This window comes from Odocoileus virginianus, unplaced genomic scaffold (genome assembly GCF_023699985.2).
Source record: "Odocoileus virginianus isolate 20LAN1187 ecotype Illinois unplaced genomic scaffold, Ovbor_1.2 Unplaced_Contig_1, whole genome shotgun sequence".
NCBI lineage: Eukaryota > Metazoa > Chordata > Mammalia > Artiodactyla > Cervidae > Odocoileus > Odocoileus virginianus.
In genome coordinates, this window is record NW_027224318.1 from 1062528 (window position 1) to 1134616 (window position 72089).

General features: G+C 45.6%; 1 protein-coding gene and 1 pseudogene across 1 annotated transcript; one reads left to right on the top strand and one right to left on the bottom strand.

Annotated features, from left to right (window-relative positions):
• The first annotated feature begins 24462 nt into the window (after positions 1-24462).
• Positions 24463-26581, top strand: SOX3 (SRY-box transcription factor 3). Its single transcript, XM_070463237.1, is given in 2 exon segments — positions 24463-25525; positions 25528-26581. Coding segments are annotated over 2 exon segments (1353 nt in total). The 3' UTR covers positions 25818-26581.
• Positions 26582-36043: 9462 nt separating this feature from the next.
• LOC110143227 (U6 snRNA-associated Sm-like protein LSm3 pseudogene) lies at positions 36044-36505 on the bottom strand (annotated as a pseudogene).
• Positions 36506-72089: the final 35584 nt, after the last annotated feature.

The following is a 72089-nucleotide window of genomic DNA, read 5'->3' on the forward strand; positions in this document are numbered from 1 at the left end:
AGTTCTTCACATCAGGTGGCCAAAGTATTGGAGCTTCAGCTTCAGCATCAGTCCTTCCAATGAATATTCAGGACTGATTTCCTTTAGGATGGACTGGTTGGATCTCCTTGTAGTCCAAGGGACTCTCAAGAGTCTTCTCCAACACCATGGTTCAAAAGCATCAATTCTTCAGCGTTCAACTTTCTTTATGGTCCAACTCTCACATCCGTACATGACTACTGGAAAAACCATAGCTTTGACTAGACAGACCTTTGTAGGCAAAGTAATGACTCTGCTTTTTAATATGTTGTCTAGGTTGGTCCTAGCTTTTCTTGTAAGGAGCAAGCGTCTTTTAATTTCAGGGCTGCAGTCACCAACTGCAGTGAGCTTGGAGCCCAAGAAAATAAAGTTTGTTTCTTGTTTCCACTGTTTCCCCATCTATTTGCCATGAAGTGATGGGACCAGATGCCATGATCTTCATTTTTTGAATGTTGAGTTTTAAGCCAGCTTTTTCACTTTCCTCTTTCACCTTCATCAAGAGGCTCTTTAGTTCCTCTTTGCTTTCTGCCATAAGGGTGGTGTCATCTGCATATCTGAGGTTATTGATATTTCTCCTGGCAATATCTACAAATCAGCTCACAAATCCCCAGCTACTCTTCTGAGCCTGACTATATTGCCTCACTTTGACACTGCTTCCAGTCCATACTAACGCTTTCCTTCTACAGTGGCTCTGGGATAAGGTCCCTATGGAAGGACTTGCCCTCATGCTGCCACTGCCATGCCTCACTGGTTCAACTGACGATCAAACTACTATACCTTGTGAGGTAGAAAGGGGAAGCAGAGAAATAGCAATGCCTAGAGGCCACTATTCTGCAGAAAACAAAATATAAAGGGAGAAAGGATAGCATTTTGGAACATGGGGACAAGATTCTGTAGGTTTTCCTGCTCTATTAAGTAGCTGGGAGGTCAGATGGATCTAAAGTAAAATTCAAATACCTCCACTTTCTGGCTGTGTGATCCTAAGCAAGTCATTTCACTCTCTGAGTTTTCATACCCTCCTTGGTAAAAGAGGGGAATAGCCCAGGACTTTCAGAGTGACTATGAAGACTCAAGAAAGTAAAATGAGGGAGAAAATGCTCTAGAAAATGCTAAAGCATTAAATCAAAGCTACATATGGTTATACCTGCTTCCCTGGTGGCTCAGATGGTGAAGAATCTGCCTGCAATGCAAGAGACCCAGGTTTGATCCCTGGGTCAGGAAGATCCCCTGGAGAAGGAAATGGCAACCCACTCCAGTATTCTTGCCTGGAAATCCCATGGACAGAGGCTACAGTCCTTGGGATGGCAAAGAGTCAGACACGACTGAACGACTGACACTTTCATTTTGTTAACCAGTTTAACACTGTGCCCAGGATCATGTGTGAAAATAGTTCCTTTTGTTCTTTTCCCAGATCCAGGATTGAAACCTAGAAGGCTGGGCTGAGACCTGGGAATCCTGGCCCTCAGGCTATTGCTCTGCTTACCGGCAGGTCCTCTGGACTTGAACTCTACAGTCTAAGAGTCAGAGAGCAATAGGCTATTGAGGAGCTCCACTTGCTTAAGAAAAGAGACTGCAGAAAAGTCAGTGTAAATCCCAAATATATAAAAATATATTTCTTTTTTAATTAATTTATTTTAATCAGAGGCTAATTACTTTACAATATTGTAGTGGTTTTTGCCATACATTGACATGAATCAGCCATGGGTGTACATGTGTTCCCCATCCCTCAGGGTCATCCCAGTGCACCAGCCCTGAGCGCCCTGTCTCATGCATCAAACCTGGACTGGTGATCTATTTCACATATGATAATATACATGTTTCAAAACACTTATTGAGTGAATGGTGTCCAAAAAGGTGCATGCATGCTCAGTCACTCAGTCACGTCCAACTCTTTGCAACCCCTGTCCATGGGATTCTCCAGGCAAGAATACTGGAGTGGGTTGCCATGCCCTCCTCCAGGGGATCTTCTCCACCCAGGATCAAACTTGAATCTCCATCAGGGAAGCCCAGTCCAGAATGGTAGATTCAGCTAAATGAGATGAAGAATTTGGCATGTCAATGCCCAGGTCAAGTTCCAACTCCTGATAGCCAATCCAAACAGTGCCTGGGAGAGCATCTGGGGGTCTGCTGGCCTTCTGGGGATGTCCCCCATCCCCATCTGTGTGGTGGCTGCATGTCATTGTTCAGGGGCTCAGTCATGTCTGACTCTGTGCAACCCCATGGACTATATAGCCCACCAGGTTCCTCTGTCCATGGGATTCTCCAGCCAAGAATACTGGAGTGGGTTGCCACTTTCTCCTCCAGGGGAATCTTCCCAACCCAGGGATTGAACTCCTGTCTCCTGCAGCTCCTGCATTGACCAGTGAGTTCTTTACCACTGAGCCCATCTCCAGGTGGCAGCTGTGAAGGGAGAGATTTGGGGTTTCCTGGGCATCAGATTATTAGAACCCCTGAAGCTTATGGCAAGAGAGTGGAGATGTTAAAGATGTGAGAGAGGAAAAGCTAGAACTTTAAGAAATAAATGATAAAATATCTTGCAATTCAGGTCCTGGCTCAAAAAAATTAAGTAAAAATGTTTTGAACTCTCTGTAGGTTACCCTCGGAAAGTTGAATTACATACTTAAAAACAGAAAAGAAACAAGAAATGTAAAATCATAACAGAGGAACTCTGGTAATGACTGATGACTTTTTTTATTATCGCTGATTGAATTTTCATGAGAAATTGTGTTGATCAGAATGACTAATTTAACAAAATAGTTACAGGACAAAGCTTACATGTAATAAAGTAGTTCTAAGACTCTGATATTAAATACAGAGAAAATATTTCCAACGTAGAGAACAACTACATTTGGACTTACAAAGTGATCCTTTTCCCATGAATTCCTGAAATCAGAGAATATTTGCCATCTCAGTGGATTACCTCAAGAAACAAATAACTATTTTTGCTTATAACTTCTTTCTTTAAAAGTGTCTTCATTTTAAGAATGTGGGAGCAGGGCCGTGACGGAAAACTGATCATCTTAAAAAATAAGGTAGGGATAGGAAACATAGACTTCCGTGTACGAATTAAAAAAAAAAAAAGTCTAATAGCTACAATGGAATATTTCATCACCAACACAAATCAGGCATCGTTTTAATCAAATTGAATTTAGATTATAGACTTTCATGTAAAACCTAATTTACTTTGAATTCTCCGGTCACGACTTGTGCGCGCCTTACAGGACAAGGTTAAAGAGATTACATCAGGGTTCATGTCAGCAGCATCTGCCGGTTAGTTCTCTGCATGCTGATTTAATGAGAGGTTATGCACAGTCTGTCAGAAGGACTTCTGTTCCAGGCAGGTGCTTGAGAGAAATCTTCACTTCCATTACGATAACTAACAGGCTTTCAGAAATATGAACTGATACACGCCTGTCCTCTGATGTATGATATAGTATGATATTTGTCACCACTTAGCTAAAACTTATGAGCAGAAATTATGACCAGACCCATTTTTCTTCTGCAGTTCCAAAAGGAAGTAGCATTGTCACTCTGAAATGTACCTTTTCAGAAAACCGATTTATGCTTATTTTCCTTAAAAGGACAGTCATCCTAAAGAGGTATATTTCTAGGCAACACAATGCTACACATAATTGTATAAATAGTATGCAGATTCTAGAAGGAAACTGCGTTAAAGAGTGCTTATGAGCAGAGAGGGAACACACAAATCACTCCTCCTGAAATTTCTAATACAAATTTGTAAATATTTTAAATTCATTAAAACATTTTCTATTTCAATTCAGAAGTTCTTCAGAGAAGAGCTTAAAGATGTTTCTGTAATTATTGTAACAGGAAGGGGTTCTAGTCATTAAAATAATCTTTGGCAATTCAACGTGATTCTCCTTATTTATGCAGCACGCTTTTCTGAGTGTGTCTAAGTCCCCTTTTGCCTTTGCTGAAATGGTCACTTTTAAGCAGTGTATCACAAAGAGGTTCAAATTCCAAAATCAATCAAGTCATTTTGCCAAAGAAGAAGGATTTAGAATCGAGTAATCTGTAATCATATGGATGCCTTACAATAATTATCTTCCATTGGAGCATATATTTCTGACCAGGGGTGTTAGAAAAAGGGAGGGTGAGGATGGAGGTGGTTCTTGGTATTATATAAGGATAAGACTGAAAACTCCCAAGCATTTTATCTTTATATTAAAACCCCTTCCTGCATATGCCCTACTCATCTACCATTGTGCCAGCCTAAGGACTGGACATAGCTCTTGACAAATCACAGTTGAATATTCATTTTAAGTATGCACAAAAATTATAATAAGAAGATGGGCAGTTTTCTCAACAGACTTATCATAATCATGAGGAGAACTGATTATTCGTGGCAGGGGATACAGAATAAACAGGTGTTTGGGCTCAAGAGAATACATTAATTTCTCCAATTTCAACAACTGGGATCTCTACTAAAGATGAGATAAGTTTTTTCTAGTGCCTGTGTATTGGACGGAAGCAGGCATGAGCATCCTAGGTTAATCTGGAGCTGTTCTGAGGCAGCTCTACACGTGGGTTTGCATCTGCTTTGGAATGTACTGACCGGGTCTTGCTTCCCACTGACTCATTAGTGAGTTGTAAACCTCTCATCAAGCTCCCCATCTCCGACACAGAGAATGCCACCAGACTCCTGGTGGCTAATACAAATTCTGCAGAGAAAACGGAAAGAAAATGGCCTCAGCCGCAAGGAATGTGAAGGATTAGGACGTTTAATGACTTAGAAGCTGAGTGATATTGACAATTCTCCTGGTGTTTAATCACACACTGAAGACAGCTTGAAGAGTCAGAGAGAGAGTAGTTTAATTTGAGGACAATAAAAGCAAACAAACTGTCTTGTCCAGACAAGTCAATTTCTGGGAAAGTGACAGCAGGTCCGCGATAGTTTCTCCTACCCCACAGCTACAGTAGTGGATAGATTCAAACAGCCAGATGCTCAAATACACATTGGCCTGAGTTGATCCCTTGCCCAATTCGATAATATATGTAGTGAGAATGAATGACCCTAATGGAGATCTATGGCTTTCTTTTGGTCCTCACTGGTATGTACATTAACTATTAAGGCAGACTTATGATTATTTACATGTCTAAAATGTATCTTTTGTGATTTTCCTAGTACCTCTCTGGATGCTCACAGGATAAACATAGGTAATAAACTCAATTACAAACGATGTTATGGAAAGAAGGCCAAATGACTTTTCCTGTATGAGCAAGGATTTCTCAGTTTGGCAGAAGTCTCAGCTCTTTAGTCAGCTTACAGATCCCCTGCTTGTTGGAATTCTGACCATTAGGGAAACTACAGGACAAAAATTTTAAAACAGCTTTTCAAAGAAGGTTTCCTCAGAGGTCGTAGAGGTGAGCGACGTAGGTAAAACCTGGGGTGAGCAACTTAGAATTTGCATGCCAATAAATGAGTTTACCATACATTAACACATTGGCAGGTAATGAACCATTGTTTATGTGTTAATGAAGACATTTTCCTGATGATGGGTATGCATTTTTGCATAACTCACGTAGAAAGTTGGTGGAGAATTTGACTTTCCCTAAGCAGTGAGGGAAAGTAAAATAGTGATTTCCCCCAGTAAGGAATTGAAACATACCCAGAACGTGGCCAAAGCGGAATAATCCAGCATGTTAATGACTAAATGGGCTTCTCTGGTAGCTCAGCTGGTAAAGAACCTGCCTGCAATGCAGGAGACCCCGGTTTGATTCCTGGATCAGGAAGATCCCCTGGAGAAGGGATAGGCTACCCACTCCAGTATTCTTGGGCTTCCCTGGTGGCTCAGCTGGTAAAGAATCCGCCTGCAATGTGGGAGACCTAGGTTTGATCCCTGGTTGGGAAGATCCCCTGGAGAAGGGAATGGCTACCCACTCTAGTATTCTGGCCTGGAGAATTCCATGGGCAGAGGAGCCTGGCGGGCTACAGTCCATGGGGTCCCAAAGAGTCGGACATGACTGAGCGACTAGTATTTTCACTTTCAGTAACTAAAACGTCACTATCAATCAATCAACCAGAAGGATGGGGAAAAAATATTTTCTTCGGCTGTGGCATGAAATTGTGGTTTTCAAAGTTGAAGAGATTTGTCCTTCTCAGCATGAGGTTGTAGATTCAAACATGAATCCAGGCTCTTAGCATGTTAGGAAGGCGACTGCCTGGAAGATACTGTCGCTTCCAGTAAAATGCCTTCCTGGCATTTTACATAGGATGCAGATGGGGGCGGGGGTGGGGGGGGGGGGTTGATAAGTAAACTCTTGAGTGAAAGTACCTTGGACAGAGCCTTGAGCTTGTGCTTCAGAAACCCCAGTTCCCCCAAGGCCACATTCACCTAGACCTGAAGTAACGCCCTAAAAGCCTTTTGGGTGAAATGACAACTTCCTTATTACTTCTTCCCTTCCTTCCTCAAATCTAAATAAGCATCTATTGTCCGCAGGGCCCACCGCCAGGCACAGAGGACACAGGCCGCCAAGGGCTCACATTCTCAGGGAGGGGAAGAGGGGAGGGGAGGAGCTGACAAACAGAAAAGGAACAGAAACCATGGCCACGAACCTGGTCTGAGATCAGGGGACTCAACACACCTCCACTTCGGGTGACTTCATGCTTTGGGAGAGCTAAAATGTTATCTCCCTCAAAGCTGGAAGACATCTAAATTAAATATGGGGGAGTTTTCACTCGGCAAGGGAGGTGGGGACAAGTAGGAAAGATGGGAACCAGGTGGAAGGGCGTCCACCCACCTACCCCCAAACTCCCTTCAAAGCAGAAACAGAGTGGCGGGGTTGCTTAGCAAAGAAACTGACTTTTGCCAAACCAGAAGACAGGGTGTCTGTCTCTTTTGTTTAGACCATTTTAATAGCACTTTACACAGTATTTCTTACTTTAAAACATGGTATCCAAACATTTGCTTTTCAAACAAAAGCTTCCATAGAATCCCCAGAATAAAAGAGATGGGCGGGGCTGCTCCTGTGGAAGCCAGGAAAGGAGGAAAGGCATTCCCAGGGCCACTCCTAAGGGTCTGTGGGCTCCATAGCCTGCAAGTGACAACTTCTGTCCCCAGCAGTTTCCTGACTAGACTGTGAGACCCTCAAAACAACAACCGTATAATATCTTCCTTATGTTCCTATTTCCAAAAATGACCACACTGCCCGGTAAATAGCATGAACTGAAGTGAACCAAAATGAAAAGGAATGCAAGAGAAGGAGAAATAAATGGTGTGTGACAGGAGACAAGGAGAGTAAAGTAACTCATCGTCCGATGTGGTGAAGAGAGGAAGAAAAGAGTTGAGATACAAAAATGAATAATGCCTGTCTCAGGCAGCTCAAAACATGGCCCAGGGAGAGAAAAGCAAGCAAATGATCAGGAGACTCTATATAATTACAGTAATGTTGTATATACAGAATCCACCAAGGCAGGAACATAGAACAACATCAGGTATACAGGGGATGGAGGAAGTAAAGCTTGAGCTAAAACATTAATATCTGCTCACAGGACTGGGAGGGAAGGAAGAGACAGGTAGGAACCAGATCAGGAAGACCCTGAAATGCCACATTCATGAGTCTAGCTTTACTCTACAGGAACTGGACAGCTGCTAAGTGATTCAAAACAGGTTAAGTGACAGGGTCACATCTGGATATTAAAAAGTTTAGAGCAAAGAAGGTGGTGAGGCAGTGGTTTGGGTATGGAAAGGAGAATTTTAGAGCTACAAATCAAAAAAGCAGAAGGGCTAGAACTTGATAGCCCTCTCTCGTTATTTTTGGTTTCTGGAAAGCAGAGTGTCATTTCTAGCCAGATCTCCCTCTCAGCAATAACTAGACACTCAGTGGCACTGAAGGACAGAGGGAGGAAGGACTGGGTCCAGAACATCTAATCTGCCTTTCTTCTCTGTGCCTAGTTCTACATTTTCCAAGTCCCTGCATCCTCCTCTCCTCCTTCTATGCAATCTGGAGGCTGGGGCTTTCCCTTCTTACTGCTTCCAACTTGGACATATGCGATACTTGTTATTAACTTAGTAGCTATAATGGGAAAAAAGCTAAAAGGTCCAACCACTCTCATAATTTCCCTCTCTAATGAAGGGAGACATGACTTCATCTTTTAAAACTGAGGGTTTTTTTTTGGGGGGGGGCACCACCCCATGCAGCTTGCAGTTCCCTGACCCAGGGGACCCACCGGACCACCAGGGAATTCCACAAAACTGAGAGTTTTAATACAGGGGCCCCTCCATTATATATGATTATATATGATAAAGCTTGACCACCAACCACATCACATCGACCTACCTACTGCAGCAGCTAGTGAGAAAACTTCTTGAAAACAGTCACATTTTGAGTCCACTGGGGGCTGCTGATAAAACAATGCCACCAAAGGTAATGGAAAAGGAAACACTGCCAGCACTTGATAAGACACCGCCAATCGGAAAGACACCAGCAATCCCCAACAAGGCCATTTCCCTCCCACTTTTTCTTTTCAGAAAGAAGAACTTCCTCAGTCAGACCCATTGCTAATGCTGAGAGCGTGTGTTGAGGACATACATTTTCATTACTGAACTCCTCCCACCACTGGCCCTAGGCTGAAACGCCTGGCAGGAATCTCTTTTGGAATCTGCCTTTATTGAAATGTTCTGTTCTTAATGAAAAACAGTTATTTACTTACAGATAGTATCTGAGAGTTTGAAAACAGATCTTCTGTATTAAATCCCTTGATTAACTGAACCATCTGAGAAGGCCATGGTCATCCCCGCTCCAGGGAGGAGCAAGCAGGCGCCCAGAGAAGGGAAGTGACTTGTCTCCGGAATCAGACTCAGGTCTCAGGCTTTCAGGTGCAGTACCTCAAGCTTCTCCATACTGCTTCTCTTGTGCACTAAGGATTACCAAGACATTTTCCTTTTTGGACTGGGATCTCTGAAGACTTTTTTAAAAGCCCCAATTTCTCCATTGCAAATTTATAATTGATTTTAGGCATCATTATAATGATTACCGTTTTGTTTAAAAATCACTCTATGTAAATCCTACCTGAGGTGGGCAGAGGGGTGGGGTGGGGTGGGGACCACTGGTGCTTCATTGCACAGAGAATGAACTCAAAGTCTTCTGCCTGACCTTCAAAGTCCTCCACAATTCAACCCTAACTCACCCCCCCAACCCGCCCCTACCTTTACACTGTGCTTCCTTCCAGCTCTAAGCCACATGGATCTTACCATTTCCCAAACACAACTTGCACTATCATATTTAATGAGCTTTTGTGTTCACTGCTTCTTCATCAAGGATCCTTGCCCATCTGTGTCTTACAGTGCACAGCTCACAACACAGAGCCCACCTTCTCCAAAAATCCTTCTAAAATACCCCAGACAAAATGGAGCCTTCTTTCCCCTCTACTCCTCCAGCACTGGACACCTTTGTAAATGCCCTGAGGATACCCTGGCTTTTGTTTCAGCTACTCTTCTGATAGACTGGGCTCCTGGAGGGCAGCATCTGTCTCTTCCACACTGTTCAAGGTAGGGTAACTGATCTTCTAAAAATGGGCATTTACACTATGGAGAACAGGGTGGAGATTCCTTAAAAAACTGGAAATAGAACTGCCATATGACCCAGCAATCCCACTGCTGGGTATACACAACAAGGAAACCAGAATTGAAAGAGACACGTGCACCCCAATGTTCATTGCAGCAGTGTTTACAATAGCCAGGACATGGAAGCAACCTAGATGCCCATCAGCAGATGAATGGATAAGGAAGCTGTGGTACATATACACAATGGAATATTACTCAGCCATTAAAAAGAATGCATTTGAATCAGTTCTAATGAGGTGGATGAAACTGGAGCCTATTATACAGAGTGAAGTAAGTCAGAAAGAACAAACACCAATACAGTATATTAACACATATATATGGAATTTAGAAAGATGGTAATGATGACCCTATATGCAAGACAGCAAAAGAGACACAGATGTATAGAACAGTCTTTTGGACTCTGTGGGAGAAGACGAGGGGGGTATGATTTGAGAGAATAGCATTGAAACATGTATATTATCATATATGAAACAGATCACCAGTCCAGGTTCGATGCATGAGACAGGGTGCTCAGGGCTGGTGCACTGGGATGACCCTGAGGGATGGGATGGGGAGGGAGGTGGGAGGGGGGTTCAGGATGGGGAACACATGTACACCCATGGCTGATTCATGTGAATGTATGGCAAAAACCACTACAATATTGTAAAGTAATTAGCCTCCAATTAAAACAAAAAATAAAATAAAATAAAAATTAAAAAATAAAAATGGGCATTTAACAAGACTAAGCATCAGCCTAGCTTCTTGACTTAATACAATTGAAAATGACTGAACAATCATTTATTTTCTTCCTGCCAAAATGAAAGTTTGTTGATGTCAGATAATATGCCTAATTTCTACTTGAACTTTGCATATGCCCGCCTTTGTTCAAAGTCCTGTGGGGCCTCAAAAGTCAGGAGCAACTCTCCAAAATTAGGACAAAAGGTAACCGCAAAGCTTCTTAAAATGGTGTCTCCTTTCTCAAGTACAGACTTCTTCCTGGAGCCCATTGCTATAACTGCCTCTTTTCAGAGAATAGCATCATGGATTTTAAAAAAACCCTAAATCAAATGAAAATTATGTCAGATAGACAATATTAAAGTTCTAATGACATAGACTGGAAGGCAAACCAGGTTATCTGGTCATGGAGAGGAAAGAAAGAAGCAAAGAATGAATAACTAACAAACAAAACAAATAGATCACCTGCATTTTACAGCTGAGGAAACTGAGAACCAGGGGGAAGCAAGTGATACCTCTCAGGTCATAGGCACTTGAGCTGATCAGAAAGAATTTAACAACCAAAAGAATAAGCATCTACCAGGTACTATCCAATATATCAGAGGTTTTCTGAGGTATTTAGCACTCACAAATCTCCTTGGCAGATATAGTCAGCAGCCAAGATGACATTCCAATTCACAAATCCAGATCGGCACTCCCCCCCCCCCGCCCCCCACCCCTACTAAAAAGTCTTCAAAGAGATTCACAAACTTGGGGAAGTGGCTTGGAGAAGTCTCTCACCTGGAGAGACTTTCATTAAACCAGTCAAAATTAGCAAAGATAAGTATGCAAAAATTCCAGGAGATGATCAAAGGCTTATAGCAAACTGAGAAGCGTTAATTCAACAGGATCCCTTACCTCGGGAATCCAGAGCATTCAAGCAGAGGCTGCCCCCACCCCCTGCCTTCCCCCTTCACACACAGGGCGACTTTACAGATGTGAAAGTCAGATCATTTAAATGACACCTGAAAGGCCACGTGAGCCCAGAATAACTTGACTCCAATTTTATCACTGCCTCCTCCTGACCCTGGGCATGAATGTTGGTCAGCTGAGAGGAGAGAGAGACTGCAGCCTGTATCTCTCTGTATTACTAAAGACACTCTGCCTGCTTTGCATCCCTAGTTTGGACATTCCCCATCTCATCAGCACAGAGAACATCTCTCTTCTTTTTTTTTTTTATTAGTTGGAGGCTAATTATTTCACAATATTGTAGTGGTTTTTGTCATACATTGACATGAATCAGCCATGGATTTACATGTATTCCCCATCCCGATCCCCCCTCCCACCTCCCTCTCCACCCGATCCCTCTGGGTCTTCCCAGTGCACCAGGCCTGAGCACTTGTCTCATGCATCCAACCTGGGCTGGTGATCTGTTTCACCCTAGATAATATACATGTTTCGATGCTGGAGAATACCTCTCTTCTATGGGTCTGAAGACTGCTCCCACCTCTTTTGGGCTGGAAATGTGAGGACAGACCCATGATGACAGTGCCAGGCCTGAGAGCACTAATACACAGGAATATCCACTCTTCTGCTCATCCTGGGGCCCAAAACATCGGGGTCACCAATTAGATCATAGGACTCCTCTGTGCCAATCAGAACAAGGCACTTCCTTGCGTGCAAGCAGCTTGTAGGTTCATGGTTTAGTGAGTGAAGAATACCTTTGCAACAGAGGAAGAGAACCTCTCCCTCCATACAGATGCAGGCCAGTGCTAGGGCACACAGGTCAGCAAGGGGAGCATGGAATGCATAGTCATACGTGCTCCTGTCCCCTCTCCCACCGCCTCCATGGATAAAATTGGGAGGATGGCCAGAGCACCTGCCACATCAGGTGGGGGAGGAAAATCAATGTCACATTCCTGAAGGTGCCTCTTACTCTATGCTTTCCCAGCAGTCTCCCACAAGCAACGCCAGAACTGACCCCCAGAGGGCCAGGTACTCCCTACAGAGCTGAGAGTTCGTTCGGGGCACTATCCAGATGTTCTTCGGCTCTATGAAATCCCATTTTGGTGTCCACTGTGGGTGGTCCTGATCATATGCTGTTGTTATATACACTTTGTGCCCCCATGGCCCTGGCTCTGGGCTAGGTGCTGAAAACACCAGAATGAAGGAAGACAGTCCCTGCCCTCAAGGAGCTCACAGTTAAGGGATGAGGTAAAGAGATAAACCAATGGTGGTTAAACAGCGTGGCAAGAGCTCTGAGAGAATAAACACACTGTGGGTGTCTTGGGAGCATCATGGAAAGGCAACCAACCCAGCCTGAATTGTGGGGCTGGGGGAGAATCAGGAAAGATGTTCTAAAAAACAGGCAACCTGGGCTGAATCTTGAGGACTGAGTAACATTTAATCATTTAACAGGAGGAGGAGGGGAGGGCAGTTAAGGAAGGAGTTCCAAGCAGAGGAAGCAAATCTGTGAAGATGAAAGCTGAAGAGTAGAAACTGATGAAGAACACTAAGGAAGTGATTCCTTGCAGTGCATTAGAGGCAAGGCGAGGTGAGTCAAGATAGATGAGGCTAAAGAGATGAGAAAGGGGCAGCCATGTGACCCCTGGCTTCCTCTGCCTCCTGAAACCCTCCCCGAGCTCCTGGAAGGTGTGGTAGGTAACTAGCAGTGGTTGACTGCTCCACGTCACCTTGTTAGCCCCGTACTCTTCCAACTTGTCTTGGTCAGTTTGGGCAGGCATAACAAAATACCATAAGAGACTGGGTGACTTAAAAGACAGAAGAGTATTTCTCACAGTTCTGGAGGCTGAGAAGGCCAAAATCAGGGAGCCAGCATGGCTGAGTTCTGCTAAGAGCAGGCTTCCTAGTTGAAGACTGCCCATTTTTTGTATCCATCCTCGGCAGAAAGAGAACAGGCTAGCTCTCTGGCCTCTTCTTATCAACATAGGAATTGGAGAGGGACACAAACATTCAGTAACACAACTACAGAACTTCTCCTCCAGCCCCAGCCCACAGCAGATGGGGGTGCCTTCTCTTGTGGATAAAGCTCTGGAACCTAGCTTCCTCAGCTTGGTTCTGCTTCTCCAAGAGTTTGCTTGCTGCCAGAGGTGGTGGAGCTAATGGCTCTAAAAAGCACATCTAAGAGAACTGCCATTTCAGAAGAAAATCCAAGACCACTTCCATTTACTTACTATTAAAAACAGCATCACATGGAAAGTTTTGGAATCTTCAAAATCTTTCAAGGGAAAGGGCCCTGGGAAAGCATCTAGTCCAATGCCCTCATTCCTCACATGGGGCAAATGACATCCAGGGAGGATATTCTTTGTCTAAAATCACACAGTAAGGGAATCAGGCCCTCCTAGGGCAGTGTGGTGGAAAGAACCCATCATTTCAAGATAGAGATGAGATCTCAAAGCTTTGTCACTCTGTAAGGTAGCCTTAAACAGGTTGCTAGAATTAAACAAATACCATAATATCTGTAAAGACCATGTATAGTGTCAACCTCTAGTGATCACCATCATTACAATTTTCTGGAACCTCTACCTTTGAATGTGTATGACATAAGCCAAGAGATTAACTTGAACCCTGGGCAAAGTGGGAGGTCACTGCTGGTGAGTCGGATGCTATATCATCAGACTGCTTTGACATGGCTTTCAATGTGAGGCCTTACCTGGCAGGGCTGACGAACAAAATACAGAATTGTTTCAACTCCTAAGCATGAAGGGAAATAGGTGTCACCATGAGAGATTAGGGTGTACTCTCTGAGAAGCTCACACTAGCATATTGGTTTATCTATTTAATCCTGAATCTGACTCAGAGTCAGTTTTAATGTTTCTAATTCGTGTAGTTTGAGAACTGGCGGTGTCTGAAGCCCTCCTCTGCGGGAACAACCTAGGGCAGGTAGAGTCCCTCTTCATTCTTCTTCCTCTGCCGTTTGTCACTGTTCACTAAGACATCTTAACATCATGAGGGGCTTTACTTAAATATAGGAAGAAATTATATCCTTCATAATATGATATAGTAACAACAGCACTTTAGGCTTTGCACTTTAATGAAAATAATACTCATTGACAAAGTGCAAGAAAACTATAACTTGGTGGATAAATAACTGGACAAGGAGTCAGGAAGGGTCCTTTCTATGACTGATTTTGGCCACAATACACTCTGCCATTTTGAACAAGACACTAATCCTTCTAAGCCTATTTCCTCATCTGTTAAAATATAAGTACGTTTGTCCCCATCTGTGTACATAGCTCACAAGGTTGCTGTGATGATAATAAACTAACATTTACTGAGTCCTGTGACTAGGTACCTAGGCACTGAGTTTGATACTTTACTTAGGTAATCTTGTTTATTTTCCCCAATCATCTTAAGGGGTATCATCAATTCCCATTTTTATAGATGAAACTGAAGCTCAGAGAAGTTACGTAACTTCTAGTAAGGACCAGGGGCAGGATTCAAAGCAGGTCTGGGCTCTTGACCTTTCCTCTGTGCTGCACTTTTATCCAGCAAAAGTTGTAACTAGGAGTCAATCAAGATTTCATGCCAGATCTATTTCTTCAAATGCAATGAATGGCACAGACTAACTATAAAATTACTCTTAGTTTGAACTGAAGTTTCTCTCCAATTTATTTATTTAAAAAAAATGGTTTTTGTGATTCTCTAAGTCTTTTTAGAGGCTGCTGTAAGGAATGATAAGACTCTAATCTCTGCAGGTGATTAGAACTACTTTTCTTTCCTTGGCTTGGTCGACTGTGCCTATTTCTGAGACCTCTGAGAAAACATAAAAGCTATGAAATCAGAACAAGGCTCCTGCTTCAACACGACTCCTAATGCAATCTGTAGAAAGAAAATCCTTTCTATTGAGCTCTGAAGGAAAAAAAAATTAAAACTTACGTTTTAGGCAAAAATAAAGGATGTACAACCCATGTGACACTAATTGTACATTTTTAACAGGAGGCATGTCTCTACTATTAAGGATATTTTATGTTATCTCAGAATTAAACACAAGAGGCCCCTCTGTCACAAACCAAAGCCCCCTCATGTCAGTGAGTACTCTCTAGACGGCCCTGACGGAAACAATCTCAAGTGATGGGCTGAATGTGGGAGACTGAGATGCCGAATTGGAACCACAGAGTAATTAGTTCATTTTTTTCTCTCATTCAAAGAGGACTTCCTCAAGGACTATGATTCATTCCAGAAACATCTGTGCATAGCCATGTAAGGGGGAAGAAAAGTGACATGGGCCCCTCTCCCCCACACTAGAGGAATTTTCAATCCTGTTTCACGGGAATAAGAAAGCTCAGTTGAAAAACAAGATAACTCTTAATTGAGGGTGCTCTGTGCTAAACAGAATGCCAGATGCTTTCAGTTGTATTATCTCACTGAATCTCTACCCTAAGCCACTGAAGAAGGCCTGACTACCCACTTCTTTCAGACGAGCAAACTGAAGTTCGGGAAGAATAATAAACTTGCCCGCTACAGTTAATAATACTGTATTGTGTATTTGAAAGTTGCTAAGAATAGATCTTAAAAGTCCCCATCACAAGAAAAAAAAAAGTGTACCTATGTATGGGGATGGGTATTAACTAAACTTACTGCAGTGATCATTTTGCAATACATACAAATATTTAATAAATCATGTACAGTGAAACTAATATAATATTATATGTCAATTATATCTCAAAAAAAAAAAAAAACTTGCCAAACTCATCCCGATAAGTATAAACACCCAGGCTCCACTTCATGTCAACATCCTGAGAAGCATTTCTCTCTATATTCCCCTTCTGAATATATTGTCCCAGTCCAAAGCTGCTGAAGTTAAACCTTTAGGCCTCTCTGTAGGCAGATTTTGTACTCTCCCCCAAACTTCAGCTCAACTGCCTACAACATCACACACCTGAATCCTTCAAAATGAAAGCCAAGGGCTATAATTTAGAGATGGGCCCATCAAAATAATCATGCAGCTCTTGGTCTGGACAACTTTCAGTTACTGATCTGTGATCACACATTGCTACAAAACCTCGCCTTGGCAAGCTGATGATTTCCAACCAGCTCCTGCGGAATTCTTTCTGAAAACAGACACCATCTTATGGACTCACGGAATCAAGGGACTTCATGGCCAAGAAAGGGTCCCTTCTTCAGCATGCACTTGTGCATGCTCGGTGTCTCAGTTGTATCCGACTCTTTGCGACCCCATGGACTGTAGCCCGCCAGGCTCCTCTGTCCATGGGATTTCCCAGGCAAGAATACTGGAGTGGGCTGCCATTTCCTCCTCCAGGGGATCTTCTCAATGACATGGCAACTCTGCGCTCCTTGGCAAAATGCTTTTGGTAACTCTATTCTGACATCCATTTGAACAAAATAGCAAAGAAGTAAATGCTCAAGAGTCAAAGCAAACATAATAATTTACTTGATACAAAAAATATGGTAGAAAACCATTGAATAGAAGTATACTCAACAAGGAATGCAAGCGGAAACAGGAGCATAAACCATTTGGGTACCATTTTTTGTAGTTGCTCTTTGGAAACACTTTGAATAATCATCCTAGTGGCTCTACTCTTGTCCATTCCTTCCTTCTAAATTGGCAGACTATCTCCAGGTTGTTTAAAGGATAAAGGGAATGACATCCTTCATGGACAAGTTCATAGTTATTGTGTTATTTTATTTAAATGATTTTATAGTTAGGTAAAAAATATTTCTTTAGTTTTACAGTAAGCAAGTCAACCCTCTTTGACTGAATTTTTAAAGATAATTTTAAGTCCTTTTATGAGCACAACATCAATCTGCAAGTTCCCAGACTAACCCTATAGTATTGCCCTATTATTTAGTTCTCCAGAGAATTTACATAGTGATTCACAAAAATCAGATAAGTAAGTATTTTACTTTCAAGGGAAGCAAAGCCTTCCCAACCCATGACTCTGTTTTGATGTTTCTAGAACACGCAGCCAAAGGTTTATTAAGACTCTCTGGTATTATTACCAAATATTTTTCTCATATTTTTGGTTTACATATGTTGAAGATTTTATTTTATAGCACACCCTACAAATGGGATTTTTTTTCTTCCTGCCAGCTAGATAATTTCACCCAAATGGTGAAGACGTCATAATTTTTTAAAATGAAATTATATCTAATGACACCAAACTAATGGGGTTGGCAAATTTCAAAATGCATATTTTAAAAACACAAAGATGTAAAAACCAAATTATGGTCTACAGGGCATAGAAAAATGATCTGGAGATGGATTTAGCTCTGTGAACAATTAGAAACAATACTGAAAGCTGCTCATTTATGTCCCTCCCCTGTCATCACCTCATCTGGGTCTTTCAATAATGGGCTAAGAAATATAGGAAAAAAAAAACAAAGCAGGGTTTTCAATATGGTTTTTCTTTGAGGAACAATAAAAACATTAAACTTTATACATTTAAGTGTCTGTGCACCGAATGGTAGCCCTTTCATGGGAGTCCAGCTTGGGTTTTGTCTGGGTGGGGAAGGGGGGGGAGAGTCTGTGAATACCCTCAGAGTCATTTAAAATATATAGTATTAGCTAATTGATGAGAGGACTAAAAACAATAGTAAGTAGGTAGTCTGGCTGCATGCCAGGAGCAAGGCTTTATGGTGAAAGCGAGTTTACATTAGAGGCCTGTTTTTCCCCTTTCCTTATATGAAATGAACAGCTGTAATTGAAAAGCAAGGAGCTCTATGGTTTATAGAAATAGGTGTTGTGAAGAGCCTTGGCCGTCTAATTTTCTTCCTATTGCAGGGCAGGCTTCCATTGTCTGTTTTTTAGAGCTAATTTCTTTTCTGATCAAAAGGCCCACGTCGTTGAAAAGGTAGTAATGACTATTCATTTGGCTGAAGCCGCCATTCTCCAGACTGCAAGCTTTATTTAGAAATGGCTATTTCTTTCTAAAAGGAAAAGCTCATTTATGTCCTCTATAATGTCAATTAAAGTAGAATATATTTTAATTATTTGTCCTGAGGAGAAACCTTTTAGGAACTTAATTTAGTATGCCTATGCTATGCAGACACTACAATATGTGAATGTGGAATGATATCTAGGCACATGGGTTTTATTTTATTTTACCACTAATGAATAGTTTATTTGCAACTAATTAACAAGTTAAATCGGCACAATTAGTGTCGGATTTCTTTAATAATATAACTCATAAAGGGATAGCCATTGGAACTAGAAAATAAGGTTGGTTGTTGGCTTTGTAAAGAAACCATTCCACAAAAGGGGCAGTTTTTTTCCCATTAGGAAGGGTTATTGGGACGTTCGGCCCGTTGCTTTTTCAAATGCGAGCCGGGCTGGGCTGGGGGAAGAAAGATGTTCGGAAACGAGGGGAGACGGTGTTAATGACACAAACATCACCTTTGCCCAGCCTCGGGGTCGTAACCCGGCGACGCTTTCCCGAGAAATGGAATCGGGGTGACCGCAACCGGGCCTCGCCGCAGACCTCGCCCTGTCGCACCGTCTGACAGCCGACCCGCGCGCCAACGGGGCGGCCCGAGGCTCGGCGGCCTCCGTACCTGGCAGGCGGCGGCCCGCTCGCCGTTCCCGGGCCGCGCGTCCTCCGTCCGGCTCTCCGTCGCCAGCAGCCGCGCCGGAGCCTCGCTCGCGCGCCACTCGGACGGCGGCGCCGGAGCTCCCGGCCCGCGGGCGCTTCTGCATCTCAGCCGCTCGCGCCGCGCGGCTCGGCGCCGCGGAGGGGAAAGCGCGCGCGGGGTGGGACGAGCGTGGCCCCCCGGCGGCAGGGGCGCGCCGCGGTCCCCGGCCCTCCGGGCGCTCCCCCGGGCCGCTGCCGCTCTCGGCTGAGGGACGCGGAAGGGGGTGGGGGGCGGTGGTCTGCTCCCGCGCCGGGCGGCACCGGGGAGCTCATAGTAGGTGTGCGACCGAGGTTTAGTGCTAAGAAAAGCAATGACGGCCGACACGGCAGGGGAAGAGAACGGAGAGACTCCGCGCCTCGAATTCCACGGCTCTCCCCTCTCTTGAAAGAAAGTGAAAAAGCGAAAAAGAAAAAGCGGCAGGGGGAAGGAAAACAGCGGTCTGCTGCCTGAGATTTAAAATTTGCTCCAGGGCGCGCTCTCCCCAGCCCCCAGCCCCCAGCCCGGCCATCCTGCGCCCCCTAGGGCTGGGGCCGACGGGCTGGCCGGGTCCCACGGGAGGTGCCGGGAGGTCCCGTGACCAGACGGGCATCCTTCCCCGGGAAGCACCGCCCGCCCGAGGGAGCCGCGACCCCCCCCCCCCCCGCCCCGCCCCGGGTCTCGATGAGCGTGTAGATGAGATACGGGGACGTGGAATAACTCCAGCCACGTTCCACACCAATAACGATTTTTTGATTGTTTCCCCAGCCCCGATTTCTGGCAGGCCACCTCGCCGCCGGAGAGGGCCGTGCCTTTGCAGCCACAGAAGGAAGTGAGGGAGGCGACCGGCCCAGCGGGAGGGCAGGGTAGGGTGCTGGGTGCCGCGAGGCTGCTCCGCGGGGGGCGGGTCCCCGCAGCTCAGCGGGCTGAGCGCGTTGGGGGTGGGGGGCCAGGCCGGCAGATCGACGACAGTGACCAGGAAGACGCTCCGCCAGTGGGACCTATTTCCCGGGCAGATCTTCCTTTCCCCCGGGGGGAGGTGGCTGTATTCGGGTGGCGTTTGGCAGTGCTCGCGTTGTGAGGTCGGCAGAGAGGGCGCTGAAGACAGCGATTGCCAAATTCCTGGCAGTGGCTCGACACCTAGGGAAGACGGCTGGCATCTTTGTCGTCACACCCTACGGGTGGACAGGACTCTGCAACTGAGCGCCAAGGTCTGGGCCAAGGGGGGTTCCCCGTACCCACCGACCGCAGCTCAGCTAACCCAGGGAAGCCTATTCGGAAACTCTTTTAAAAGTACACCCTCCCTCCTAAAAAGGGCTGCATCAAAGTGCGATACAATACAATTGGTCCGCCCACAGGAGACTTTTTGGCACCCCGAGGACCGCGTCACCGCACACCTCGGTGGCTCCTAGTAAGCTTTCCTTGGAGAGCGTCAACTAGGCTATTACTGCAAACTGCACAGCCAGCCTAGGACCGTCAGCTCCTTCCCAGACTCTGAAGGACGAGAGCTTTATTGGGAGCTGCAGGGGGGGGTGGGTGGGGCAGGAGAGGTGCTGCGGGTATCAGACTGAGACCTCGACAGCTGCGAGGTGCTTGGCTGTCTCTTCCAGCCTCGTTGGAGAGTTGGTGACCTTTGCGACCTTTTGCGGGAGATGATTCTACAACAGACCTAAGCCCCTGAATTTCTTGGTCAAGGCCCTCAATCTGGGGCCTAAATACACCATCTTGGCCAGGGGCCAGAGTAAATAATCAAGGGTTGTTCCAAGGAAGAAATAAGAAGAAGAAGAAAAAAAAAACCCTGTCTCTAGATCAGCAAACTTCCCCCACCCCTTGCTGGCAAGCAAAGCTTCTCTGAGGGTCTTCGGGATAAGTTTTTCGCACTTCCTCAAAGCCGGACCCCTCGCTGGGCTCGACTGCACTTGAAAAAAGGCGAACACTTGACTCTATTGTCAGGCCACAGCTCCCGGAGCGGACACTGATACACACCCATTCCATCCCACCCAGCACGCAAAGGGCACCTCTTCTAAGAGGCGGGGTCCTAATCGAGCCGCAGACTCCGAGAAAAGCCCCCCTTGAGCAGTGGCGGAGCAGGGTTCCACGGGGGCACCCCCGCGCACGCCCTGGGACAGCCCCTCCCCTGCTCGACTAGTAGCTCTCAGGCCAAGTGCCAAGGAGTTCACTTTGCAGATACGAGGCTCCTGGGACACTGGATTTCCGCAAACCGCAGGAAGGCAGAGTTGGAAGCGCCCTAGGCATCCGGAGCCTGCAGGGCCACCCACGCTAGAGCCTACCCCATCCCCGAGTTTTGCCATCACCAGCCCTCTAAGGAGAGTCCCACTTCTGCCCGCAGGATGCAGCTGCCTCTCCTTGGAGGTTCGGGGCGACCTCGAAGCCCCGTAGGAAGAGAAAGGGCGCCTATAGGTGAAGTTTCCAACGGAAGCCAACAAACGGCGCTGTTGCCGCGCCCTGGGTCCTGGAATCCCCAGCCCCAGCCCCAGTCCGAGGGAGCCAGAGCTCTCTCCGGAGGGCGGGGAGAATGGGGACGGGGTGCTTGGCCGAGTTCCCTACCGGCCGTCTGGGGGGCTCTGTTTGCCGCCCAAGGGCTCCCGGAGGCCCCGAGGGAGAGAGAGCTACCGAACACACTCTCCTCCCGCAAAGAATGGAAGGGACTCTTCCCGAATCCCGCTGTGTCCCTCTGCTTTCCTCGCGGGGTGCAGGTGTGGGTCGGAGATACCGATTGGGGCTCCACCGGACGTCTAGCTTCCCCGCCGGCCCCACCTGGACCGAGCACCCTCGGGCGGTAGTACCTGCCGTAAAGCTTCTCCCGAACCCGGAGGAAAGTCGCGCCACTCGGCCAGTGCCTGCGCCGGTACTGCTAAGAGAACCGTTTCCTTCTACCTTCTCTCCATCTCACCACCCCCATGATGGTAATCTCGCTTGATTACTGAAATGGTAGTGCGGGCTGAGAACGTATCCTCGCAAATGTTTCGAAGGTGCTTCGGCGTGACTCTTGACTTGGGGCTGGGCAGACCACCCCAAAGCTACCAGGCACAGAGATCGGTTTAATCGTGACCTCCGAGGGGAGCCTGGAGTGTGGGAGAGGGTGTCTGATCCTAGCAAGACTGCCATAAATCCGGCAGAAGGACATTAATGTGAGAAGTAGCTTACCTAAACCGCGGGATGGGTGAGAGCAAGTGACAAACAGCTGGGAGCAGTGACTAGTTCCCCCAGATAACCTGCTGCGGCGAGAAGCGCCGGCCCCTTGCACCGTACCCCTTGCCTAGGCAAGTAGGCAGCCCAGGCGCTGTCACCACAACGGCTTACTTGGGTCCTAAAACTTGGAAAGAATCCCGACATCTGTCAGGCTACTGGACGCCAGGCCGCGCGTCGGTTGGGTAGTTTCCTAAAACGCGCTTCACTTAGCAACAGCCTCAGAGGCCCAGAGAACCCGAGAGGGCATCTGGAAAGGCGGCCAAAAGGGCAGGGCTACTGCACACGGACTTCTTGGGAAGAAGGTGGGTTTGCCCAGGAAATTTTGTCTGTGTACCCATTCTGGCAAGAAAACAGGTGCAGGTGGAGATTGTCAAATCACTTCTGTTTTCTGAGACATGTCTTCCAGTCCATGTCAACTTAAGTGCACATACCCGTGCGCGCGTGCGCGGGCGTGCACACACGCGCGCACACACACGACCCATACACAGAACCATTCCACATAGTTTACTTCAAAACCCTAAATTAGTACAATCATTCAAACGATCGCAGCAGCCCTTGACTGTGTATACGTTCGCCTCCTTCCGCCCAGAAGAGCAACAGAACCAAGTGGAACCCAAACTTAAGAGGCATGTTTCGAGACCCCAAACTTCCAGGAGATGTTGCTGCTGGGAGCCGGGATTCTGGTGCTAGGGGTCCGCGGGCCCCATGGCGGGCTGGCCTGCTCTGCGTCCCCCAAGTCACAGCGGGTTACTTTATAATTTGTGCAAGAAACGGGGACGCAAGCTCCTGGCACGCAGGCTTCCCAGGATCGCTGGGTCTTGCATTAGCACTAAGAAGCTAAAAACCTCGGTTTGGAGCTGTTTTTGTTTTTGGTTTTTTTTTTTTCCCCCACACTTAGGATATACGCCTTTCTTTGGGTTCCCCATCTTTCCACGAGGCTAGGGGGGTTGGTGGGCCACACCGTGGGAACACTTATTTCAGTCTCTGTCACTTCTGCCCGGGGTTGGCTTTTCCTTCCCACCCGTCGCCTCGGGCGTCTCCGGGAGTTGCAAACGCTGAGCCACTAGCTTGGGCTGGAGGCGGCGATAGTCGGGGTGCCAGCTACCCGCAGCCGGGCTTCTCCGCGCCGCTATTCTTCAGCAGACAACCCCGACAGGCAGTTGAGTGTGGCGCTCCGAGTCTCGAGGCCCCGGTCGGGAAGGCTATAAAACAACAAAAAAAAGGAGGACGGCATCCGTTAGCAGCGCCTGCTCCCCGGGGAGGCGGCGCGGCTGCGCGGCGAGAACTGCGCTCAGTGGTCCCGGCAGGTGCGCGGCCGGTGGAGGGGGCGCCCCAGGACGGCCTCGGCTCCTCTCGGGCCACCGTCCCCCCCCCCCCCTTCAAGAAACTTTTCTTTCACTTGGAGAGGCTCTGTGTTGCCATGAAAACGGATTTTCCAAGGGGCCCGACCCTCCCCCTCAGGGGCATCGGACTGGAAAAACCGAAATGGCCAGAGAGCAGAGACAAAAAGGGGCCGCTAAACGGGGGCCCGGAGAAGAGAGCCGAGGCCGGTTCACCCCTCCGCTCCCTCCCCCCCAAACACTCTCCGCACCACCGCATGGGAGCGTCTCGGCCCGGCCCGGGCACCGGGCAAACCACCGAAAGCTCGTAGCCCCCGTGTGCCCCGCGGTCCCGAAGCCTGTCTCCCGAGCCCCGCTCCCTGACCCTCGCCCAGTGCTGGGCGCGCTGGCCCGTTGCTTCCCGGCGGAGGGTCCCACCGGAACGGGGCCGATTCCAGGGAGGGCTTCTCGGAGCCGCAGCCCCGGGGTACTTCCACTGCGCCCCGAGTCTCCAAGGCCGCCTGGGTAGCTGGCGATGTCCTGTGTCCCCTAGCGCTGGCAGCAGAAGCGGTCGGAGTACCTCCGCGCAGACAGCGGGAAGCTGTGCAGGGTGGCCCCGGGACCGGACGCCCCCCGGCCTTGACAAAGTTGTTTTCGGAACCCCGTGGACGCCCCCTGCCCCCTCCCCCCAAACCGGCTCGCGCCCCCTTCCCCCCTCCGTCACCTCCTCGAGTTTCGTTCTTTCAAACTTTTTGAGACCCTAATTGGTGGTCTCTGAGCGGCTGTCCGGGACTCCCGCCTCCTGAATAACTCTCATCACGTCACCAGGCCTCAGAGAGGCGTGGGGGTGAACGAAAGGACTCCCCGAACTTTTTTTATTTCCAGGCTGGCCGAACAAGGGCTCCGTGATGATTGGCCAGGGCGCATCACTGCAAGCCTGTCAATCACCGGGCCTCCGGGTGGCGAGGGGCGGACCGATCCCCAACCCCGGGGGATCCGAGCAGGTATATAAGAGGCCCGGCGAGCGCCCGGCCAGACTGCGAATGCGACCTGCCCGAGACCACGCATCAGGTGCCAGCAGCCTGCTGGGTCCCGCTGACTTGGCGCGGACCACTGCGGCCAGCCTGCCTTTCCCGCCCGACCCGCGGGCCCAGCGGCCCCCAAGCGCCCCTCCGACGGAGTCCCCGGGCCTTTTCACCGTGGCCGCTCCAGCGCCGGGAGCGCCTTCTCCTCCCGCCACCCTGGCGCACCTTCTTCCCGCCCCGGCCATGTACAGCCTGCTGGAGACTGAACTCAAGAACCCCGTGGGGCCACCCACCCCAGCGGCAGGCGCGGGCGGCCCGGCAGCTCCGGGTGGCGCAGGCAAGAGTAGTGCGAACGCCGGCGGCGGCGCGAACGCAGGCGGCGGCAGCAGCGGGGGCGCGAGCGCCGGGGGCGGCGGTGGGGGCGGCGGCGGCGGCGGCGGGGGCAGCGATCAGGACCGCGTCAAGCGGCCCATGAACGCCTTTATGGTGTGGTCCCGCGGGCAGCGGCGCAAGATGGCCCAGGAGAACCCCAAGATGCACAACTCGGAGATCAGCAAGCGCTTGGGCGCCGAGTGGAAACTCATGTCCGAGGCCGAGAAGCGGCCGTTCATCGACGAGGCCAAACGGCTGCGCGCGCTGCACATGAAGGAGCACCCGGACTACAAGTACCGGCCGCGGCGCAAGACCAAGACGCTGCTCAAGAAGGACAAGTACTCCCTGCCCGGCGGCCTGCTGCCCCCCGGCGCCGCGGCCGCCGCCGCTGCCGCCGCCGCCGCCGCGGCCGCCAGCAGCCCGGTGGGCGTGGGCCAGCGCCTGGACACGTACACACACGTGAACGGCTGGGCCAACGGCGCGTACTCGCTGGTGCAGGAGCAGCTGGGTTACGCGCCGCCCGCGACCATGAGCAGCCCGCCGCCGCCGCCCGCGCTGCCGCAGATGCACCGCTACGACATGGCCGGCCTGCAGTACAGCCCCATGATGCCGCCCGGCGCCCAGAGCTACATGAACGCCGCGGCCGCCGCGGCCGCCGCCTCGGGCTACGGGAGCATGGCGCCCTCCGCCGCCGCCGCCGCCGCCGCCGCCTGCAGCAGCCCGCGGCCGCCGCCGCCGCCGCCGCCGCCGCCATGAGCCTGGGCCCCATGGGCACGGTGGTGAAGACGGAGCCCAGCTCGCCGCCCCCCGCCATCGCGTCGCACTCGCAGCGCGCGTGCCTCGGCGACCTGCGCGACATGATCAGCATGTACCTGCCGCCCGGCGGGGACGCGGCGGACGCCGCCTCGCCGCTGCCGGGCAGCCGCCTGCACAGCGTGCACCAGCACTACCAGGGCGCCGGGACTGCCGTCAACGGCACGGTGCCGCTGACCCACATCTGAGCGCCCGCCGGCGCTCGCCGCCCCTCCGCCCCACCCCGCCCCTGCACCCCCGAGTGGGGACGCCTTCCTTAGCTTTGCTTGCCTGGGACCGTTGCCTTGTACCGACGATGGGGAGGACGGAAAGTTTGGCGGTAGCTGTCGGGGTTTGTACGAAAGCAGAAAGGAGTCCGGAGCGGCGGAAATGGGACTTTCTCGAGCTCGCCGGCCCCTCGCCGCCTTCCCTCCCTTCCCCTTCTGTAGGCTGGGAATCCGCTGTGTTGTTTGCCAAGAAAAAGCCGCCCCCCACCACCACCTCCTCCTCCTCCCGGGTTCCTGGGTTTTTCTGTTGCGTTTGAAAATGTTGTCTCGTTAGTTTGCTGTTAGCCGAGGAGTGAGTGAATGGGACAAACGGACTCGGGTGAAGCTGGCCTGAGAACTGCAACGCCTCCTCCCCCAGTCGCGTTGCATCTGTTTTCCTCGTGGGCTCGGGGTGGGGGGGTGGGAACTGACCGCCGCGGCGCGGCAGCCAAGGCCGATGTTAATTTATAGCCAGGTGTGCGCGTGTCTCCCGCCTCGCCGCCCCTGGCCGCGGGACAGCATTCTGTCCAGTCCGCATTTAAGCTGTTGAGTTGGTGATTTCTGCCGTGATCTGTTTGATATTTCGTCGCGCTAATGTATGTGGATTTCGTTTGGGTGGTAGGGCTAAGGGGCTATTTTGTTTCAGGGTTTTCAAGGTTTTACTCAGTTCCTAAATGAGAGATCAATAAATTTTATAACCAACAGAATGGAGTCCTGGTAATTTTGCGGGCCTGAAATTTTGCGGGTTAGGGAGGGAACCAGTCCTCGGTACTGCGACTGTGGTCCGGTCCCGGGGCCGGGGGTGGGGGGCCTGGGGGGAAGCGAGCGTGATCTGGAACGGGTTCTTCTGTAACTACTGGTGATCGCAAACACGGCGTCTCCCGGTATTTTCAACTGAAACTCCAAGGAGAAAGCGATTTGTCTTTCCGGGAGCGAGCACACCCAGGCGGAGGCTAGCACCCCGCGGCCACGCACTTGTTGATCGCGGCGGCGGCAGCGGCCACGCGGGGCGGGGAGGGGCGGCCGCGGAAACTGGCCCTGAAAGGGGGCACATTTACCTTTGTGCACTGGGGCGGGAAGACACTCGAGCCAAGCCGAACGGTTTACAAAATGAAAACCCTTCGGAAATGTCAGCCTATTAAACAGAAATAGTTCAGGACTCCCTAGCAGGAAACGAGTACATTTCAACCGCGGTGGCTGAAGCGGCAGAGCCAGCATTCAACGCTGGAAGGTGTGGTTTTCAACAGTCCACCTTAGATTTTTGCAAAGACCTCTGAGACTCCTCGGATGGCTTTCTCTTTTTGACTTGTCAACCCAGCCCACTGACTGGTTATCTAGAAGAGGCTCCCTCTCAACCCGAGCCTCTAGCTAGTTTTCGACTCCCTCCCCCACTCTCCCTCCATCCCTGACCCTTGGGCATTCCACTGTGCCCCCCGAAAGGCCTTTGGTTTCGCGCCTGGCCACTCGGCCCCAGTGAAATCTGTTTGAGGCCTAGGAAGAAAACAAATAGAACCAGTGTTTTTTTACCCCCTCCTCATCTGTTTGAGGTGATTTCCTTAATCCCTCTAATCCTGTTACCTCGCTATCCCAGAATAACTAAACTCGGGCTTTCCAGTAAGCGCGGCCTGGTGTACTGTGTTTTATCCTCGTCCACTCCTGACCACAGGTTTCTTTGCTTGAGGTCTGCTGGACTCGGGGCGACAGGAACTCCCGTTAAATTGGTCCGAATTCCACATTTCCAGCCGGCTTCCTTTGTGCGGGCTGACCATTCACCTGCGAGCCGGGGCGGGCTTCACGGGGGATGGGGGGTGGGGTGGAGGAGGGGCGGGGGCTTTCTGCGGCTTCGGGGGTCGTGCCCGCTTTTTACACCTCACTGCGGATCCCGGAGACTTAAGCTCACCACGCCTCTCGGAGAAAGGTCGGGTCTCCCTGGGAAGGCGGCACCACCCCTCCCCCGCAGGCGCTGGCACTGGCCTCCCCCGAGGGTACCGCACGGGGTGGGAGGGCTCTCGGTCGGGATGCACCGACCCCGGCGCACCGCCCTCCACCCGATGCTCCTCCTGGGCGCCTGCTGCGTCCGGTGTGGCGAGGCCTCTCTACCGCTCGCTCCCCTTCCCGTCCCACGGATCCCGGGCCCCGCCGAGCGGGTCGGCGCTGCCAGTCTTGCTGCCGTGACTGGAGAGCAGGGTCCCAGGTTACCAGGTCCCCCGCCACCCGCGCTCCGCGTCCGGGGGGCTGGGCGGAAGGCAACTCTCTGGTCATATCCACCCCGCATTGGTATCTTCCACACTGTTTGGGCGTCCGTAAAAATACCTGTCCGTCGGTTACTCTGGCTTCAAATTGCTAGCAATTGTGGACCCAAGTTTGGTCTGAAAGACTCCGGGCAAGGGAAGATTGAAAACAAGCAATTCCGCCCCACTGAGGGGGCGGTGCCAACGCGGGAATAAACTGACACCGCTTCTTTCCAAGAGTCCATTGTGCTGCTGCCTTCTTAGAAGTGCCAGGGTCACCCTTTCAACCGGTCTCACACACTACTGGCCCCCCCTCTCTAAACATCCACGGCTTTGTGTTCTACTTTGTCCGATTTCCAAATTGCCTTTAAGAGAAAGGATTTCATCAATCAGCACATTTGGAGGATTTAAATATAGATGAAAGATAATTATTTTTTAACTTCAGCCACAGGGAAGAGAACTGCACTGGAGTGCAACTTCCATCCCCTGGGCCAGGGTTTCCAGACTAGCGCAATCCCCCTCCTCTTCTACTCCTCCCCCCTGTCTATGGGGAGAGTTGCCCCTCAATCTGTTTTCTAGCTTAGGGTTCTGGTCAAATTTGATTTGAAATAAGGGTTCTGAGGCTGAAATGGCAACAATAACAAAATCTGGTCAAACCCCAACTCCTGCCTTTCGGGGTTTGTTTAACACATGAGAAAACTGGCCTCTGCAGGGGAAGTGACAGCGCTCAAGGTTGCTTAGCTGGTTCTCTGGCTGCACTGGGGAACCGGGCTCCCAGGCCTGGTGGACACCTGACTCTGCCACAAGATGAAGAACAACTGATGAAATTCCAGCTCCAGTTGCCTCTCAAGCCCTTAATCCGGCGGGGTCTCTAGAGAAAAGATGTAATTCCTGACATACAGACACCTAGTGGCCAATGCTTGGTGAATGGTGAAGTGATGGGCGCATCGGATCCTTACAGAGGGAAAAACAGTCCATCTTTAGCGTCTTCTGACAAAAGCAGAGTTATCTTTTGCTGGGAATTACCCTACATGGAGATGTTCTTTCCTGGCTTGTCTGTATCTCTCCCCTCATTAATCTCCTATCTAGAAATCTACAGGGGGAGAGGGCATCCAAAACGCAGGTATAGATTTATAAACAAAGACGTTCATCACAGACCTGCTTGTGATAGTAAAAGTTATACCCAACCCAACTGTTCAGCAGATAGGAAAAGGTTATGTAAAATACATTTTCCCCCAAAATACTACTTTGCAGATATTAAAAATTGTGCCAGGAGAGATTACGATGACACAAGAAAACGCTTAAAACAGATTGAAAAGATCAAGATGTGCAAAAGTATATTCAGTACATGTGACCCATTGAAGTACATATGAGTGGGAAAACACACAAAAATGCAGGGTAGTATTATGAGTACTGGTTAGTCTTCCTTCTATTTATTCGTACTTCAATTTTCTCTGATAGGACTGTATCCCTGTTATCACCAGAAAAGTCAGCTTTAAAATATATTCTCTCCCAGTCGCAAATACAGAAGTGTGTCTCCCTGTGAAAGAAGAAAGTTCAAGCTTTCCCTTCGTTTGTTTGGGATAAGGGGGGTCGGGGAGCCCCAGCAGCAGTAATTCCCCAGCTCTCCTCCAGGTTGGGGGCTGCAGTGAACACAGCAGAGCAACCCCCTGCCAAGCGCCCTCATCAGTCAGCAGGAGCAGGAGCAGATTAGTGACGGCTCTGTCATTCTTCGGACCCACTCACTGGAGAAAAAGACCTCCTTGGGAGCCAAGCTGAACAGCTTGGACCGCGGGAAGCAGTGGCCATTGAGGAACCAGAAAGCGCATAAACCCAGAAGCCTGCAACTCACTGCCCTCTTGGGAGGGGGAGGGGGGTTCAGAGCAAGCCCACGGGGTGTGTCCTGGGCCAGGAGAGGAGGGGCTAGGTGAGCACCCAACTGGCACCGACACAGCCGAATGAACAAACACCGTCGGTTGTGTCCCTTTTCCCCATCACTGCCATCTTCATCCACACCACCATCACTGCCTGCCGGACCACTGCCATGGCCTCCTACCTGTTTTCCCTGCACCCACTGTGCTCCTCACCAGTCCCCTCTCCCCAGAGTGTCCCGTCGACTTTTCAAGCAGAAATCCTATCAGTGTCACTTCCTTTCTTCATAACCTTCTGGTGACTTCTTATTGTCTGATCAATGCTGTGTCCTTCTATGCCTCTCTCCTCCAACCCCCACCTCCCCCACTCCCACCTCAGGATTCCCCCTGAGAAATGTTTGTTGAGTAAATCATGGTTCCTGATGGTTTCATATCTAAATAAATTTTGAAGTCCAGTAATTTTCTCAGATACAGATGATTATGCACTGTACTGTGCTTAGTCGTTCAGTCGTGTCCGACTCTTTGCAACCCCATGGGGCTATAGCCCGCCAGGTTCCTCTGTCCATGGGGATTCTTCAGGCAAGAATACTGGAGTGGGTTGCCATGCCCTCCTCCAGGGGATCTTCCCAACCCAGGGATCGAACCCAGGTCTCCCGCACTGCAGGCAGATTCTTTACTGTCTGAGCTACCAGGGAAGCCCTTACTATGCACTTTTCATCTTGCATCAGCAAGATTCCCCCAAATCTCCATATCAAGTGCAGATTTCTTGACAATTAAAAAAATCTACTAGCAAAAGTACATAAATTCTTCCCTGCCCCAGTGCTTTTGAATGTGCTATTCCCTTTTCCTGGAATGTTCTGCCCCAAGCTCTTCCCTCAAATGGTCCAATGTTGTCTGCAAGGTCTCAGTTCAAATGTCTCTTCTGGTGAAGGTGTCCATGAAGCTCTCCTTCAGAACAAGACAGGTGTCCTGTTTTAAACTCTCACAATACTGGGCCCTTATCCCAGCCCTGATACCAGTGGTCATTTTACATCTATTTGTGTGATCCTGCCAATCGCTGGTCTCACTCCTAGTCTGTAAGTTCCTTGAGGGCAAAGATAGTGCCTGGTTTGACACGAATACCGAGCACAATGCCTGTTCCGCATTAGGCTCTCAAAAATACATGTGGAGTGTTTACGGTGTGTTTAAGGAATAGGGGCTCTGGGGACTTGAAACTAACAGGATGAGTGCAAGCCTGTGAAAATCATCAAGAATGAATCTGTCACCTTGGCTCCATCCCTTACCAGCTGTAGGCTCTTGAGGACACCATTTACACGGAGCTTCAAGTGGGAACAATAATGTCTCTGGCTTGTTCTGAGGGTTAAAAAAAAAAAGATGCTTTGAATGCTGAGCACAATGTCTGGCACTCAGCCTTGTGCAGTATGTGTTAGTGATGATTATCACCTTCCTTAGGAGCCTCTGTTGACTCTTCAGGGAGGAGCTAGTGCTTTCTGGTCAAATTCTGTATTTCCCACTCATCTCATTGCTGAGGCCAGTTCTTGCTATAGAAAGAAGGCAAAATAAAAGATCACCATTAAAAATGAATGGATCCTATGACACCAAAAGCATAAACACAAAAGAAAATAATAAGCTGGACTTCATCAAGATTAAACAGTTTTGATTGCCAGGACGCCATCAGCAAAGTGAAGAGAAAACCCACAGAATAGGAAGAAATATGTACCAATCATATATCTGATAAGGGAATTATATCTAGACTGTGTAAAGACTTAAAACTCAGTAATAAAAAAACCCAAATTACCCAATTAAAAATGGGCAAAGGAACTGAATAGTTTTTTCCAAAGGGAATATACAAATAGGCAACAAGCACATAGAAAGATGCTCAAAATTATTAGTCATTGAGGGCATCAAATCAAAACCACAATGAGATACAACTTCATGTCAACTAGGATGGCTGTCATAAATTTTTACAGATAGGCACTAACAAGTGTTGCCGAGGATGTGGAGAATTTGAATCCTTATATAATGCTGGAGGGAATGTAAAGTGGTAAAACCACTTTGAAAAACAGACACAGTTCTTCAAAAAGTTTAACATCAAGTTACAGTATGACCCAGAAATTCTACTCCTAGGGCTAACAAAAACATAGGTTCACACAAAAATGTGTGCACTAATGTTCACAGAGGCATTATTCATAATAGCCCCAAAGTGGAAAAAACTTAATTGCCTCTGAACTGATTAATGGATGAACAAAATATAGTATATCTATGCAATGGAATATTATTCTACCATAAAAAGGAATGGAGTACTGAGACTTTCATGGTGGTTCAGTGACTATGACTCCATGCTCCCAGTGCAGGGGGCCTTGGTTTGGTCTTGGTTAAGGAACGAGATCCCATATACTGCAACTAAGAGTTCAAGTTCCACAACTAAAGATCCCACATGCTGCAACAAAGACCAAGTGCAGCCAAATAAATGACAAATAACTATTAGAATTTTTAAAAAAAAAAGAATTTTTTTAAAAAGAAAAAAAATGAGTACTCATATCAATATATATACAAGGTTAGTATTCACACATGTATTACCTAGCTCTGCCAGCAGTGAGTAGACCCAGAAACAATGACATCTCAGTAACAACGAACACAGCTAAGAATCCAGGTCTTGGTTTCTAATATCATTCCTCAATGAAAGGAAGCAGGGATCTTTGGGAAAGTGGCTGATTCTAGAACTGGGGCCAGAAATATACAAAGTGAGTCTGGAGCATCCTGCAGTGCCAAAAGGTAAGGACAGGAAAGAAAGAAGCAAAGAAGGAAGGAAGAAAGGGAGGAAGGAAGGAAAGACAAAGTCCAATAATGGAGGTGAGTCAAAAGGACATATTGTTTGTTTGTTAGCCACTCAGTTGTGTCTGACTCTATGCAACCCTATGGACGATAGCCCACCAAGCTCTCTGTCCATGTGATTTCCCAGGCAAGAATACTGGAATGGGTAGCCATTCCTTTCTCCAGGGGATCTTCCCGACCCAGGATCAAACCTGGGTCTCCTGCATTGCAGGCAGACTCTTTATGGTGTGAACCACCAGGGAAGCCTCAAAAGGACAAAGGAGCCACCTAAGACAGTTTCCAATGACCAAATCTGGACCAGTTTGAGCAACAAAATGAATAAAGTAGTACTGGATTATAACCCAAAGTATACAACCAATAGGCATCATCCACACTGATATAAATAAATAAGTAGGGACTTCCCTGGTGGTCCAGTGGCTCAGAGTCCATGCTCCCAATGCAGGGGCCCAGGTTCAGACCCTGGTCAGGGAACTAGATCCCACATGCTGCAACTAAGACCCGGCACAGCCAAATAAATAAATATTTTTAAAATAAATAAATATATGAATGAGGGAAGGGGAAGAGACAAATCTGTGCGTAACTCCCCACGCCTTAAGTGTGGGTTACTCATAGTGACTACCTTCCAAAGAGAACAGTATGGAAAGGGGGAAAAGAATTAACATTGCAGCTGAGAAATCAAACAGACGCTACCTTAGCCAGAAGATTAAAGTCAACATTGGCAATTACAAGTCATGTTGACAGTATGTACCTTGACATGATGTGACAAAAATGGCACTTTTCTGCTGCGGCCTTCCTCCCCCAAACCCATAATCAATCTAATGATTAGAAAAACATCTGACAAATCCTAACTGATGATGTTATTATTGTTTAGTCGCTCAGTTTCGTCCGACTCTTTTGCAACCCTGTGGACTGTAGCCTGCCAGGCTCCTCTGTCCTTGGGATTTCCCAGGCAAGAATACTGGAGCGGGTTGCCATTTCCTTCTCCAGGGGACTTTCCCGACTCAGGAGCTGAACCTGTGTCACCTGCATTGGCAAGCGGATTCTTTACCACTGTGCCACCAGGAAAGTCCCAACTGAGGATACTGTACCATATATCTGACCAGCAATCCTCAAAACTGTCAAGGTCATCAAAAACAAGGAAAGTCTGAGAAACTGTCACAGCCAAGAGTAGCCTAAGTTGACATGACGATTCAGCATAATATATGACGATTCAAAGTAATATAAATGTAATATGGTATTCTGGATAGGATCCTGGAACACTCAAATGACTTTAGGGAAAAACTGAAGAAATCTTAATAAAGCATGGGTTTATTTAGTAATAATCTATCATTGTTGGTTCATCAATGTTAAGCATGTACCATACTATTGTATGATGGTAATAACTGAGGAAACTGGGTACGGCAGTATATGGAGAGTCTCTACTACAGCCTCAATTTTTCTGTAAATCTAAAACTGTTCTAAAAAGTGAAGTTCATTTTTAAAAAAGGAATGAAGTATTGATACATACTACCACATGGATGAACCCTGAAAACATTGTTAACTGAATAAGGCCAGTCAAGAAAAACTACACATTGTATGACTCCATTTATGTGAATATCCAGAATAGGCACAACCATAGAGACAGAAAGTAGACCATGGGCTGCCTAGGGTGAACTGTGGTGTTGGAGAAGACTCTTGAGAGTCCCTTGGACAGCAAGGAGATCAAACCAGTCAATCCTAAAGGAAATCAACCCTGAATATTCATTGGAAGGACTAATGCTGAAGCTCCAATACTTTTTGGCTACCTGATGCAAAGAGCTGACTCATTGGAAAAGACCCTGATGCTGGGAAAGATTGAAGACAGGAGAAGGGGATGACAGAGGATGAGATGGTTGGATGGCATCACCAACTCAATGGACATGAGTTTGAGCAAACTCTGGGAGATGGTGAAGGACAGGAAAGCCTGGCATGCTGCAGTCCATGGAGTTGGAAAGAGTTAACCTCATCTGAGCAACTGAACAACAACAAGGTCAGGAGGGACTGAGAAGAACTGGGGAGTGACTGTTAATGGGCACAGGGCTTCATTTTGGCATGATGAAAAAGTTCTAAAATCAATTGTGATGATGGTTGCACAACTCTGAATATACTAAAAACCACTGAATTGTACATTTTGCACAGATGAGTTTTATAGTATTGAATTATATCTCAACAAAACAACTATTTAAAACAACAAAAACAAAATGTTCTGGTGGATGACAGTAGGAGAGGTATTTGGTAGGCAGCATGTCCAGTCCTAGGGGCTGCCATAAACACCAGGTGCAACCTCAGAGTCAAATGTTCTCTTCTAACCTAAGCTGTTAGAGCAGGAAGAGTTCTCAGTCTGGCGTTCTCATTTTATTGCTCCATCAAATTTAATTTGGGTTTGTATAGTAATAAAAGCCAATTCCATCTACTAATATTGCTAAAAGAATTCTCTCTGTTCGCTGCTTTATTAATTGCTCAATTGAAATACCATGGATTATTTCCAAGCACACAGTTTGAAACATTCAGAATTAGCCTGTGCACTCTATTGTAAAGCGACCTCCAAGGTGCCTTCTACCTTTAAGAATCTTGTATGAGCCTCTCAGTGCAGGAACGGGATATCTGTAATGTCAAAAGCCCCAAGCAGCTCAGCAAAATTGGAATGGTAACAAGCTTCTGTGCTCACACCCTGGGTAGGATAGTAGTGTCAACACCTCCAGCAGAGCTGATAGAGCTGTCTTTCAGTCTGTCTGCAGGCTATGTTTACATTCTGCAGGTTAGCTGGAAACACTCTCACCACCTCCACCCCCTGAAAAAGATCTCTGGGTCAACTTGACATCTCCTAGACGCTCTATGTACTATATTTCTTCCTGTAACAAGCTCTCCTGCTATGTTGCTTTATATGATTTCTTTGCAAAGAATAAATTAGGCTGAGTGTGTAAACAACATATAAACTCTAGAGGTATTGCCAATAATTACAAGCAATGGAAATCAATAGCAGATGTGCATAGCAGTCTCTCAACTGGAGCTTGTCCCATTTGGAGAGGCTCGGGTACACCTGAAAGGTGGAAGGAGTCACGGACATTTGGAATCTTTAGTGAGGTGAAACTGGGTTGCAAATATGGCTGCAAAGTGAAGGGAAAGTATTTTATTTTATTTTTTGGCATCTTGGTGATCACGTTTATTGGAAGGGGTGGAGAAAAAGTAAAAATGCCATTTAGCCTAAGAATTTATGAGTTATCTGCAAATCAGTTTATTTCAGGAGTAGAAGAATTCTTTATTATTCCTTAATATAAAAATGTAGACAGCTTCTCTTTTGAATATCTTCTATGTTTCAAGTGACAATCATGCAAAATCTCCTGCTTTCCACACTGGACAAATTCTTTGTTTCAGTCAACTCTAAATGGTGGGACCACTAGCACAAAACCATCTCCCCAAAGAGCATCAGAATATTCCATTTTGTTGATTGATATATCTCTTGAAATGCTTCTCCTTCACTTTCACTAGTTGCCACAGTTTCTTCCGCATTTCCCAATATCGTGCTTAAATATTGATCATAAGCACGTAACCTGCTTCAAAGTTCTCTGTTGTTTCTCATTTTCACATAGATTCTCTCATCCAGGCTGAGCAGGGGAAGATCCAGGGGCTCTTCTATGGTGTTGGTAGTTTGTTGCCAGTCCATGTGGTCTGCCATGTTTGAAACCCAAAGAAGTATTTTAGAATGAGAGGCAACTGCTTGGGAGAAGATATACATAGACCAAACATATACACAGTCACCAACAGTTTTCTGATGATACAGGACAGTCTTTTAACTGCTGAACATCTCTAGGGTCCTGGCCTTGGTCTCTGCACGTTTAAGAGTCACCTCTCCATCGATCTTCCCAAAAGTTCAGTCTGTATGGCTTTCCTGAGCCTCAGGTCTTTGGACCCAACTGCCTCTTGACTGTAGTACTGTCCTACAGTCTGTCAAACTTTGACTGGACCAGACTAACTCATCATTTTCCTCCCCAAACCAGCACTTCTCTATTTTCCATCTCGATTAAACAGCACCCCTGTCTGCCTAGACATTTCTTTCCCCCTCACACTCTAATTTCCTACCAGTTCCGGAATCCATCTGTTCTTTATTCTCATCGCCTTAGCTGGGGCTTGATGCATGAGACAAGTGCTCGGGTCTGACGCACTGGGAAGACCCAGAGGAATCGGGTGGAGAGGGAGGTGGGAGGGGGGATCAGGATGGGGAATACATGTAAATCCATGGCTGATTCATGTCAATGTATGACAAAAACCACTACAATATTGTAAAGTAATTAGCCTCCAACTAATAAAAATAAATGAAAAGAAAAAAAAAAGAAATAACCCCAAAATGTTAGCAGTATAAAACAACAGATAGTAACTACTCACCATTTCTGTTGCCAAGAATCCAGGCCCGGCTTAGTGGGCTCCAGATTTCTCACAGGCTGCAGTCAAGATGGTGGTTGGGAGGAGAACTGGCTCCAGGCTCCAGTGGGGAAGGATGTGCTTCCAACGTCACTGACACGGCTGTTGTTGGCCTGCCTCAGAAGCTCCGCTTCCCAGTTCACTCAAGTGGCTGCACACCAGCCTCTGGTCCCCACTGGCTTTGACCACAGACATCAGTGATTTGCCATCTGGGCCCCTCCATAGGACAGTTCACCACATGGCAACTGGCTTCAGAAGTCACAGTCTTTCTATAATCTGATCATGGAAGCAGTATCCATCATCTTTGCTGTACTGTCATAATTTGTCTCACTAGGGCCAGCCTGCAACCGAGGGGAGGGATTCCACAGGGCCTGAGTATCAGGAGGTGGGCAGCATCATCCACCAGAGGGCCATTGTCCTTTTTCTGGACTTTCCCTTGTAAACGAGCATCCTAACTCCTCTCCAGGCCTCTAAGTTCTCCTGCGCTCGATCATCCTCCCCACTGAGACCTGGGTGACATTCCCACAAAAGCCATCTGATTCTGCCATCTCACTTCTAAAGAACCACTGTTGGCAACCTGTGCTGCCATAGGACAGAGTCCAAACTCCTTGACCAGCCGTTTGGGGCCCTCCATGATCTGTTCTTGGCTTCTTAGCTCCGTAGCCTCATTCCTTACCACCACACACATCCTGACAAAAATACTCGATTTCCCATGGCTCCCAGGTTCCAGGAAATGAGCCAGGTTCCTTTTGACTCTTTCACAATTTCAGGTGATTCAGAAGAGCATGTGGGCCTCTCACTGCCCACTCTTGTTTTCTGCCGCTCGTCCTCCTCAGCGCAGCCGCAGAGGCGCCTCCTCTGACACGCCCGCCCTGACTCTCCCTGGCTTTGTGGTGCCCAAGCCCTTTGGCTGTACCTTTACTTGAAGAACTTGAACAGTGACAGGCACATATGATGGGCACTTGATGAAGGTTTGTCATTTTCTTCAATGAAACCAAATAATGCTAGAGCTGTAAGCACTTTTAAAAAGAAAAAAAGGAAAGAAAAGAGCATATAGCACTGAAGTTCAAATGAGGAAAGACTCGAAGGGCCTGAGAAGGGAAAGGAGAGGCCTTGTCCAAGGCCAAGCAGAGCTGGAATAACCAACTTGCTTAGCCAGACCTGCTAACTTCGACTCGAGGGCATTTCTACTTCTCCCAAGTACCTTCACTGTTTCAGGCTCCCTGCTGCCACCCAAAAACTCCAGTTCTCTGAAGATGTTTAATAATAACTGCAGGTAATGTTTCTCCATCTGTCTTTGGGTCCACATACGTCTTAGGGCCTCCTCAGCTTGTGTGAGCATGAACTTTCTTTATAGGAAGACAGTTAGAATCACATCCTAATCTTGAGTAAAGAAATTTGAAGCAGTTGCATGCTTTCAGTTTTTTAGTGGCAGGGCTGACTTGGTGGCAGTTTATGGGTTCCTAGGACCACACTGGGGCTTCCCTGGTGGCTCAGGCGGTGAAGAATCCTCCTGCATTGTGGGAGAGCTAGGTTTGATCCCTGGGTTGGGAAGACCCCTTGGAGGAAGGCATGGCAACCCACTCCAGCATTCTTGCCTGGAGAATCCCCACGGACAGAGGAGTCTGGCGGGCTACAGTCCATAGGGTTGCAAAGAGTCAGACACGACTGAGTGACTAAACACAGCACAGCACAGGACCACGGTGGTCTTCCCTGGTGGCTCAGATGGTAAAGAATCTGCCTGCAATGAGGGAGACCTGGGTTCCATCCCTGGGTCAGGAAGATCCCCTGGAGAAGGGAATGGCAACCCACTCCAGTATTCTTGCCTGGAGAACCCCATGGACAGAGGAGACTGGTGGGCTACAGTCCATGTGGTTGCAAAGAGTTGGACATGATTTAGTAACTAAACAACAACAAAGGACCGCACCTGGGTCTCTTCCAGTGTTCCATTCTTCTCCATTTGCGTGGGTTCACTCAACACTCTCCTGGCTGGGTATGTGGATTTCCATGTCCAGAGATACCAATGCCAGGATATGCACAAGGAGAAATACACATACTGGCCACAGAAGGTTCTCGGTTCCTTCTTCCTTTTCGACTGAATAAATCCTTAACATACCAGAAAGAGCAGTCCCAGAGATAACAGGGACTTCCAGCATGTGCTGCCTGAGTAGCCACAGCAGCCAGGGCCAGTCCAGTGACAGTCCAGTCCCCGACATCAGCAAGAACGAGGCATCTGACAGGAGGTGCTGAACAGGAATACGGCAACAGCTCAAGAGGTGCTGATGGGGGGAGGGCCAGGGCAGGGCAGCTGGTTGTGTTTTAAAATCCTAAAGATATGTCTGGGTCCTTGCTAGAGATTGTGTACTTTCAGCCGACAGCGGAGAGAACTGAGACTCAAACTACAAATCCAACCAGTTAAGTCTTCCAGAGCGTGGTTGTTCTAATCAGACAGACTTCAGAGCTCAGCTCCTTTCCAGGTTCCTACATTTGTAAAACTTTCCTCAGAAAAGTTGTGCTCACTTCTCTGAGACTCAAGTAACTCATCTGTAAAATGGAGATAAAGCAGTACTTATGTTATAGTATAAAGTTTAACTAGGATAATGCGTGTAAAGGGCTTATCATTAAATACATGGAAAATCTGACCTTTATATTATATTATATATATAATTATATATTGTATATATTATATATAATTATATATTATATACATTATATATATTATTTTTATATATAATTATATATATAGTATATATAATTATATTATATTATAGACCTAAGACCCAAAATGCCCACATTCCAAATGAATATTAGACCATATAGCCTCTAATATATCAACTCATGGAGCTTCTCAAGCCAGCTACTCCACTTATTAGCTGTGTGGCCTCGGGCATGTTTCTTAACCTCTCTGAACTTCAAATTTCCTTGTCTGTAAAATGGGGATAATAATGGCATTGAATTTAGAGTTGTAAAAAGATTCAGTAAAGAACTTAGCACAGTGTCTGGTATATACCACGAGGATTATTCTATACATAGCCTTTCCACAAGCTTCATCAAGCCTGGGTTTATTCTACTGCTGCACAGGCTTTATTATCAGGCAGATGTTAAATTTATTTCTTTTGTTGTTGTTGTTTGGGTTCTTTTTGGCCATGCCATGTGGCATGTGGGATCTTAGTTCCTCGACCAGGGATCAAACCTGTGTCCTCTGCAGTGGAAGCATGGAGTCTTAACTACTGGACCACCAGGGAAGTCCCTTTCTGAGATGTTTAGAATGTAGATTCCAGAGCCCCAGAACCTGGGATTCGATTCCAGCTCCAACACTTACTAGCTGTATAATCTTGGGTAGGAACTTTAACTAGAAGTCAAAGATTCATCTCAGAACCTTTGCTTATTAATGCATTTCAACTGCACACTCTGGCTATAGAACATTCTTAGGCAGGTGGGAATGAAAATCCTAGCAGTGTGTTTATTTTCAGGAATGCCTTCTATAATTGTGTAAGCTTTTACAGTGTCTGTGCATGACTTTGACCTCCCTGTTCCTCAGTTTCCTCATCAGTAACATGCTGATTATAACAGCAGACACCTCAGAGTTGTGCTGTGGTCATCTACCCAAAATTTGGCCCCAATGTCAAGACTGATGCTGCTGAACACACACACAGAGGGTGTGAACAGGGTTATTAATTACATAATGGGGTTTTTCTAAGGAGAGCAGGGCAGGGTTCCCAAGCTGGTCCAAACATGGCTTGGGATAGCAGGGAAAGAAGGGGTTTTACCTCTGATTAGGGGGTTGGCAGAAGTGAAGGTTCCCACAGGTATACGGAGCCTTGTGTGATTTGAATCTCCTGCTGGGCACTAAAGGTTGGAACACCCAAGCTTTCTCATCAGCTTGCCTGGATTTGGGGATCAATGGCAAGGGGAGGAGGCTGAAAAGCTGTCAGGAAAGTGAAGGGTCGGACTAGATGTTCTCACAAGCTCCCCATGGGTCTAACGGTGTCTGAGAACCATGGTGGCTGGCCCACTCATAAAGTGATACTGCTACAGAATGAAGAATCATCTTTTTCAGCCCACTTTCTACCATATTCCAGATGTTGTTACACCCCTTGCTATTTGTGCCTTTAAGACAGAGTTAAACTGACAGGGTGAAAAAATAAACCAAAAATAGAGACTGATAAGACTAATTCCAGCTTAAGTCCCAAAAGATCTACTATTGTTTCTCAACTATCAGAAAAATATGCTACATGTCACCCTTGTCTGAAAGAACCCAATTTCACCATTTTTACAAAGCATTCTGTCTTTACTCTAAAGACATGTCCACTGAAAAAATAATTCATCTGGAATGAAAAAGGATGGAAGAGATGGGAAAAGAAAGTCCTAGAGTAACAGAAAAGTTTAAAAAGCCATCCCCAGAAATTAAACATCAACTGGCACCAGCATAAATGACTATTTCTCTCCAAAGAATGTTTCTATTGGTGAGAGAGCTAGCACTACCATGTATGGAGTGGGTATCAGTTTGCAGGACAAGACACAGAATGGCAGCAAGTCTTCTATGGACATTTCTCAGGGACAAATGAGGTTCAAAGACGATTTCCCAGGAGGTTAAAACATGTTCACTCACCCCAGTTCCTGATATCTCAACTCTCAGATGTCCGACCCCCAACTCAGCCATGCAGAACATTCTTGTCAACAGTAAGTTTCAATCAACTTTTGGTCACTTTCTTCAACTGCAGTTCATCCGGGGAGGATGAAAGGGCCTAGACTATGGAAGGGCACAGCTGACAAGGAGGTAAGCCACTCTCAAGAAGGCATCATTTGGGATCGTGCTTGCTAAAGAAATGATGACCATGTGGACTTTACTCAGGACCACTCTGCCTTCTTTGGATCTGAGATTGTCACAAGATGTCTCTATGTCCTTGGGAGAAGAAGATGTATACTGTACAAGTTTTCCACATTTTTTCCTGAATCTCTCACTTGAGATATATGACTATATATCTACACATCTACAGAGCTGTGTATGGTGCCCTGGACCAGACACTCTACTCTTTCCACATGTTGAAGAGTGTCATGTGTCATGTGCCATGGATCTCAGGGCCCCGTGCATGTGATACTTGAATCTCCTCTTCAGCGTCCCAGCCAAATGGATGGCCAGCTTGAATACCTCCGGGGATGAACGGATTGCTATCATGTGGGGCAACCTGTCCTCTTTGGAAAGCTCTTACTGTTCTATACTGCACCTTTCATCCACTCCTTGTTGGGCCTTACAGAGGTCACTCCCCATGTGTTCTGGGCAGCCCTGTGCACCAAGGCAGTTTATCTCCAGGCCACTCACTCTCCTCTCAACTTTTTCTCATTTGGAAGACTGAAGTGACTTAGCAGCAGCGGCAGCAGGTGTTCCTTAGAACTCTCGTCAGAAAATTTTGCAGAGCTCACTCACTTCCCCACTCAGAGAGCAAGTTTCACCCGACCGGAAGTCCACGGAAGTGCTTATTGCACTGTTGACTCACCTTCAACTTCACATTAATTAATTTAGCTACTCAGTCCAGCTTTCATTGTCAGGTCCTGCTTCTGTCATGCAACATACCCTTCCCAGCTGTTATTCTGTGGAGGTAGCTTTGCCCAACTATATATATATCATATGTAGAGGATACATATTTATCATAACATGTATCCATTTGTGGGCTTCTCTGGTGGTTCAGCAGTAAAGAATCTGTCTGCCAACGCAGGAGACATAGGAGAATTCGGTTGATCCTTGGGTTGGGAAGATCCCCTGGAGGAGGGCATGGCAACCCACTCCAATATTCTTGCCTGGAGAATCCCATGGACAGAGGAGCCTGGCAGGCTACAGTCCATAGGGTCGCAAAGAGTCAGACATGACTGAAGCAACTTAGCACACATGCACGCACGTATATATTTATACATATACATACATACACACATATTACACTGAGATTGCCACTTGGAATCAAAGAATTAAAGGAAGCTAATTCTGGAACTTCCCTGGTGGTCCAGTGGTTAAGACTCTGCTTTTCAATGCAGAGGGTGTGGGTTCAATCCCTGGTTTGGGAGCGAATATCCCAAATGATTCACAGCCAAAAAAACAAAACATAGGGGGAAGAAACCTATATCTGGCCCCTGGGTAAGAAGTATCTATTTATATCTTGATTTATCTTATTTTGACAATGGAATGAAGGAGACACTGACTTCTAATCAGATTCATCTTTTAAGTTTGTGTATGTGTGTAAGCTGCCTCTGGACCCACTCAATTCCTGGCATGTCACCAGGACCCCATCCTTCCCACGCTGTGCTGTGCTTAGTCGCTCAGTCATGTCCAACTCTTTGTAACCCCGTGGACTGTAGCCCTCCAGCTCCTCTGTCCATGGGATTCTCCAGGCAAGAATACTGGAGTGGGTTGTCATGCTCTCCTCCAGGGGATCTTCCCAACCCAGGGATTGAACTTAGGTCTCCCGCATTGCAGGTGGATTCTTTACCATCTGAGCCACCAGGGAAACCCAAGAATACTGGAGTGGGTAGCCTATCCCTTCTCCAGGGGATCTTCCCCACCTAGGAGTTGAACAGGGGTCTCCTGCATTGCAGGCAGATTCTCTACCAGCTGAGCTACCAGGGAAACCCCATCCTTCCCATATCCATACCAAACTCTCCACCTGCATTGAAGTCAAGGGACCACCACACTGGACTCTTAGGCCCCAGGCCCAAGGATTTCATTTCGAATGCTCGCACAGAGAAATCGTGTTGGAGAAGTGACAGCGAGAGTGGGGGCTGCGCAGATTCTCATGGAAGTTCTCTTCAGGAAGGATTCTAGAAGGAAGGAAAGAATCAAATTCTTACACAGACCTCGACCCTAGAGAGCTACTAGAAAATAAGAGAAGAATAAGAATAATCTCGCCAGCTGTGTTGCCTCTAAGCCGCGACCCCCCACCTAGTTCAGAGCCACTGGCCTGTTTCATAACTCAGGGCCAGATTGAAATCATAACAAGCATGGCTGCATGTCACAGATTATGATTTTAAAATCTGGCAAGTCCATGAAATCCCAGAATCTGATCTTCAGAGGGGCCGTTAAATGGAACAATCTACAATACTCTTGGTCCCAAATATTAGCAACAGCCTCCAGGCTCGAGTAAATAGGGAAACTACTTGCTAAAACCGTTGCTTCTCAGCACATCTTTTGAATCTAACAGTAGCTGCCAAATTCCAAGAGCCTCTACTCTTGTGATTCACTGACCATGTAATTGACCATGGAATTTATTTATTCAGTTCTTTCTTTTACTTGTATCTCAACATATAGGAAAGAACGCTTCTTTAGCTGTGCCGAGATTAAATGTAACAGTTTGGCTTATATACTCTGAGCGATAAAGCATTTTTATTTCCCAAAGTAGATAAATAAGACACACACATACATTCATAAGATTCTATGGAAGGGCCAGAGATGTCATATTCTAGTCGAAAGCCCTCCTCTTACGCAGGAAATGCAGTCCCAGCAAGGAAAGGGATTTCATCAAGGCCACACCAGGAGTTGGTGGTGGAATGTGCACGACAATTTAGGGCTTTTAACTGCCAGCTCAGAGTTCTTGCCTCCATACAGTGCTAAAAATTAATTTAAAAATAAATATATTATATATCTTTGTTGATGACTGAAGGGAACTCTGCTAAGGAATACCGATACTTTATGCAGAGTAAGAAGCACCACTTTCTTTTTCCTTCCTTTCTTTGGGAAAAAAATAAACATTCTTCAGAATTCATTTTGAGATATATTTATTCACTCATGAAAATTAACTCCTAAAAATTGTAAAATGTATTTTAAAATTAAATATGTATGCATAGTGGGTGCTCAAGAAACACCACAATATGTATAGAAATATAATAGCATATATAAGTCTGATCCTGAGTTCAAATGCTCACTATGCCCATAAGTACATTTGCATTTGACAGTGAATTCTAACTTTTGCTTCAAATCTGTGGTTATCATTTGCATACCTTTATATTATGATTAATATAATCCATACAACATGATAATGTTATCTAGTGGAAACTAAAAGAATTAAAACGCTTGGCCCAGATCTTCATCTTAGCAGAAGTGAGAAGTGGTGTTAAATTCTCTGGTTTTGTTTTCAACTTCTTTCTTTGCATGCTTTTTCTCAATTAAGGGTGTTTACTGACCCCAAATTGGCCCTGGATATCTACCTGTACTTTGGCAGAAAGAAATATAAATGACCAGGAAAAGCTTAGCAGACAGCCAGAAGTCCTTCTCATTAGAAGTAAGGAAACGAAAATAATTTTCCCTCATGTTGCTTGGAGAAGGAAATGGAAACCCACTCCAGTATTCTTGCCTGGAAAATCCCATGGACGGAGGAGCCTGGTGGGCTACAGTCCACGGGGTTTCAAAGAATTCAACCTGACTGAGTGACTAACACTCATGTTACTTAGTTTCTTATCAGCAGCCACCGAGTACAGTTGGATTCTGACTCCATAACTGCCCATTTTCTAGTTGGACTTTGTTATTACTGTCATTACTATTATTATTTAGCTGTTGAGTTTCGAGAGTTTTAGATAGTAGTCATTTGTCAGATATCTGGTTTGCAAATAGCTTCTCTTAGTCTGTAGCTTGTCATTTCATCTTCTAAACTGGGTCTTTCTCAAAGCAGAACTTATTGGTTTTGATGGGGTTCAATTTATCAATTTTTCCTTTTACAGGTTTTGCTTTAGTTATCAAGTCTAAAACTCTTCATCAAACCCTAGATTTGAAAGATTTTCTACTGTGCTTCTTCTAAAAGTTTTACAATTAAGCTTGTGATTCATTTGCATTAATGCCAGCATAATGTTGTGTGAGGCTAAGGGAGATTTAATATTTTTGTCAGTGGATGTCCCATTACTTCAACATCATTTGTTGAAAATGGTGTTTGTTGAATTGCTTTTGTACCTTTGTCAAAAATAACTTAGGCTTATTTGTTTGAGTCCATTTCTGGATTCTCTATCTGCTCCATTGATCAATGTATCCATGCCTTTGCCAACACCACACTGGCATGATGACTGCAGCTTTTTTGAATTGGAAGTACAGCTGATTTACATTATTGTGTTAGTTTCAAGTGTGCAACATAGTAACTCAATATTTTTGCAAATTATATTCCATTATAGGTTACTACAAGATAATAATTTCTCCCTTCCCCCTTCTTCTCCCCTTTGGTAACCACAAGTTTGTTTTCTATATCTGTGAGTCTGTTTCTGTTTTGTATATAGATTCATTTGTATTATTTTTTAGATTCCACATATAAGTGATATCATATAGCTGAGGCCCTCGATTTGAGACTTTTCTAATATAGGCATTTAGTGCTATAAATCTCCCCCAGGACTACTTTCTTAGCAGCTTCCCGCAAATTTTGATATGTTGTGTTTTCATATACATTCAATTCAAATTACTTCCTAATTTTACTTTTGAATTTTCCTTAACCCACGGCTCATTAAAAATATTATTTGGTGTTTAAATATTTAGAGAATTTCTGGAGATCTTTCCATTATTGATTTTTATTTTAATTTTTTAAAGTTTTAAAATTTTATTTATTTATGGTTGTGCTGGGTCTTTGTTGCTGTGCACGGGTTCTCTCTAGTTTTAGCAAGCAGGGGCTACACTCTAGTTGTGGCACACGGGCTTCTCATAGCATTGGCTTCTCTTCTTGTTGTTCATAGGCTCCAGAGGATGCAGGCTCAGTAGTTGTGGCTCTCGGACTTAGGTGCCCTGAAGCATGTGGAATCTTCCCAGACCAGGGATCAAACCTGCGTCCCCTGCATTGGCAGGAAGATTCTTAACCACTGGATCACCAGGGAAGTCACTCCATCATTGATTTTTAATTTAATTCTCTGTGGTCACAGAGCAGACTTTGTATGACTTGAATCTTTCTAAATGTATTGAGATTTATTTTATGGTTCCAAATTTGTCTGCCCTGGTTCATGTTTCATGTGTACCCGAAAAAAAAAATGTGTAGTTAATGGTTGTTGGGTGACATGCTCTATAAAGATCAATAGGTCAAGTTCATTAATATAAATGTTCATATGCAGTTTTTCTGTTTACTTATTCTATCAAGATTGAAATTCACATCTAAGTCTTACCCATTCTTAGAGCTGAGCCAAAATGATCACACATTTGAGGACTGTACAGACTTAAGTTCACATCATGGTTCTACCACTCATTCTTTGTGTGCCCTTCAGTTCAGTTCAGTCACTCAGTTGTGTCCAACTCTTTGTGACCCCATGGACTGCAGCATGCCAGGCTTCCCTGTCCATCACCAACTCCCAGAGCTTACTCAAACTCATGTCCATTGAGTCGGTGATGCCATCCAACCATCTCATCCTCTGTCGTCCCCTTCTCCTCCTGCCTTCAATCTTCCCCAGCATCAGGGTCTTTTCCAATGAGTCAGTTCTTTGCATCAGGTGGCCAAAGTATTGGAGCTTCAGCTTTAGCATCAGTCCTTCCAATGAATATTCAGGGCTGATTTCCTTTAGGATGGACTGGTTGGATCTCCTTGCAGTCCAAGGGACTCTCAAGAGTCTTCTCCAACACCACAGTTCAAAAGCATCAATTCTTCAGCACTCAGCTTTCTTTATGGTCCTACTCTCACATCAATACTTGACTACTGGCAAAACCATAGCTTTGATTAGATAGACCTGTGTTGGCAAAGTACTGTCTCTGCTTTTTTAATATGCTGTCTAGGTTGGTCATAGCTTTTCTTCCAAGGAGCTGTCACCATCTTCAGTGATTTTGGAGCCCAAAAAAATAAAGTTTCTCACTGTTTCCATTGTTTCCCCATCTATTTACCATGAAGTGATGGGACTGGATGCCATGATCTTCATTTTTTGAATGTTGAGTTTTAAGCCAGCTTTTTCACTCTCCTCTTTCACTTTCATCAAGAGACTCTAGTTTCTCTTCACTTTCTGCCATAAGGGTGGTGTCATCTGCATATCTGAGGTTATTGATATTTCTCCCAGAAATCTTGATTCCAGCTTGTGCTTCATCCAGCCTGGCATTTTGCATGATGTACTCTGCATATAAGTTAAATAAGCAAGGTGACAATATACAGCCTTGATGTACTCCTTTCCCAATTTGGAACCAGTCCATGTCCAGTTCTAACTGTTGCTTCTTGACCTGCATACAGATTTCTCAGGAGGCAGGTAAGGTGGTCTGGTATTCTCATCTCTTGAAGAGTTTTCCACAGTTTGTTGTAATCCACACAGTCAAAGGCTTTGGTGTTGTCAATAAAGTAGATGTTTTTCTGGAATTCTCTTGCTTTTTCTATGATCCAACAGATGTTGGCAATTTGACCTCTGGTTCCTCTGCCTTTTCTAAATCCAGCTTGAACATCTGGAAGTTCTCAGTTCACGTACTATTGAAGCCTAGCTTGGAGAATTTTGAGCATTACTTTGCTAGCATGTGAGATGAGTGCAATTGTGTGATAGTTTGAACATTCTTTGGCATTGCCTTTCTTTGGGATTGGAATGAAAACTGACCTTTTCCCATCCTGTGGCCACTGCTGAGTTTTCCAAATTTGCTGGCATATTGAGTGCAGCACTTTCACAGCATCATCTTTTAGGATTTGAAATAGCTCAGCTGGAATTCCATCACCTCCACTAGCTTTGTTCACAGTGATGCTTCCTAAGACCCACTTGACTTCACACTCCAGGATGTCTGGCTCTAGGTGAGTGATCACACCATTGTGGTTATCTGGGTCATTAAGATCTTTTTTGTATAGTTCTTCTGTGTATTCTTGCCACCTCTTCTTAATATCTTCTGTTTCTGTTAGGTCCATACCATTTCTGTCCTTTATTGTGCCCATCTTTGCATGAAATTTTCCCTTGGTATCTCTAATTTTCTTGAAGAGATCTCTAGTCTTTCCCATTCTATCATTTTCCTCTATTTCTTTGCACTGATCACTTAGGAAGACTTTCTTATCTCTCCTTGCTATTCTTTGGAACTCTGCATTCAGATGGATATATCTTTCCTTTTCTCCTTTGCCTTTCACTTCTCTTCTTTTCTCAGCTATTTGTAAGGCCTCCTCAGACAAGTCATTTCACCCCCTGGGCTTCAATTTCTTTATCTATAGAATAGGCTTAATTACTGTGGGATTGTGTGAGAAAGTATCAGAGAGCTAGCTACATTTCACGTGGAGTGTCAAGGGGTAAGAATTGCTTCCCACAAATTTTCTTATTATTTGAAAAGTTAGTGGGGTCATGAAAGTACTTGTCAGTTTTCAATTTATTCTGCCCATCTTTGTTTAAGATTGTTATTTATCTGGCCATGTAGCCATCAACAATTTAACCAAAAAGGAGATGTAGTTTGGGTGTTAAATGTCTGTAGAGCAATAATTAGCTATAATATGAATAGATTTGAAATAAAGAATAGTTGGCCATTAATAGCTCTCCTCCATCTCTAGCCCCACCCAAAAAGATTCAGAAATAATGGGTTTAATAAAAAGAAATGCAGACATCACAAAGAACTCGATGATTGTGCTGTTTTGTTATTGCTTACTTTCCATTCTGGCTATTACAGACATATCCTGGCAACAAGTTATCCGTTGCAACTTAGGTCAGGGTGCATTCGAATGAAAAAAACCAACAAACAAGCAGAGATCGTTCAAGTGGGCTTTCAAAAACCAAACTAATGAGAAATTGCAGATAAAAGATAGCCACTCTCTCTCTCTGCTGAAAAATAGCCTCTCAAACAGATCATCATTTTCTGGCATCCAGGGAAAGTCTGTTCAATGCAGCGTAGTGAGGGTGCCTTTGAGCATGAACTTTAAAATCAGAAATAAATGGAACTGAATTCCATACTTCACAGTGCACCATTGATATGACCTGACTTAGGCAGATCTCATATGTAAAAAATGGAGCTAGTGATACTCAGCTCCCTGGGTTTTGGTGGGGGTTGCCTGAACTGATATTATCTAGAGCCCAGCTCTCTGCTTTAGAAAAGAGGTCCTTTAGCTTTCTAAGCCCTCTTTTTATTAATGTCCGTTACTAATGTAATACTCTTGCTTCGGTTCTTAGGCTTTCTGCTTCTATGCAACATATATCCTTTCAACTTTTTTTTTTTGTCATTTCTATATATAGTTTTTTCCAGAGAAAGATCATACAATTGTTTAGACTTGTGAATTACAAGATCATCTGGGCCCACAATCCCAGCCTGAAATCCTCTGGCTTTTGATCAACTTTCTATTCTGCTTAACTTTTCAAAACCTCACCACACAAACACAAGCCCCTGTCCCTACTGCCATGTCTGTGATTCAGGACAGTAGCATGAATATACTCTTCTTTCTGGGGTCTGATGGAGACTGTGACCAGTAGGTCCTCCTTTTCTTGTAAGTAGTGGCATTTCCTGGCAGTAGATTACAGTTCTCTCAGACAGGGCATACATACAAATGCCAAGAGAGATTTGCTATAAGCTGAAGTGGAGCTGCCAGTGCAGTTCTCTAAGTTCAAGCAGTTCAAATCTGACTCTTCCTGAGCAAATTCTTAGAACTATGTCCTTAGAGTGTGGGCTTTCCCCCACAAGGCTTAAGTCAAAGCTCCAATTTGGAGACTGATGGACAGACCTATTCTTCAGGTGGAAGTGGCCATATCCTACTTTTTTTTTTTCATTTATTTTTATTAGTTGGAGGCTAATTACTTTACAATATTGTAGTGGTTTTTGTCATACATTGACATGAATTAGCCATGGGTTTACATGTATTCCCCATCCCGATCTCCCTTCCCACCTCCCTCTCCACCCGATTCCTCTGGGTCTTCCCAGTGCACCAGGTCCGAGCACTTGTCTCATGCATCCAACCTGGGCTGGTGTATATCCTACTTTAATAAGGGCTTTACTTATTCCTTCTGTGCAAACCAGGAATACTGCAATATTTTCTTGGCAAAAATTTTCAGGCCTGAGTGAAAAATCTCCCAGCATTTCAGGGGTGCCCCAAAAATCTCTTGGGAAGAATCATAATGGCACCGCAGGGCAGAAGGGCCTGATTCCTTACTTCCTGCCAATTCCCTGAGTAAATCTTACTGGAAGCAGATCATTTGGGCTGGGAACCAAAACACTCTTTCCCAGTCATTTTGTGCCCTCACTTTAGAGGCAGTAAAAACTAAATATTAATTCCTCCAACTTTCTCTGAAGTTAGGGTGGCCACATACAATTCTAGCCAATGAGTTATAAGCTTCAATCTGCTGGGAGATTCTGGGGAAAACTTTGCTTTCCTGAGAGCAATCTCTTTTGCCCTTCTAACTTCCTTGAACATGGATGTGATACCAGAGCCATGTGGCCATGTTGGGACTATGAAGCAATAAGCATAGAGATGAAAGTCAACACAATCAGGATGATGACTATAAAGATAGAGCCTGAGCTCCAAGAACACTGTTGACCTTCTGAACCAAAACCAGAAACTGCCTTCCTTTAGACTTCTTGTTATATTGAGAAAAAAAAATTATTACAAATTGTCTGGTACTTAAAGCTGATGTATTCCTAACCAGTACTCCTTACATGGTTCCCTGTGTCCTCAGGAAAAGATCCACTCCTTAACATGATAAATAAGACCCCACTTGATTTAGCCCCCTGCCTATGTGCCACATCTTGTCCCACCCACATTTGTCCTTCGGTTATAGGATCTGGTAATACAGAGCTACTTCTCTTGCCTAAGCATGCCTTGCTGTCTCAGACCTCCTAGCTTTATCTTTGCTGACAGGATACAAGCAAGAACTGTCTTCCTCATTTGGGGATCCCTAAAGTGCAGCACAGTGACATATAATAAAGAACTGCAGCAAAACACTACTACCTGACTCTCTTTTGATAATAAAATAATAACTTAATGGCACTTGTACATTTTATGCATCATTTAATATTTCCACATCTCTTCATGTATGCAAAGGAGAGTGCCAGGCTGATGTACTGACATCAACAGATCTTACAGCATAGTGCTAAGTTAATAAAAGAAACTCAGAAGAACACACCTCATATGAGCCATCAATGTAAAAAACAAAACCCAATGGAACTATGTTTATCTATCTGTGTGGCTGTGTGTATATAATATAGATAGCTAGCTATATGTGTATAGTCCGAGCACAGAATGAGCCTTGGAAATACAGATAACAAAATGTTAACAGTGATACTCCTCAGGAGCGCCAAAACCAGGGGAATTATACTTTTAAAAAAGTATTTATTTATTTATTTTTGGCTACACTGGATCTTTGTTGCTTCGCACAGGCATTGTCTAGTTGTGGAGAGCGGTACCTATTGCTCTTTGCGGTACATGGGCTTCTTCTTGTGGTGACTTCTCTTGTTGGGAAGCACAGGATCTAGGCGTGTGGGCTTCAGTAGTTGCAGCTCGCTGGCTTTATCACACAGCTTCGGTAGCTGTGGTGCACAGGCTTACTTGCTCCACGACATGTGGGATCTTCCCAGACCAGGGATCTAACCCGTGTCCCCTGCATTGGCAGGTGGATTCTCATTTACTGTGCCACCAGGGAAGGCTTCTACACTTTTTACTGATTAAAAATCTTTATGGTTTGAATTTTTACAGCATGGATATGCACACACATAATTCGTGAAGTTAAAAATGTAAACTTAGAAAGGCAGGAAGAGGCATACCAAAGAATATGGGAGATGGAATCGAACAAATTTAGACTCAAATCCCTGCTCTGCCACCAAGTAGCTGTGTTGCCTTGAATGATACGCTTTACTCTGTGAGCCTCAGTTTCTCATCTGTGAAATGGTGATCCACTCACTCATTCTTTCATTCACTCAACAAACATTTGTTGAGCACTTACTTACATGTCAAGCATTGTTGTGGGCACTGGGGATCCAATGATGAATATATGAATCTCTGTCCTCGTGGAGGTACTATTTAGTGGGATGGGTAGAGAGAAATCAAACATGCAGACAAATCAGTGCAAAATTATATGTGTGAAAGGGAAAATCTAGAAAATCCAAATAAGAATTTGATCTAATCCAGAAGATCAGAGAAGGGGGTGGTAACTTAATAAATGGCACAGATTGACTTGAGGTAGGTGAAGAAGGAGATTGCAGGAAAGGGGAAAAGCATGTAAAAAGGCCTTATCATGGCAAGAACACAACTGGCTTAAGATTCTAAAATAAAGCTAGTGTGACTGGTGTGTGTGTGTGTGTGTGTGTGTGTGTGTGTGTTTTGGGGTGGTAGGGGAGGCAATACCAGTATGAAACAAGACTGGAGAAGGAGGTTGGCATCAGACTATATGGATCATGAGTTTGGCCTTTAACCTACGAGTAAGAACTTAAGAGTTAAGTGATGCCATGGGAAGCTTTAAGCAAGATGAGAGCATTCTGAAATTTGAGTTTGAAAAAGGTAACTCTAGGTGCTGTGAGGAGAACAGATTAGATGGGGGCCAGAGCAGAAGCTGGGACACCAGTTAGGAGGCCATTGCCTTGGTCCAGGTAACAGATGATGTAGGCGTGGACCTCTGTGGCAGTAATGGAGATGGGAAAGCACATGGCCTCATGAGTAGGAAATAGGATACAGATGCAACAGAACTTGGTGACAGATTAGATCTGGTGATAAGGGTGTGGGGAAGGGAGAGAGAGTTCAGAGTCAGGGATGACTCCTATGTTTCTGACTTGCATCCAATCAATAGATGGTGGGGTCATTTCTTAAGCTTGAGATCACTGGAAAAGGATTACGTTTTCAGGAGGCATTCATAGGTTGGGTTTTGAACTTGTTGATCTGGAGGTATTTTAGAGGCCCACCTCTCCTCCCCCACCTCCTTCACCTCCCCAATTCAAACACCATCATCAACAAGGCCTTCTCTCTCCCCCCACTGCCCCACCTAAAAGTTCAGTATCCCTACAATATTTGATATTGGACTTCCCTGGTGGCTCAGATGGTAAAGCATCTACCTACAATGTGGGAGGCCCAGGTTCAATCCCTGGGTTGGGAAGATACTCTGGAGAAGGAAATGGCAACCCACTCCAATACTCTTGCCTGGAAAATCCTATGGACAGAGGAGCCTGGTAGGCTACAATCCATGGGGTGGCAAAGAGTCGGACATGACTGAGCAATTTCACTTTCACTTTCTGCTTTATTTATTTAATTTTTTTTACCTTACCTCTTCTCACGATCTAGATATCTTTCTTTTCTTTCTTACCTACCAGAATGTAAGCTCCACGAGAAAGGGATTTTTGTCTTTTTTTTTTTTTTTTTTTTTTTGCTGTGCTGCGAGGCATGGGTGATCTTAGTTCCCCAACCAGGGATCAAACTTGTGCCCCTGCAGTGGAAGCACAGAGTCTTAACTACTGAACTGTTAGGAAAGTCCCTATTTTCTAAATCCTTAGCATCTAGAACAGTGCTTAATATATAATAGGTGCTCAACAAATATTTACCAAGTGAACACACAAATAAATTCAAGAAGTCAAGTAGGCAAGCAGAAATCCTAGTCTGGAGTGCCCAGAGAAGTCTGGACTATGGAAAGATGCCTGTCACCCACCAGAAGAGAGGTCCTACCTGCAGCTATGGGTGTGGCTGAGATTACACAGCACAGGGAATGAAGTAAGAGAGCAGAAGAGTACCTGCCTCAGAGGATTATTGTGAGGATAAAATGAAACAGTGAAAGTCAAGGATTTAACATGGTGCCTGGCTCCTGGAGGGCTTCCCTGGTGACTCAGATGGTAAAGAATCTGGCTGCAATGTGGGAGACCTGGGTTCGATTCCTGGGGTGGGATGATCCCCTGGAGAAGGCAATGGCAACCCACTCCAGTACTCTTGCCTGATGGGCCATAGTCCATAGGGTCGCAAAGAGTCAGACATGACTGAGTGACTAACACACACGCTGGCCCCTGGAAGGTGCGCAACCATTGCTAGCTCTTCTTAGTTTTGTTATTACAGAACCATGGACTTGAAGGGTGGCAGACTGAATGGGTGGCAGGATGTGCCCTCTAACACTCTCACCGGTGAGCTCTCTATTTTGCTAAGTGGGAGGTAAACGAGTCCCATCTGGGGCAGACTTCAGGTTCTGTTACTTCCTCTGCTGTATGAGTCCATCAAATTACCTAAGCTTTGTGAGCCTCAGATTCCTCACGGTTAGATGACTCCTCACAGCTCTGAGAGAATGTGTGTGGCACCAGGTCAATTCCCAGTCCCCAGTGCCTTGCCCACTGTCACTGGCATACAGTCCAGGCTCAACAGGTCACCAGTGGTGGAAAGTGCACTGGGCTTGGAGTCAGAAGATACTTAAAAGCTCTTTGATTTTGCCCAAGCCACATACTGTCTGAAGGACCATGTCTAAGGAATGTTGTGAGCATCAAATGAGGTTGGTGTATTTTTTAAAAATATTATTTATTTATACTGTATATCATTTGGAAAAAAAAAAGATTTGTGGTGGCTCACAGAGGTATAGAAACTTTGACAGGAGGGGGAAAAATGGATGAGAAAGCCAAGGCAGAGATAAAACAAGTGTGGGGAAGTAAGAAGGAATCAGACCTAAGAACAATATATAAAGTCTATTCCAGGGGAGTTCAAGTCTAATAAAATCACGCGATGAGTCACAGCCCATGGCAGTAGCTGTCCCTCTCCTGCTTACCTCCCCCCACTCAATACAGACCCACTGGAGAGACTCAGGTGGTGTTTAAAATAAACCCGCCCTAGCCCCGCCCCGTTTCTGGCCAAGATCCCTGAGGGTTCTCAGCAGAAGGCTAGGGTTGACCCCCATGTCTGCCCTCTCCCTAGTGGCTCCTTAGGCTGTTCCCAGCAGATCTCAGTGGCCCACTTCCTCTCTCACATCTGCTTGATGTCTGGAGTGCGCCTTTAACCAGCTCCTGTGCATGTCACGTGGCTGCTCTCATACCCCAGCTATTCCACTAGTTCCACTAGTTTTAACACCAACGATTCCACCCCTGAAAAAAAGCCCCTTTCAAACATACACCCATCACAGCTCAACCCTCGAGGGGGACCCCCAACTCAAGGGGCTGTTTGGTAAGAGTAGACCTTGTAGGGTCTGAGGCTGTTAGGGCATTGTTGCAACTGAGATCAGCACCCTGAACTCTGGAGCACCCAGAATGACCCCAGGATCTTCGAGGCAAGGATTCAAGACAATCTGATCCAATTTCATTGAGCACTTGCCATGTGCTCGTCACTAAAATGAAAAGACACAATACCAAGATTAACTATACTCCCTGCCTGCTGTAGCTTACAACCTAGGGTGTTACAAAAAAGTTATAATTTATTGAGTGCTTACAATGTGTCAGGCACTATGCTTTCCATGGATTGTCTCATGTCATCCTAAAAATAACTCTGCTAAGCAGATGCTATTATTATTTCCAGTATAGAGATGATGAACCTAAGGCTCAAAGGGTGAGTAGCTTTGCCTAAGCTCAAAGAGGTGGTACGTTTTTCTCAGTCTGGTCTCCTAACTCCCACAAAGTGTCCTGGGCATAAAGGGAACAGAGAGATCTAGTCTCTCTGGTGGCATGGAGATAGCGACAGTGGACATGCCCCAGGCTCAGGTTTATTGCAGGAGTGCTTTGACCCTCACCAGTTGATTGGACTAGGTCAAAGGCAGACCTGAGGAAGGTCCCTGTGGGGGGTAGTGCTGCTCCTGGAAAGGCACAGAGGCAGGAAAATATGGGGCGTGTGTAGTGAAGTGGGTAGAGAGCAAGACGGAAGCTAGGGAAAGCAAGCAGATAATGGCAGTGACATTGGAAAGGGACCCTGGGGCCAGACATGAGAGAGGGTGTCCTTTTCTTGAATGCCCCAAGCCAAAAAAGATGAACACTAACTGCCCTAGGCCTCAAAGAAGACACTCACCTGGCTGACTGCCTTGCACAGACAAGGCCCCTCCTGGCATATAGACAGGTCTGGGTTGCCTCAGCCAAGTGCTTTCTCTTGGGCCACCTATTTCAGGGCCTATGCCCTGGGGCAAGCTCCTTGACTTCCTTCAGAAGCCAGATGGCGCCTCCAGTGGTGAGGAGAGCCGCTCACACCCGATGGGTTCTGCTGCTGTTCCTTTTGTACCGGTCTCTGAGCTACCCACTCCAGTATTCTTGGTTTTCCCTTGTGGCTCAGCAAATAAAGAATCCGCCTGCAACGCAGGAGACCTAGGTTCGATCCTGGGTTGGGAAGATCCCTTGGAGAAGGGAAAGGCTACCCACTCCAGTATTCTGGCCTGGAGAATTCCATGGACTGTACAGTCTGTGGGGTCACAAAGAGTCAGACACCACTGAGCAACTTTCACTTTCACTTTCTGAGCACTGGGCATTCTGACTGCCTGGCACGCCTGGTGCCACCCCTCACTGTTCCTCCAGGGCGGGGTCCCGGGTGCATTTATCTCTGTGTCCCAAGAGCCCAGCACACTTGCAGGTTCAACACCCTGCTCTGGAAGGAAGGAACACACGGGAAATTCTCTCACCCTGATAATCTCTTTACCATGACTCAAAACAGTGAAGACCACAGGGGCCATGCTCCCGCCTCTGCACCCGCTGTGTTTCATGGTTAACAACATCCCCAACAGTCAAACCCACTTCAATTCAATGAGCAGTTCCAGACTGCTGTAGGGCTGGACAGACATAATTTGGGCTGGGGTGGGGGGCGGTGCTAGAGGGACACAGCACTCACCCCAGTAGACTCTGGGGATCAGATACACGCAAGGCTGCGAAAAACGGTGTTCTCCTGCTGCCAGTGCCCCGCTGGCTCACGCCGAACAGCTCGGCCTTGCCCCCGTCTCGGTTCCCCACTCTCTGTGGGCAGCCACGCACACTTGTGGGGCACAGCGGCTGTTCGAGTGGCAGTGGGCAGGCGGGGCGTGCCTTCCCTCCCACATGTGTTCCAGCGACACAAAGAGACTTGCTGATGACTCACTCCCTGCTTTCCTTGACCCTCCTTCCCAGCCTCTTCACGGCTCTGAAACAAGGCCCAGGAAAGGTGGCCGCAGTCAGGGGGCTGCCACTCCCCCCCCCCTTTCATGACTCTCCCCCCCAAGGGGGAGGGGCTCAGGGCTGGGGTTGAAGTAGGACACATGAGTCCCTGGAGTTCTCACAGTACATGTGCCTGGGCTAAAGCATTCTCCCTGCTTCAGAGCGGGAGGAAACAGAGCTTCAGAAAGAGGAAGGTCATCTGTTACGTGAGGTCGGATCTGAACTTGCCAGGCTCCCAGCTCCAGCAGTGCGGCCCCGAGCCTCTGTCTATACCCCTGGCCATAACCACAGGCTCACGGGATGCTCTCCACTGTACTCCGAGGTCCGGTACCCACACTGGTGAGGAAGCTGAGGGCCAGCCCACCGACTAACCTGCTCTAAGAGGGGAGAATGGCCTATAGAAGATGAGGAACTTGGTTCTGCTCCCATTCTGTTCTCACAGTCATTGCCTGAACCCCACTCTCCCCTGCCAGCCCACTCAGGACCCTGTCCCCCACCCAGGAGTACTGAGAATGACAGGCAGCAGGTTGCAGTCAGAAGGGCACGGCCTTATTTTCATCTTGATTTTTTCAAAGTTAAAATGGCTTTTATACTTGGATGATTCAAGACATGCACTTAGTTGTAAAAACACATGAACAAAAAACTATAGAAGATGACAGAACAACAACAAAAATCCCTCCTAAGCTCACTGTTCATGGCCACTGTCAACATTTTGGGCTATACTTTCACAGGCATTTTTCTAAACACATGTTTGCAAAATGAGATTATGCCATTCATAACATTTCGTAGCCTGCCTGATCAAAAATTTCACAATACACATATTATTTCATCTATTCCTTACAACAACCCTGTGTGGTGGTTTGCAAAATGAGATTATGCCATTCATAACATTTTGTAGCTTGCCTGATCAAAAATTTCACAATACACATATTATTTCATCTATTCCTTACAACAACCCTGTGTGGTGGTTTGCAAAATGAGATTATGCCATTCATAACATTTTGTAGCTTGCCTGATCAAAAATTTCACAATATACATATTATTTCATGTATTCCTTACAACAACCCTGTGTGGTGGTTATCATTATCCTCCTTATTAACTCAAAGGGACTTAAGGCTTGGAGAGGTGATGCACCTGCTACCTGGTACAGCTAGAATTTGAACTCTCTGCCTACTCCTAAAACCCATTTTCTCATTCATTAAAAAGCACAGTTTAGCACACATTGCAACCCTGAAATGATTAAAACACGGTGGCGCAGGTGTCAGAGTCACCAGACTTCTTCCAGTCATTTGTATCCTAGGAATGGTTATTGGGCACCGCCTAGATGCCAGGCTGTATCCCAAACCCTGGAAAGAGAGCAGTGAACAGACAGGGACCCTCCTCCCTGAGGCAGGCAGGGAAAAAAACCCGGAAGTGGATGTGCCAGGTAATATCAAGAAGTGTGGGGGATGGGGGGGGTGCCATGAAGGCACATACATTTAAAGGGACACAAAGTGACAAGGGGGGCTCTCTTGTTCCCTCAGAGAGGGAAGACCTCTTTGAGGAGGTGATAGCAGAGCAGTGACCAGACTGAATGAAGGGAGCGAACTCTGTAGCTATCTGGAAGTAGACGGTGGTTCCAGGAAAATGAAATAGCCCATTTGAAGACCCTGAGGCAGAAGTATGGTTGGCCTGTTTGAGGACCAGCAAGGAAAGCAGCAAGTCTGGAAGGTGGCTTGCAAGGAGAAGAGCAAGACAAGATGGACGATGGAGGGGATGCAGGCAGAGAATTAGGTCAGGCATGGCCCTGCAGGCTATGGTCAGCCTTTTAATTTTGTTTCAAGTCTTGACCAGTATAGAGTTTGGAGCAGAGGAGTGACATGACCCGAATTCCTCTAGGAGAAGGCCACTCTAGCTGTAGACTGGAGACAGTAAGAAGAGAAATGTGGAGGCAAGTGATGAGGTGTCTGGTGTGGGAAACATCAGCTCTAGATCTAACAAGCGACTGAATTGGATATGGCTGCGCTGTGAAGGGGAGAAGGCAATGGCACCCCACTCCAGTACTCTCGCCTGGAAAATCCCACGGATGGAGGAGCCTGGTAGGCTGCAGTCCATGGGGTTGCTAGGAGTTGGACACAACTGAGTGACTTCACTTTCCCTTTTCACTTTCATGCATTGGAGAAGGAAATGGCAACCCACTCCAGTGTTCTTGCCTGGAGAATCCCAAGGGACGGGGGGAGCCTGGTGGGCTGCCATCTATGGGGTCGCAGAGTCAGACATGACTGAAGCGACTTAGCAGCAGCAGCAGCAGCTGTGCTGTGAAGACAAATACAACATGGCTGCAGCCCCTGCCCAGCTCGCCGGGGAGGAGACAAGGCCGGCCATGCCACATGGGCCAGCTAAGAACACTTCTATACCAGGAGTGCTGGAAACTTCAGGAGAGACTGCTGCCTTTTGCCTGGGATCTGAGTTGAGGGAAGCCTTCACACGGGAGGCTGGATTCGGGGAGAATCCTGAAGGCCGCACAGGAGATGGGTGGGAAGGGAGAGAGGAGGTGGATCCAGGTAAAGGGATTGAGTCAGTGAAGGCTCAGAAGGACACACTCCCCGGCTCACCTTTCAGGGTTATGCCCAATCTGCTCAGTTTGACTGTAAGCAAACGATCAAGTCAGCCAATCTACCGACTTTATTTTCCTCTCCTGCCCAGGGACTTTAAACATGGTAGAATGCTTTAAATCACAAACCACCAGCTAGTGTAAGGGTTGGCAAACTTCTTCTGTAAAGGGCTAGATAATAAATATGTGAGGCTTTGTGGGCCATATGGCCTCTTTTGCAACTACTCTGTCATTGTAGTGGGAAAGCAGTTGAGGGAGCTACGTAGTGAATGGGCATGGCTGTGTTCCAATAAAACTTCAATTACCAAATCAGGCGCTGGGCCAGCTTTGGTCCAGGGGCTGTAGTCTGGCAAACCCTGAGCTGTGCTCAATGTCCCCAGCCCTTACGCCACAGGTGCTTGTTGAAGGGATGGGTGGCCTGACCTACAGTCATTCGTTCTGAGGAGCAGACAGTTATCAATCCCTTCTGGAGGTTGCTGATGCCACTCAATCAGTTTTAAAGAAAAAGGTGCAAATGGGGGTATTTTATGCCAAAGAGGATGTTAATGCTTATAACAGGAGACCAGGCTGAGGTACTGGCCCTAAGAACCACATCTCAAATAAAGTAACCATTATTATCAGGTAGATGAATCAGGAGATAAAAGGCACATACTTCTCCTTTGATATTTAATCTGGAATCTACATACAGCCCTGACAATGTCTTTCTGTCTCTCTGTCTCTGTTTTAAAGTTTCAGTGTAATTTCAAAGAAATTTCTTAAAGTACGGTATTGAAATAGGATCAGTCCAATAAAAGCCTATCTATCTATCCAATTCATTTTCCAACTATTAAGGAAGACAGAAGAAAGAAATATTTATAGAGCAATGCTGATTTCAGGGCACTAATCTTTGTAATTCCCAACATGATCATAACAAAACCCAGTTCTGCCCACAAAAAGGCGGGCTCTGCAAAAGCCAGACCTTGCTCTTGAAATGGATTGTTAGCTTCCATACTGGGCCACATATTGATTAGTTGCCATAGTTTATTTGTCATTTTCCTTTTAATTTCATCCTAGAGCATCACCCTTGGCTAAATGTCTTGAATGGCATCACTTGATCAGACATGCTGTCAGTTCCAAGATTTCCAGGGACTTGATGCCCAGAACAACGGATTTGTCTTTTCTCACATTGGTCATGTTGATGACCAATGACTTTGCACTGGAGACATTTTCTTCACGGTCTTGCCACAATGCCTCTCTGAGGAAAGGACAGCTATTTTTGAGGAAATCTGAAAGAATTCATTTGGGGCAGAATGAGAACTTTCACACAAGGACAAAGCTCCAAACTGACGTCATCATGTTTGTCATCACTCTCACTTATAGGTGCTTACTCTGTGCCAAGCACGGCTCTATGCGTCTTCATATCTTTCCATTCATTAAAGTCTCTCAACAACCCAGAAGGTATTAACCTCATTCTACTGAGACATAAAAAGGTTATGTGATTTGCCCATGCTCTGACAGCTCAAAGGTGGTTGCCAGGCTCTGAACCCAAGCAGTCAGGTACAAGTCCATGCACTTCACTGCTAAACCAACCAACACTGCCTTTGGTTGAGTTTTAGAGAGGATAAATCTTAGTTTTGATTTATTAGCCAAACTTATACTAAAAATAATATTATTAAGTTCCTTGTGATGTCTTGAAGTTTTTCATATAGTTGAACTCAATTAGGCAAAAAGCAGCTTTTCTTTTTTCCTAAGGGAGAGGTATACCATCTCTATAAAATTTCAAGACATGTGAAACCTCCCCTAGATTTCCAGGTCTTATTTCTCATAAATTCTATGAAGAATTTTCATGTAAGTTCTTTCAGTTGATACAGACCACATGTAGGTGAGGTAACTGATGCCCAGAGCAATTAAATAACTTGACCATAATCACAAGTCAGTAGGTAACCAGGCCACACTTTTCCTTCTACTTGACTGGCTCCCTCCTTGGGCTCAAGTTGATTTAGAATGTACCAGAAGTGTCCTGTTCAAGTGATTGGACTTGATTGATTTTACTACATTTGTGAAAATTACAATGCTGGTATCTTTGAAAAGGACTATAGTTTTAAATGTGTAAAATTATCCCAAATTACTGTAGGATTCAATTATTATTGATGCTTCAGTGCATAAAGGGGATCATCATCCAGGTTGGAACTTGGTCATCTGTGAGATCACATCTTGTGTTTTCCAGTAACCATGAAAACCAATGTAGCCTGCATGATTTTTTAATTTATTAAACATTTTATTATGGAAAATTTCAAACAAAACTATAGAAAATAGTATAATTGAATCCTCTTAATCACCTAGTATAATAATTGTCAAAATTTTTTCAATCTTGTTTTATTTATATGTCCCTTCAGTTGTTTATAAGCTGGTGAGTATTTATTTCTTTTTTTTTGTATTTATTTCTTATTGAAGTATAGTTGACATAGAATATTAAGTTACTTTCTCCATTATTCTCTTTTCAAATTTTTATTTATTTACTTTTAATTAAAAAAATTAAGATGATTAACATATAACATTATATTAGTTTCCAGTGTACAACATATTGATTCAATTTTGTATACATTGTGAAACAATCACCTTAATAAGCCTAGTTAATTAACATCCATCACCACACACAGTTACACATTTTTTTTTTTCCTGTGATGAGAAATTTTAAGATCAACTCTTGGACCTCCCTTGTTGCTCTGTGGTAAAGAATCTGCCTGCCAATGCAGGGGATATGGGTTCGATCCCTGGTCCTGGATGATTCCATATGCCACAGGGCAACTAAGCCAGTGCATCACAACTACTGAGCTCATGCTCTAGAGCCTTTGCTCTGCAACAAGAGAAGCTACCACAGTGAGAAGTACCAGCACACTGCAACTAGAGAGAAGCCTCTGTCCTCCAAAACTAGAGAAAGCCTGCAATGAGGACCCAGCACAGCCACAAATAAATAAATAAATTAAATAATAAAATCTACAATTTTAGTAAGTTTCAAACATGCAGTACAGTATCATTAACTGTGGTCACTATGCTGTATATTACATCCCCATGACTTATTTATTTTATAACTGGAAGTTTGTATGTTTTAATCACCTTCACCCATTTTGCCCACCCTCTGCCTCTGACAGTCACCGATCTCTTTGCTATTCCATGAGGATTTTTTGTTGTTGTCATTTGTTCGTTTTAAGATTCCACACATAAGTGAGATCATATGGTATTTGTCTTTCTCTGTCTGACTTGTTTCACTTAGCATAATGCCTTCAAAGTCCATCCATGTTGTCACAAATGGAAAGGTTTTCTTCTTTTTTATGATCAATAATATTCCATTGGATATATATACCACATTTTTTCTTCTTTTTTTTTTTACATCTGAAACATACATATTGTACATCAACTATATCGCAAGTAAAAAGCAAACAAAAGAGTAGCCTCTTATATAATCATAGTACAATAATTAAATTTCAGGAAATTTAATACCCATACAATGTTTTTATCAAATCTACAATCCACAATCCAGTTTCATCAATTGTCCCCTAATGTTCTTCATAGCATCCTTTCCCCTCCAGCACAGGATCCATCCAGAGTCACTACTGAATTCTGTTGTCATACCTCCTTAGTTCCCTTTCATTCAGAACACTTCCTCTGACTTTGTCTTTCATGACACTGAGATTTTTTAAGAATACTGGTCTTTATTTTACATATAGATCCTGAATTTGGATTTGTTGATATTTTCTCATGATTGTTGTTGTTGTTGTTGTTTAGTCTCTAAGTCATGTCTGACTCTTCTGCAACCCCATGGACTGTAGCCTGCCAGACTCCTCTGTCCATGGGATTTCCCAGGGAAGAACACTGGAGTGGGTTGCCATTTCTTCCTCTAGGGGATCTTCCGACCCAGGGATTGAACCTGTGCCTCCTGCATTGGCAGATGGGTTCTTTACCACTGAGCCACCTGGGAAGCCCCTCCTCGTGATTGCATAAAGGTTATATATCTTTGGCAGGAATGCCAGAAAAGCATTGCAGTGTCCTCCTCAGCCAGTCATACCTGGAGTCACATGCTATTGGTGTGCTCCTCGTGGTGATATCTATTTCGATCACCCTGTCAAGATGTTGTCTGGTTTCCCCATCATTCTAGGGGCCATAAAAATGCACAACTCAGATTTCTGGATGGAAGGAACCTAACTGAGGACCATCCTGCCTATTGTGCTCAGAATCCATTTGCATGGAGACCTCATTGACTGTTCTGGCCAATGAGTGAACACAGCAATGTTCATAAGGCAGGCTCATTCCTGCTAGACTGGCAGTCCTCTGATGGAGTCCCATCAGCCTGGCTGAATTCCTCTTAGAACTGGGCTACATCTAAGACTCTCCTACCTAACACTTCATCTTCTCCTTCCCCCTTCATGAGGTCAGACCGGCATTGTCTGACAGCCCTTCCTGCCTCCTCTAGCTCACTCCCCTTTTTCCCTCACAGAAGCCCCCTCTCCCCTCAGGTTCTCTTGCATTTCCCCTCTAGTCTTGGCACCTGCCTCTTGGAGGGTTTGAACTAACATGAAGTGATATTGAAAGAAGTGGTTGAAAACAGATGGTAAGATGAACTGATTAACTCATCGCTGGCAAAAGAGGATACCGTCCTGAGTAGTAGGTGGGGCACAGGGTCTATGATACAAGGCGGTGGCCCAGTTGCCAAAGATTTTACTGTCAGTGACCTGGGAATGCGTCCTGACCGCATTTTCTTTATCCATTCATCCACCAATGGGCACTCAGGCTGTCTCCATATCTTGGCTATCATATTAATAAATAATACTGTGATGAACATGGGAATGCAGATGTTTTTTTCAAGCTAGTGTTTTTGTTTCCTTTGGATAAATACTCAGAAGTGAAATTGTTGGAGCATATGGTAATTCTATTCTGAATTTTTCTGAGGAACGTCCATACTGTGTTTCATGGTGGCTACACCAACAGTGGATAAGGGATCCCTTTTCTCCATGGCATCCCCAGTACATGTTATTTCTTGTCTTTTTGATGATGACCATTCTGACAGGTGTGAGTTGATATCTCACTGTGGTTTTGATTTGCATTTCCCTGATGATTAGTGATGCTGAGCATCTTTTCATGTGCCTGTTGGCCATCTGTATGTCTTCTTTGGAAAAATGTCTATTCAAATGCTCAGATTATTTGTTTTTCTGCTGTTGAGTTGTATGAGTCCTTTATATATTTTGGAGAGACTGCTAGGATCCTGATCACCTTCACCCACTACCAGCTTGTAGGGCACAGGATACACACTGGGAGGGGGAAACTGAGAAGACTTGGTGGTGGGGAGGGGTTGGTCCAAAAGAACACATAGCTCTGAAGTGCCCCCCAAAGGACTGCCTCATTCTTCTGCCCCATAGTACTAACCAGATGGAGCATGAAGACAGTGGCTGTGTCACTCCAGCAGAAGTCTCCTGAATACAAACACAAGCCCAGAGAATCAGACCAGAAGTGTAGTACTCAACTTTCAATATTGTCCAGCTGTCACCACTGAAAGCTCTTGGAAGGGACTTTCTTCCTTGGCAATGAATGAAGAATTAAGAGTAAAGATAGAATCCAGACAGAGAAAGTCAAACTGTTTCAGAGGGCTGTGCCAGGAACTGGACTAGTCAATGCAGGACGGCCATCTGTTGTAACCACCTACACTTTAAACACATAATTTTAAAGGAGCATCTCTGTGATCAAATAGAGATTAAACCTCAGACTCTTGATAGAGCACCTGAATCCAGGTATTGATAAAGTGTAAAAATGCCTCATCTCTTGCACCCCTCCTTTCACACATGCCTCTCTCCTTCTCTGTTAAAATCCGAGTTTTCAGACCACAAGCACCAGCAGAATTATAGGTATCCCTTTGAAAAACCAATGGAAAAAAGGTTGACCACTTCTGGTCAACTGCTAGTATGAAGATACAAAGATTTACTGAAATAGTTGTCAGTGTGGGGTTAGGTGGGTCTGCCCACTCAAAGGTAGGCAAACTTGGTCATTCCTCACCAATGAGCCAATGACCAAGGAATATGTTACTTATTTGAGCAGGCTCATGTCACTGTCACTATGAACAAAAGATGTTGTCCAATGTCTCAGTGTAGACCATTACTGAAAAAAACCTCTGCCAGAGAATAAACTTCTTTGTAGTCTGGATTCTGGGATACTGGAATTGATTATTCATCCATCCTATCACTCACCTCCTCCATGTTCTAATCCTAACATTGATTTCTAAAGTGAAGGTTGAATAAAATTATTTTTGTTTGGGAACTTTCTTGAGATTTCCTATGATGATCACTGATACTGTAAAGTAGGGTGGAGTCCTGATCTGGGTTTCACTTTTTTGGAAGAAAAGTGTGCAAACGTTTGCTAACTGTCCCCATGTGAATCAGAAATTGAGCTATGCACTTTATATGGGCTCTTTCCATTAAGCCTTGAAATAATCCTGTTTTCCAAATAAAAGCCATCAAGGCTCCAGAAGAGTCACAAGGTCACCAAGACATCACTGACAGAACTAGAATGCAGCCCCGGCTCTGGTTCGCCCTAAAAGCACGTGCCCTTGCTCACTATCCCACCACACTGTTCTCTTAGTGACTAGATGCTTAACAGAAACAAATCTAGCCAAAAGTGGCCTGTGGCTTCTCCAGGTCAATATTCTGGAAGGTCATCAATTCAGGCTGCAATTGTTTCAAAACAGCTTTTACATCTGCAATGCAGTTGTAACTGGATTTCCCACTAACCAGAAAAGAATGGCACATTATATGCACTACTTTAATTATCACAATGCGTGAAGTAAATACTACATAATTTCAACACCTTTCCTTATATCTCAAAACAGAGAGATGGTGATGCACTAATGGACTATATTACACGAAGGCCCATTTAGGCTTTTACAAAATTCATTGAATTATAAGTCAAACACTGAGTGGAAGGACTTATTAGGGAAACACAGTTAAAATGCATAGCTTTCCTGACAGGTGGATGTTCATAAGTATATGTGCAGGTGCTATTAAATTTTAATTTATCATCTATAGAGTTTGTACCTCCAAAGAACATTTTTGGGGTCTCTAATTGGGAAGTGTTCCAGGACGACTATTGGGGTGAGATAGATATTCCAAACTCATACCTGTTCAGATAAATGGAAATATCATTAGCAACAAGAAGTAAGTGATCATGGCTTCTCTCGTGTTTTTTTTTTTTTATATAAATTACACTAAATAACCATAATGCTGCAATTTAGTGGTCCAAAGTTCATTCTATTCAGCAGGCCATCCATAGTCAACAGTTTAAAGAAAGGGACCTGCTGAGAAAATAGTGGTCTAATCAGATGCCTTAAAATCGAGCTGATGAGATGAGTCCCATTTCTTTTTTTGTAAGGGGATTCTAATGAAGCAATGCTTGAAGGGGATTCATAACTTTGGGCCCCCTGTTTCATTATTCAGGTCAGCTGCACCCAGTTCCAAATGAAGCTAGGGAATCTTAATTCCACAGGCAATTCGTAGATCTGCTGGTTTGTGCAGGCGACTTACTAAATCCCAAATTCCTTGCTGCCAAATTGTATATATTGTCTTGGTTCCTATAAGGATTATGGGAATGCTTTGAAAAAGGGGGCAAATCAAAGGGAACAGTAATCAAATTAGAAGTACCGAAGGATGGTGCCTCGAAAACTAATTCATAGATGTTGAAACTGGGAGACAAGAGAGCTCCATTTGTGTACAGGACCATAAGAGCTCTCACAATGAGGTAAACACCTCCGAGGCTCAGGTGGGCAAACACAGGCTGGTTCAAGAGGGAAGTTTCCACGACACACATTGAGTGCACCTTCCTCTTTGGAAAGAGCCTGTGTTGGGAGGGTAGCGCAGGGTGACCATCTATTAATACCCACTGCCGGTCAGGCCCGTGGACCTTGAGACATCATCCCCCTGTCACATCTGTAAGTAACTCCTTCCAGGGACATGAAAGGCACCCAACTGGTAGTTCCTAAATTTATCCATTAATACTTTCCCACTGGAATATAATTTCTCACAGTAATTATATTTAAAGCAACTCCAACAATGTGGTAAGTAGGAAATGGGTATACTTCCTTTTGGCAGCACTGACTAGATTTGGGATGTATTTTTAATGCCTACCTTCAGTACTAGAAGCCTGACAACGGAACTGGCTGCTGCTTCCTCAGATCCCTGCCCCCAAACACCGGGCTGTGTCTCACTTTCTTCCAGGAGAAACTGAGGCCCAGGAGAGAAAAGAGCTCAAGCTGCTATTAAGATTAAAGGAGGCAATGCATGCAAAGCTCTTAGCAAGTGCTTGGTATATATTTAATATGCACTCAACAAATGATTGCTAATATAATTATTACTACTATTAATGTTATTATTACTATGACCATCATAGGAGGAAGGAGATCACATTTTTTATTCATTTTAATATTTATTTTTATTTTATTGTGGGAAGAACACTTAACATGAGATCTACATTTTAACAAAATTTAAGGGTACAACATATTATTGTTGACTATAGGTGTAATGTTTTGCAGCAGACCTCTAGAATTTATTCATCTTGCTTGAATGAAATGTTATACCCATTTGATTAGTTAAGTCCCCATTCCCTCTCCTCCCAGCTGCTAGAAAATACCACTTACCTCTTTGATTCTATGGATTTGACTATTTTAGATACCTCATATAAATGTAATCATTGCAGTATTTGTCTTTCTGTGACTGGTTCATTTCACTTATTATAATGTTCTCAATGTTCACCCATGTTGTCAAATATTGCAGAATTTCCTTCTTTTCTCAAAGATAAATATCTTCCATTATTGGTATATACCACAGTTTCTTTATCCATTTATCTGTCAACGGACATTTAGTCTGTTTCCACATCTTGGTTACTGTGAATAGTGCTACAATGAATATAGGAGTCTTAGTATCTCTTCAAGCTACTGATTTCAATTCTTTTGGATAAATATCCAGAAGTAGGATTGCTATATCATATGGTATTTCTATTTTTTTTTGGGGGGGGGGGACTCCATACTGTAGTGACTACTTTGCATTTCCACCAACAGTATACAAGGGCTCCAGTTTCTCCACAGTTTTCTTCTTCTTTTTTTTTTTTTTTAAATAAGAGACATCCTGATAAGGGATATCTCATTGTGGTTTTGATTTATATTCCCCTGATGACCAGTGACATTTAACATCTTTCATATACCTGCTGGCCATTTGCATGGTCTTCTTTAAAGAAATGTTTATTTCAAGTGTTTAGCCCATTTTTAAATTAGGTTACTAGGGTGTGTCGGGTTTTGTTTTACTACTTATTTGTAGACATAGTCAAAAGAAATCACTAACACTGCTCCTGGGTCTGACTTCACCCAGAGGACGAGGCAAAACATGGAAAGAAATTCCATGAAACTACTTCCATCATCACACTGACCCATCTGAAGGTGACATTAAATATGTCACATGTGACCCCCAAGACTATGGAAGTGAAGAGGGGACACTTTTGATTGCCTTCCCTGGTGACTTGTTATGACTAGACATCATTCCAGCATATATTGAGCTCCTGCTATATTCCAGGGGATACACAGTGGCCCCTGCTCCTGGAGCTTACATTCTGTGACTAGCCTCGTATCACCAGCCAATGGTGGTGATCTCATATTTTGTAGAATATGCTGTGCACAGTGGAAAGAGATAGCTAAATAAAGATGGAGATAGACAGGAAGTGTATGCCAGGCATAAAGAACAACAAATGCAAAGGCCTGGAGACAAGAACAAGTTTGGAGCATATGAGTGACAGAGAAGAGGCGATGGGATAGAAGCCTGGTGAGTGAGGGAACAGAGGAGGACAGAAAGGTTTCTAGGTTGTTAACCCGAATATATGGTGGCATCATTCACTAGGATAGGGACCATGGAAGGAAGAAGTCATAATAAGTTGCCACAGCTCTCTGCTCACTGGACAATTTCACCACATGACTATCCTAGGCTTGAAGTCACTAAAATCATTCCCAGCTTAACAGTAGGCAAGTCTTCAAAATCTATGTGTCAAACAACTGTTCAAAACCCAGAGTTTGTTGTCCTGTGAAGTTATATGTAGCCAACAGATAGGCTGTTGTGTTGGAAATTTCAGTTTCTTGGACCCAAGTGTATGGCTGGAGTAAACCCAGACTAAATATCATCTGTGGAGGGGATCTGTCGGCGTCAAGGCCCTGGAGCAGTCATTGACATGACCTCAATAGTGCCTGTAGCTCAACAGTTGTTGTTGTTGTTCAGTCTCTAAGTCATGTCTGACTCTTTGCAACCCCATGGACTGCAGCATGCCAGGCTTCCCTGTCCTTCACTATCTCCCAGAGTTTGCTCAAATTCATGTCCATTGAGTCGGTGATGCCATCCAACCATCTCATCCTCTGTTGCCCCCTTCTCCTCCTGCCCTCAATCTTTCCCAGCATCAGGGTCTTTTCCAATGAGTCAGCTCTTTGCATCAGGTGGCCAAAGTATTGGAGCTTCAGCTTCAGCATCAGTCCTTCCAATGAATATTCAGGACTGATTTCCTTTAGGATTGACTGGCTTGATCTCCTTGCAGTCCAAGGGACTCTCAAGAGTCTTCTCCAACACCACAGTTCAAAAGCATACAATTCTTCAGTGTTCAGCTTTCTTTATGGTCCAACTCTCATATCCATACATGACTACTAGAAAAACCATAATTTTGACTAGATGGACCTTTGTTGGCAAAGTGATGTTTATGCTTTTTAATAGTGTCTAGGTTTGTCATAGCTTTCTTTCCAAGGAGCAAGCATCTTTTCATTTCATGGATAGCTCAATAAATGTTCATCAAATATTGATGTGCTTCCCTCATTTCCCAGCCCCCTTTTAGTTGGGCAGGATCATGTGATTAGGCCAGGTCAATGGACCATGAGCAGAAGCAATATCAGTCAACTCTTGACCAGATCATTTAATGGCTGGTAAGCAACTCTCTTCACAGATGGCAACCAGAGGCCACGTGTTCCAGATGATGTAGCCACAAGATGGAGGAGGTTGTGTCAGTCTAGGTTTCTGAGTGACTATGTGGCCTCCTCTACTCCCTGGCCACACAGCCTGGCTTTCAATAACTGCTCCCCACTGCCTACTCAGCTTCATGACATATTTGCATGGTCTTCTCTGGCTTATTGACTTTCAGTCTCCATTTGCTTCTCTTCTCTGACCACTCTCTTGGTTTGTGCCTCTTTGAAGCTATATCCAGGATACTCTCACCAACAACTGTAACACTGCTCCCAAACCTCGCTGAGCCCCCTCCCAGTGAAAATTTAGACAATAGTAAAGAAGGTAATCAATGGAT